The sequence below is a fragment of the Elephas maximus genome, chromosome 11 (assembly GCF_024166365.1).
Source record: "Elephas maximus indicus isolate mEleMax1 chromosome 11, mEleMax1 primary haplotype, whole genome shotgun sequence".
NCBI lineage: Eukaryota > Metazoa > Chordata > Mammalia > Proboscidea > Elephantidae > Elephas > Elephas maximus.
The window spans coordinates 47,501,311-47,573,399 of record NC_064829.1 but is presented as its reverse complement, the minus strand read 5'-3'; positions in this window follow the sequence as shown (position 1 = coordinate 47,573,399).

Here is a 72,089-nt window from a genome sequence, read left to right as displayed (position 1 = left end):
TTCCTTGGAAACCCTAGAGAGGCAGTTCTACTCTGTCCTTTAGGGTCGCTATGAGTCAGAATTGACTTGGCAGCAATGTGTTTTGGGTTTAATATTCTTCAAATGCAAGAAGCAGCCACTGAAACCTCTTGGAGTGTTCACAAGCAGACAACATATTCTCTGTCTGTGGCGGTAATCACCATGTACAAAATTAAAAAGGGATCAGCTCTAGCAACAGAGAACCAAAAAGCAATCAGATTCTTACAATTGGTCAGTTCCTTTGATCTCCAGAAGAAATACATGCAATTAACTCAAGCCAAAAAAAAAACTATATATATACATATAGATAGACTTTTGTGTGTGTGTGTGTGTATATATACACATACATATGTATACATATGTATATGGAGCCCTGGTGGCTCAGTGGTTAAGAGCTTGGCTACAACCAAAAAGTCAGAGGCTCAAATTCACCAGGACTCTTTGGAAACCCTAAGGGGCAGTTCTACTCTAGCCTAAAGGGTTACTATGAATCAGAATCCACTCGACAGCAAGGGGTAATGGTATATATATAGCCCCTGACTTGTGGAGCTGGTGGGTAGTTGTTAAGGGCTCAGCTGCTAACCAAAAAGGTAGGCAGTTCAAATCCACCAGTCGCTGCTTGGAAACCCAGAGGGGTGGCTGTACCCTGTCCTATAGGGTTGCTGTGAGTCAGAATTGATTTGCCAGCAAAGGGTTTTTTATTATTTATCCCCTGACTTATGGTGAGCTTTCCATCTGATGACTCTGTCGTCTGTTCTGACATAAGTCAAAATCCTCATTTTTTTTATTATTATTGCCTTTTATTATCAATACCTTTATAAATCCCACAGTGTTTTGAACAGTAAATCATGAAATTGAACATCTGCGAGTGAACATCTGAAAATAATAATGTTATCAAATCATACACTGCAACATATTACTAAAAATAAGATGTCCAAAAAAAAAAGTGGTAACTGTGGTTCACTGTAACTTGAATGTGTAGTAAGCTGGGGACTACAATCTATCTATATTTATACCTATACTTATAACCCTGGTGGCATAATGGTTAAGAGCTATGGCTGCTAACCAAAATGTCGGCAGTTCAAATCCACCAGGCACTCCTTGGAAACCACGTGGGACAGTTCTACTCTGTCTTGTAGAGTCACTATCAGTCGGAATTCACTTGACGGCCACTGTTTTTTGTTTTTCTTTTTTGATTATACCTATACTTACATCTACATCTATATCTATATCTGTATACATAGCCTAATGAACCAAACTGGATGTTTACCTTGATTGCATATAAATACTGTTGGAAGACTAAGAGGCAAACTCTGCTTTTCTGTTAATTGTCCATGTGGTTTGGAAATGTGACACAATTTAAGATATTTGGACACTGCAGAATATTTGGAACAACACTCTTCTGACAACCTGACCGTCACTTATATTTAATGCAGTTTGAGCTATAGATAATATTTCTTAGAGCAACTAATACTGGTTGGTTAACAAGTGACCAGTAGTGCAGAGGGCAATCTAGCCATATTAGTATGGGGAATAAACTATACTTACTATTCCCATTGGCTTCAGAGGCATGTAAAAATATTACAGCCTATTGCTGCACGTGATCAGAATGGACAGAGAAATATAAATACCAGATAACCTCAAAAAAAACCAAAATCAAACCCAGTGTGATCAAGTCGATTCCAACTCATAGCAACCCTATAGGACAGAGTAGAACTGCCCCATAGAGTTTCCAAGGAGCTCCTGGTGGATTCCAACTGCCAACCCTTTGGTTAGCAGCCATAGCACTTAACCACTACTTCACCAGGGTTTCCGAACCTCAAACTACAAGGCAAATAAAACATTTGAGAAATGAAGATACGTTCTTTAAAAAAAAAAAAATTTTTTTTTTTTTTTTAAAGGCACTGGGTAGGAATCAGAACACATATTTTCTATCCCTGACTTAACTTAATCCAAACTTCAATTTTATAATCTGTAAAATGAAAACAATACCTGCCTTACCTACATTTTAAGATTATTTAATGGACAAATTCTTTGATGATCACAATGCTTTAACTTGGTAGAAATGACTTCTTGTTATAATTCTTTTTGTCATTGTACTTGAGAATATACACAGCAGAACCTACACCAATTCAACAATTTCTACATGTATAAGTCAATAACATTGATTACATTCTTCAAATTGTACAACTATTATCATCTTCCTTTTCTAATCCTTTCTCTCTATTAACTTAAACTCATTGCCACCTAAGTTTTCTATCTTTTGAGTTGTTGTCAATTTGATCTCATACAGATAGCTCTTAAAAGAGCACAATGTTCAAGGCAGACATCTTTACTAATTAAGCTAAACTAAGGTTTGGTTTTAAGAAGACAACAGGGGATATTTTTGTTTAAGGTTTAAAGATTATCTCAAGGCAAAAGTTTTGGGGTTCATTCAGACTACATGGCTCCAGAAAGGCTGGAACATATGATAATTTGAAATTCTGCTCTGCATTTCCCCCTCTATATCAGGATTCTTCTGTAGAATCTTTGATCCAAATATTCAGTAAAGGTAGTTGGGCACCATCCTGTTCTAGCAGTCTCATGGCAGAAAAGGCCATTGTTCATGAAGACAATTATACACACCTTCCATTTTCTCCTCCTCTTCTTGGCTCGCCTTCTTTCTCTGTTGCTCCAGCAAATAGAGACCAATCGTTGTACCTTAGATGGCAACTTGCACGCTTTTAAGGCCCCAGGCACTATGTAGTGAACTAGGAGGTAGAAGAGAAGCACTAAACATGTTATTAAACCAGTTAACCAGGATACCCCACGAAACCATAACCTTAAAACTTCAAATCAAGAAAGCAAATCCTGGAGGCAGAACCAAGATGGTGGAATAGACAGACAATTCCTGTGAGCCCTCTTTACAACAAAGACCCAAGAAAACAAGTGAAACAAAGCTGCAGGTCCTGAACTTCAAAGGCAAGCTTAGAAAACGAACTGAGGGGCACGGGGAGGAAGAGACTGTTCAGAAGTGGAGAGGAGTTACTGGAACTGAATCACAGGAAGCCCTCAGGAACCATTCCCAGAATGGTGGCAGCAGGCTGGTACTAGCATTCAGCCACAGTTTCCTCAGGAAGAAGCAGCCAGCCACGCAGCCTATTCATACCTCCGGAACCTGAGAACAGTGTTCTTGGCAAAAGCTAAGCACTTGGGTATATTTTACCATGCCCCTCCACCCCCAAGCTGGCTTCAGTGGCTGAATTCCCTGGGCCTGAGACAGGCCCTGTTGAGCACCTAAAGCCATCCACCTGGCCTTGGAGAAGGAAAAAAATTGCAGTTGGGGGAAAAGGTAACTTTGTTAGCTCCACTAACCAGGACAGAAGTGGCTCCTGTCCAGGCATAAACGATCCATGGACTTTGAGCACTTTTCCCTTCTGCATGGACCTGTGTGGGCCTATATCGGTAGAATAGGCCTTTGTTGGCAGACTCCAACCACTTTAACTGTGTGGTGGAGAGGTGGGTGTTTGATGTTTGACATTGCTTTGCCTATTAAACAAGGTCCTCACCTACCCACATCAGAGACCTAAGGACTGGTAGCTCCAGTTGGGTCACCCAGCCACCCACGAAAGGGGTCCAAGGATAACTGGTACCTCCCAGTCCTTACAACCAAAACCTTTGAGTGCCCATTGTCCATCTGCAGAACCCACCCACCGGCACGCTCTAGGGAACAGGGATGCGCTTTCCTCAGAGATGACCCCCTGCCTTGTTCAGAGTGTGACCCCCTGCTGCAATCAGATACTGGTACATACACCAATCACCCCTGTCCCTCTAAGACTGTAGGACAGAGCCTGTACCACACACTTGATGATCAACTACCTGGACACATGAACTGAATTCATACAAGAAAACTGAATGGACTGCTAGACTGATATACACTGATATACCTGATAACAGCTCTAGCCAGCTGGGGACAAGACGTCAGAGCTCCAAAGGTGGAAATAATCAAGCTACATCACCCATGCAACCCATTTGGGTATATCAAAACAAAACAAAGCAAGAAGCTACAACACAGTAAGCAAGCATAAACTAATACAATAACTTATGGATGGCTCAGACACAACAGTCAATATCAAGTCACATAAAGAAACAGACCATGATCACCTCAATAAGCTCTCAAAACAAAGAATCCAGGGATCTTCTAGATGAAAGTGCATTCCTGGAATTACCATAGCCAGAATACAAAAGATTAATATACAAAAAAGTTCAAGACATCAGGAAGAAAATGAGGCAATATGGGGAACAAGCCAAGGAACACACACATAAACCAATTGAAGAAATTAAAACGATTATTCAGGAGCATAACGAAAACCTTAATAAGCTGGAAAAATCCATAGGCAGACAGCAATCAGTAATTCATTAGATTAACAATAAACTTACAGAAGTAGATAACTCAATAGAAAGTCAGAGGAGTAGAACTGAGCAAGTAGAAGCCAGAATTTGAACTTGAAGATAAATCACTTGGCACTAACATATTTGAAGAAAAATCAGACAAAAGAATTGAAAAAAATGAAGAAACGTTAAGAATCATGTGGGACTCTATCAAGAGAAATAACTTACAAGTGATTGGAGCACCAGAACCGGGAGGAACAACAGAAAATACAGAGAGAATTGTTGAAAATTTGTTGGCAGAAATCTTCCCTGACATCGTGAAAGATGAGAAGATGTCTGTCCAAGATACTCATTGAACTCCATATGAGGTAGATGTTAAAAGAAAGTCACCAAGACATATTATAATCAAACTTGCCAAAACCAAAGATAAAGACAGAATTTTAAGAGCAGCTAGGGGTAAACAAAAAGACACCTACAAAGGAGAGCCAATGAGAATAAGCTCAGACTACTCGGCAGAAACCATGCAGGCAAGAAGGCAATGGGATGACATATTTAAAAAACTGAGGAAAAAAATTGCCAGCCAAGAATCATATATTCAGCAAAACTGTCTCTTAAATATGAAGATGAAATTAGGACATTTCCAGATAAACAGAAGTTTAGGGAATTCGTAAAAACCAAACCAAAACTAAAAGAAATACTAAAGGGAGTTCTTTGGTTGGAAAATAAATAATATCAGGTATCAACCCAAGAGTAGAACACTGGGCAGAGCAATCAGAAGTCAACCCAGATAAGGAAATCAAAAAAACAAAGCAAGATTATCATTTTTTTTAAAAAAAAAGCTCAAAACAGGGTAACAGCAATGTTATTACATAAAAGAAGACAACATTAAAACAATAATGAGGGACTAAGAAATGTAATCATAGATCTTCCATATGGCAAGGAAGATATGATGATACAAAGAAATGAAAGTTATGTTTAAATTAAAAAAAAATAGGGGTGAATAATAAGGTAACCACAAAGAAGACAAAGTATCCTACTCATCAAAATAAAATACAAGAAAAAAATAGAGACACAGCAGAAACAAAATCAACAAAAAAGAATATGAGAAAAGGGCAGTATACGAAGATAATCTATTCAGTACATAAAATTAAGTAGGAAAAAGAAGCTGTCAACAGCACACAAAAAAGGACATCAAAATGATAGCATTAATTCATACTTATCCATAATTACCCTGAGTGTAAATGGATAAAATGCACCAATAAATAGTGGCAGAATGGATTAAAAAACAAGAGCCATCTGTATGCTGCCTATAAGAGACACACCTTAGACTTAGAGACACAAACTAAAACTCAAAGGATGGGAAAAAATATGTCAAGAAAACAGCAATCAAAAAAGAGCAGAAGTGGCAATATTAATTTCTGACAAAATAGACTTTAAAGTTAAGTCCATCATAAAGGACAAGGAAAGACACTACATAATGACTGAAGGGACAATACACCAAGAAGATATAACCATATTAAATATTTATGCACCCAATGACAAGGCTGCAAGATGCATAAAACAGACTCTAACAACATTGAAAAGTGAGATAGGCAACTCCACAATAATAGTAGGAGACTTCAACACACCACTTTAGATGAAGGACAGAACATACAGAAAGAAGCTCAATAAAAACACGGAAGATCTAAATGCCACAATCAACCAACTTGACCTCACAGACATATACAGAACACTCCGCCCACCAACAACCAAGAATACTTTCTTTTCTAGTGCACATGGAACATTCTCTAGAATAGACCACATATTAGGCCATAAAGCAAGCCTTAGCAGAATCCAAAATACTGAAATATTACAAAGCATCTTCTCTGACCATAAAGCCATAAAAGTGGAAATCGATAACAGAAAAAGCAGGGAAAAGAAGTCAAACACATGAAAACTGAACAATATCTTGCTCAGAAAAGACTAGATTATAGAAGACATTAAGGATGGAATAAAGAAATTCATAGAATGCAATGAGAATGAAAACACTTTCTATCAGAACCTTTGGGACACAGCAAAAGCGGTGCTCAGAGGCCAATTTATATCAATAAAAGCACACATCCAAAAAGAAGAAAGGGCCAAAATCAAAGAATTATCCCTACAACTTGAACAAATAGAAAGAGAGCAACAGAAGAAACCCTCAGGCACCAGAAGAAAGCAAATAATAAAAAGTAGAGCTGAACTAAATGAAATAGAAAAACAATTGAAAGAAATAACAAGACCAAAAGCTGGTTCTTTGAAAAAATCAACAAAATTGGTAAATCACTGGCCAAACTGACAAAATAAAAACAGGAGAGGAAGCCAATAACCCGAGTAAGAAATGAGATGGGCAATATTACAACAGACCCAACTGAAATTAAAAGAATCATATCAGATTACTACAAAAAATTGTACTCTAACAAATTTGAAAACCCAGAAGAAATGGATGATTTCCTAGGAACACACCACGTACCTAAACTAACACAAATGGTGGTAGAACAACTAAGTGGAACTATAACAAAAGAAGAGATTGAAAAGGTAATTAAAAAAACTCCCCCCTCCCCCCCCCCCAAAAAAAAAGCCCTGGCCTGGACAGCTTCCCTGCAGAGTTTCTACCAAACTTTCAGAGAGGAGTTAACACCACTACTACTAAAGGTATTTCAGAGCATAGAAAAGGATGGAATACTCCCAAACTCATCCTATGCTGCCACCATATCCCTGACACCAAAACCAGGTAAAGACACCCCAAGAAAAGAAAATTATAGACCTATATCCCTCATGAATGTACAGGCAAAAATCCTCAAAAAATTCTAGCCAATAGAATTCAACAACATATCCAAAAAATAATTCACCATGACCGAGTGGAATTCATACCAGGTATGCAGAGATGGTTCGACATTAGAAAAACAATTAATGTAACCCACCACATAAGTAAAACAAAAGACAAGATTTACATGATATTATCAATTAATGCAGAAGAGGCATTTGACAAAATTCAGCACCCATTCATGATAAAAACTCTCAGCAAAATTGGAATAGAAGGAAAATTCCTCAACATAATAAAGGGCATTTATCCAAAGCCAACAGCCAACATCATCCTAAATGGAGAGAGCCTGAAAGCACTTCCCTTGAGATCTAGAACCAGACAAGGATGCCCCTTACCACCACTCTTATTCAACATTGTGCTGGAGGTCCTAGCCAGAGCAATTAGGCTAGACAAAGAAATAAAGGGCATACAGATTGACAAGGAAGAAGTAAAAGTATCTCTGTTGGCAGACGACATGATCTTATACACAGAAAATCCTAAGGAATCCTCCAGAAAACTACTGAAACTGATAGAAGAGTTCAGCAGAGTATCGGGATACAAGATAGACATACAAAAATCAGTTGGATTCCTCTACTCCAACAAAAAGAACATTGAAGAGAAAATCACCAAATCAACACCATTTACAGTAGCCCCCAAGAAGATAAAACACTTAGGAATAAATCTCACCAGAGACGTAAAAGACCTATACAAAGAAAACTACAATACACTTCTGCAAGAAACCAAAAGAGACCTACGTAAGTGGAAAAACATACCTTGGTCATGGACAGGGAGACTTAACATTATAAAAATGTCTATTCTATCAAAAGCGATCTATACATTTATGCAATTCCGATCCAAATTCCAACGACATTCTTTAATGAGATGGAAAAACAAATCACCAACTTCATATGGAAGGGAAAGAGGCCCCAGATAAGTAAAGCATTACTGAAAAAGAAGAACAAAGTGGGAGGCCTTACTCTGATTTTAGAACCTATTATACCACCACAGTAGTCAACAGATACATGGACCAATGGAACACAATTGAGAATCCAGACATAAATCTATCCACATATGAGCAGTTGATATTTGACAAAGGCCCCAAAACAGTTAAATGGGGAAAAGACAGTCTTTTTAACAAATGGTGCTGGCATAAGTGGATATCCATCTGCGAAAAAATGAAACAAGACCCATACCTCACTTTATGCACAAAAATGAGCTCGAAATGTATCAAAGACCTAAATATAAAATCTAAAATGGTAAAGATAATGGAAGAAAAACTAGGGACAATGTTAGGAGCCCTAATACATGGCATAAACAGTATAAACATTATTAAGAATGCAGAAGAAAAACTAGACAACTGGGAGCTCCTAAAAATCAAACACCTATGCTCATCCAAAGACTTCACCAAGAGTAAAAAGACTACCTACAGACTGGGAAAAAGTTTTTAGCTATGACATTTCTGATCAGCCCCTGATCTCTAAAATCTACATGATACTGTAAAAATTCAACTACAAAAAGTCAAATAACCCAATTAAAAAATGGGCAAAAGATATGAATAGACACTTCACTAAAGAAGACATTCAGGTAGCTAACAGATACATGGGGAAATGCTCATGACCATTAGTCATTGGAGAAATGCAAATCAAAACCACAATGAGATTTCATCTTACTCCAACAAAAACAAGGCTGACATTAATCCAAAAAACGCAAAAAATAAATGTTGGAGGGACTGTGAAGAGACTGGAACACTTATACACTACTGGTGGGAATGTCAAGTGGTACAACCACTTTGGAAATCGATTTGGTGCTTCCTTAAAAGGCTAGACATAGAACTACCATATGATCCAGCAATCCCACTCCTAGAATATATCATAGAGAAATAAAAGCCTTTACACGAACAGATATATGCACACCCGTGTTTACTGCAGCACTGTTTACAATAGCAAAAAGATGGAAGCAACCAAGGTGCCCATCAACAGATATATGGATAAATAAATTATGGTATATTCACAAGATGGAATACTATGCATCGATAAAGAACAGTGAGGAATCTGTGAAATATTTTATAACATGGAGTAATCTGGAAGGAATTAAGCTGAGTAAAATTAGTCAGTTGCAAAAGGACAAATATTGTATAAGACCACTATTGTAAGAGCTTGAGAAATAGTTCAAACTGAGAAGAAAACATTCTTTTGTGGTTACCAGAGGGGGGAGGGAGGGAGGGTGGGAGATGGGCATTCACTAATTAGAAGGATAAGAACTATTTTAGGTGAAGGGAAAGACAACACACAATACAGGTGAGGGCAGCACACCTGGACTAAACCAAAAGCAAAGAAGTTTCTTGAATAAACTGAATACTTCAAAGGCCAGTGTAGCAGGGGCAGAGGTTTGGGGGCCTTGGTTTCAGGGGACATCTAAGTCAATTGGCATAATAAAATCTATTAAGAATACATTCTGCATCTCACTTTGAAGAGTGCCTTTTGGGGTCTTAAACACTAGCATGCGGCCATCTAAGATGCATCGGTGAGTCTAAACCCACTTGGATCAAAGGAGAATGAAGAACACCAAGGACACAAGGTAATTATGAGCCCAAGAGGCAGAAAGGGCTATATGAACCAGAGACTACATCATCCTGAAACCAGTAGAACTAGATGGTGTCCGGCCACAACAGATGACTGCTCTGACAGGGAACACAACAGAGAATCCCTGAGGGAGCAGGAGGGCAGTGGGATGCAGACCCCAAATTCTCATAAAAAGACCAGACTTAATGGTCTGACTGAGGCTGGAATGACCCCGGTGGTCATGGCCCCCAGACCTTCTGTAGGCCCAGGACAGGAACCATTCCCGAAGCCAACTCTTCAGACATGGATTGGACTGGACAATGGGTTAGAGAGGGATGCTGGTGAGGAGTGAGCTTCTTGGATCAGGTGGGCACTTGAGACTATGTTGGCATCTCCTGCCTGGAGGGGAGATGAGTGGGTAGAGGGGGTTAGAAACTGGTGAAATGGAAAAGAAAAGAGAGAGTGGAGGGAGAGAGCGGGCTGTCTGATTAGGGGGAGAGTAACTGGGAATATGTAGCAAGGTGTATATAAGTTTTTGTGTGAGAGACTGATTTGATTTGTAAACTTTCACTTAAAGCACAATAAAAATTAATAAAAAAAAAGCAAATCCCATAAGGTGTTTAGTTGTACATAAGTAACCTGAGCAGCTGCTTTTTTCTTTTTAATATATCTAACATATGTTTGCCAATTCAACTTTTTACACATATACAACTTATTGATACCGATTACATTAATCAGCTGTGTCATCCTTACCATTAATCAATGTAATTTTTCTATGTCTGTAAACCAAAACCCAATATTCCATAAGCAATAATTCCCCTTCTCTCTTTCCTCTCACCCCTGGTAACTGCTAAAATACTTTGGTCTTTATATATTTTCCTGTTATTGTCTTTTTATATAATTGAAGTCACACAATATTTATTTTTTTGTGTGATTGATTTATTTCACCTTGCATAATATCTTCAAGCTGCGTCCATGCTGTGGCACTTATCAGGACTTCATTTCTCTTTCTGGCTGAGTAGGGGAATGAGCAATTATTATTATTGTCACTCGTTAGGTGCCTATGAGTTGGTTCCAACTTACAGTGACCTTAAAAAAAAAAAAAAAACCTTATGTATAACAAAATGAAACATTTCCCAGTCCTCCACCATCCTCATAATTGTTGATATGGCTGAACCCACTGTTGCAGCCACTGTGTCAACTCATCTCATTGAGGGTCTTCCTATTTTTCACTGACCCTCTACATTGGTCATATTAGCCACTACCTACTTGAAGGTGAATCCTATGTTAATGTCTTTTCTTGTTTACTTTGGAAGTATAGGTGCAAATAGTTTGATTCCAGGCATCATCCATTGTTTGATTCCATTCCTAGTCTCTTTCTATTCTGTGCTATTCTATTCTATCTTCTTATATTTCTTTGATAATTTAACTAATATCATTGGTACCTGGAGTCTTTAAATTAATCTTAAGAAATCTAGACAACTTTTAGAAAATTCTTGGAGTGAATTCCATGGAGATAGCTCTTCTCTATATATTCCGGGAAATAACTAGACGGTTAATATACCTCCCAACAGATCAGCATCTCAAAACATGGGCCTGCCTTGAAGGAGCCCTTCATAAGAACTTGGAGCTGGAAATGGGATCACCATTGCTTTATTGATGTTATATGCCCAAGACAGCCTTCTAGAGAGATTTTCTATGTTGTATTTCACTATTATAACTCCATCATGGTCAATTAGCAAGACAGACCCCTGGCTTTTAGACTTGAAAATAAGGCTTCTTGATTATTTATGTTTCCAAGATGTTACTGAGTAATTCAGGTTAGTAAAGAACTTCAGTGCGTTCCATCATCATGACTGTAAATCCAGGTGTTAATACTCTCAGATGGCCCATCATCTCACTGGGAGATACCTAATAAAACAGCCATTAACTGACTGTATATGGTGATGTGAACTATGCAGCTAGCTGAACTTGCCATTACCAAGTGTACCACTGTGGAGGTGGAGGAGATTATCTAAGTAGGGACTAGGCATGATCATAAACAAACCACGGAAAGAAAGATGTTCACTTTACCTGGTAAAAGTGTGGGTGCATAAGACATCAGGCTTGAAGATAGGTATGAAAAAAAGGTTTGTTATGTTGCACTGTAAAATGAGAGGGATGAATTACTTCCACTAGGTGTTAAGCAGATGTGGAATGCAGCAACTTCTAGTGATACTGGTTTGTCCCAGAGGGTATTTTGTTATTTTCCCTTTGGTAAATTCAGCCTTACAAAAAACAAAAACAAAAAAACCCTGTGCCATCAAGTCGATTCTGACTCTTAGCGACCCTATAGGACAGAGTAGAACCGCCCCATAGAGTTTCCAAGGAGCGCCTGGTGGATTCAAACTGCCGACTCTTTGGTTAGCAGCCATAGCACTTAACCACTACGCCACCAGGGTTTCGACTGAAAATCGGACTTGGGAAACAATAGAAGCTTGTATTTCTACCTGTAAATATACCCAGAAGAGCCTCCAGTATTATAAATATTTGAGTCCAAAGCTGTCAATTAGTTTCATGCTTCTGGAGAATAGAGAAAAAAAAAAAAAAAAAGACCCCCAGCATCTTAAAATAATTGCATGTCGGAATTAGAATAGCAAACAAAGACTAGACTCTGACCCTGGGAATATACATTCCAGTCTTGGTTCATTCTCCCACTGGCTGTTAGACTTGTCACTTCTATTCGAGCCCAACTTCTCAGTTGAGGGAAGGTATTAAACAAAGTCAGAATTAACAAAGATAACACTTGCGTGATCCACTGGCTTATCATGTGACCAGGGAAGACTATGAATTAGTCTTTTTCTTCTTTTAACTTTGAACCCAGATGTGATATCATCGTTCTATTCACAGTGCTCCATTAAGCTGACACCTGCCTCTCGTGTAGAATGGTGATGTGAAAGGAAATCCTTTTGTCCGTAATATAATTACAGAACTACATGATCTGGCTCTGTGGTCTTTTCAGCACCCAGTCTTTGTGGATAGCAAAGTTTTTCAATCTACTACCCACATGGAATCAAAGGGCATTTCCCATCATTGTTAGAATCTTTACGTCCTAATAGGAGTCCACGTGTGGCGCAAGTGGTTAACGCACTTGGCTGCTAACTGAAAGTTTGGTAGTTTGAGTCCACCTACAGGAATCTTGGAAGAAAGCCCTGCTGATCTACTTCTGAAAAATCAACTATTGGAAACCCTGTGGAGCCACAGCCTCATCTACCCTGTTACCAGAAAAACTAGGTGATGCCAGGTTACCACTGCCAGTCATTCTGATCAGGGACACAGTAGATGGACCCAGACAGAATGGGAGAAAAATGCAAAACAGAACTCAAATTCTTAAAAAGTCCAGACTTACTGGACCAGTTTAGACTGGAGGACATCCTGAGACTATCGCCCTGAGACACTCTTTAAACCTTGAATCTAAACTATCCCCCGAGATCACCTTTTAGCAGAATAACAGAGTGGCATGTAATATAAAGGATATTATCTGTGAATCCGGGGCTCCATTAAAAAAACATCTGTCTTAGTTATCTAGTGCTGCTATAACAGAAATACCACAAATGGATGGTTTTAACAAAGAGAAATGTATTCTCTCGCAGTCTAGGAGATTAGAAATCTGAATTCAGGGCACCAGTTCCAGGGGAAGTCTTTCTCTTTCTGTTGGCTCTGGGGGAAGGTTTTCATCATCAGTCTTCTCCAGGTCCAGGAGCTTCTTAGTGCAGGGACCTGGGATACAAAGGATGTGCTCCCTTCCTGATTCTTCATTCTTGGTGACATGAGATCCCTCCCTCTGTCTCTCTGCTTATATCTCTGTTTTATATCTCAAGAGATTGATTGAAGATACAACCTAATCTTTTAGATTGAATCCTGCCTCATAAACATAATTGCCTCTAATTCTCCCTCATTAACATCATCAAGGCAGGATTTACAGCACAGGAAAGTCACATCAAATGGCAAAATGGTGTACAATCACACAATACTGGGAATCATGGCCTAGCCAAGTTGATACACATTTTTGGGGGACACAATTCAATCCATAACACCATCTATATGAGACCAACAGGGCAACAATTACTTTAAAGCAAAGATGAGAAGACAAGAGGGGCAGGGAAGCCAGAGTACTGGAAGCAGAACAACAAGAACACAATTAATGAGAACATTGATCCAGTGTGAAAAATGTAACTAATGTCACTGAACAACTTGGATAGAAGTTGTCAAATGGGAACCTAATTTGCTGTGTAAATTTCCATCAAAAACACGACAAAATATTGTTTAAAAAAATACTTATGAGGAAAAGAAAAAGAAAACCCTATGGAGCACAATTCTACTCTGACACACTTGAGGTTGCCATGATTCTGAGCAGACTTTTGGCAACTGGGACGTCCTAAGAAGCCAGCATTTGCATTGGCTCATTTTATGTCAACACTGAACCTTTTTTCTCTTCTTCTTTTCCTTCTTAACCTTCCCCTCCTTTTGAATAGCTTCTCAAGCCACTGGACACAGAGTTCCAAAATCTCCGACTCAGAAAAAAATAATTTTTTTAATTTAACCTAGGAAAGCTATTGCTGCTCTGCCCTGAATAGCCTGACACATTTGAATATTCTTGACTATTAGGTGGTTTGTCTACACTCCTACTCATCAAGGGTAACAGACCAGCACTGGACTAAACACTGTGGGAAATTGAAAGAGTAGCCTGAAAGCATGGTCTTTGCCTTTCAGGAGTTCATAGTCTAACTGAGGAGAGAAAAATGAATACAAAACACCCCCAAGGAAACATAAAGTACTATAGCAATATACAATCTTTAAAATAGCATCCATCCTGCAAACTGTTGACAGATTAATCTTCCCTAAGCATGGCTTTTATCATGTCCTCTGCCTCTCGAAAGCCTTCGTAGCCATTAAGTCCAAACTCCTCTGCTGTTTTTCAGGATCTCCTTAATCTGGCTTCACTTGATTTACCCTAATTTATTTCCTACTCTTCCCCTGTTAGTATGCCATCAGGTCAGAATGTCTCCAACCCATTGGTCACGACGTCTTTCCCAGCTTGACTGTAGGAAGTATGACTCCAGCCCCACCTCACTTTCCAGTCCTTTTGAATCATAGCCATGTTTTAATGCATAAATTAAAAAATAAAAGTAAAATCTGACTTCCTCCTTGAACCTATTTCTTGCTAGAGCAGCCAATGCTCACTTTTTATTTGTTTGAATACCAGTATGGTATCTCTACCCTTTAGATATTTTTGATTCCTGGGATTTTCCCTTATTATCTGGGTGTCTCTGGGCTTCATCTCTAACCTCTCTACATCTCGTTGCCTGAACCGTAAAAGTGAGATACCTTATAGAATTCCTGCAATACATTTAAAGGACTGAGAATTGTGCTTGACTAGTAAGTATTATATAAGTAGCATAAAAACATTGCAAAAACAAAGCAAAACAAAAATTAAAGGCAGTAACATCAAATATAACTCTTACCTACTATCTTCATGCTTTTTAATTCATGAGCATGATTACACATTTCTTAGATATAGAGAACAGATATTTTTGGACTTCACTTTGCTTAGCAGAGGTGCTTAAAAAATATTTGATAACTGGTTTAAACTTTAAGTTTTTAAATTCAAATTTGAGAGGCAGCATAACGTACTAGGTAAGAGGCTCTCTTCCATAGGAAGATTCCTGAGTTAAAATCCCAACTCTGCCTCTCACCTACTACCAGGTTGGGGACAACTTATTTCAACTCTCAGTGCTTTAGTTTTCTCATTTAAAAAATAAGGAGAATACTACCTATCACACTGAGTTGTTATGAGAATTACATAAATCAAAATTTCTAGAGTTAATATTCATAATATGGAATAAATTTATTTACAATGCTGATTAGCAAATAGCAAGCACTATATCAATGCTCTTTAAATACAATTCTAAACATATACTCCTTTTGTTGGCCAGCATTCCAGTCTTTATATCTCTTCTGACTCTCTTTTCCAACCATCCGAAACATAACTATGCATTATTTCATATTTTCCAGGACCTGGCCCTTGATCTTTGGTAATAAGTAAATGGCTCTAGGATTCTAGGCATTTCGGAGCCTTAAAGAAGCGTTAGAGAAAGCAGTTTAAACTTGGTTACAAATGTCCTTTTACTATCACTTCCTTTCTCCATCTTTCCTTTTCTATTTCTCCATTCTCTAGATGGTTTTTAAAATTATATTTCTAAGAATTAGTGTTCACCTTTTTTTGTTTGTTTGTTTCACAATCAGATTTTACTTCTGCAGCAGGGTATTAGGCCTCTGCATTTAGGTTATGCCTTAGGCTGGGTTCTCTAGAGAAGCAAAGCCAGAAAAGCATATAAATATATATATATAAATATACAGAGAAAGAGATTTATATCAAGGAAATGACTCACATGGTTGTAGACTCTGTAAAGTCCCAAGTTCATGGGTCACGATATAGGATTCTCCTGATTCACGTAGTCGCAGGAGCTGGAGAACTCAAGATCAGCAACTGGGGGAACAGGGCTCTTGCTCATAGGCTGTGAAGATAGATAAATCCTAAGATTGACAGACAAGACTGCAGGTAAGCTGCTAGCTCAAGTCCCAAGAACCAGAGGTCAGAAGTATTGGAGCCAGCTGCAGGACCCAGAATGAGCAAAAGCCCCCGATCTCTGCTGGAACATCCACCCCCATTCGATGCAGGCCACACACCCAAGGAAACTCCTCTTCAACCAGTTGGCTACTCACAGCAGATCCCATCATGGGGGTGATCGCATATCAAATCTCAACAGGGAAGTGACCACAACATTACAAGACTGCCAAATGCTAAGAGTCATGGCCCAACCAAATTGACACACAATCTTAACCATCACAGGTCAACATTAAGAACTTACTGAGTTCTTCCCCCAGATTAGAAGTTTACCAGCATGAATACAAGTATCCTTGAGAGAAGGAGTCTCGTATCAGAAGGACAATACAATGCATTTGTGTAAAAGCACTTGAGTCAACCAGACATGCAAGTTTGGTGGTGCTCAGAGCAAACCAGGGTGGCCACTGTCCTTTGGGAGACTGGTGCTTGAGGCACTTTCTTCACCTTAGCTATGAACACTAGGAGAAGTAAGGAGAAAGACCAGGTTATTTGGAAGCTGTTCAGATTGGAATGCTGTGTCTTGTGCTGCTGCTTTGCAAACCAGCTCTCCAGTTTTGAACTAAGAGAATAGTATGCCCACGGAGAAACACAAAGAAAATCAAATTACTTTTCAAAGTAATATACACGCACATAGAAAGATGCAATAATGTAACTGCTGGTTCCTGCTCTGTCTTGGACAGGCCACGTGACCTTTGTCTCTTGACCTCCAACTCAGGATCTCCAGTAAAACCAAGACACACACACATTAGTTGCCATTGATTTGATCCCAACTCACAGCGACCCCATATGTATCAAAGCAGAACTGTTTTCCAGGCTGTGACCTCTTGGAAACAGATTGCCAAGCCTTTCTTCCAAGGTGCCCCTGGGTGGGTTCAAACAACCAGTCTTTCAGTTAGTGGTCAAATGTGCCACCCAGGAACTGCTAAAACCAGGAGAGCTACAATATCTCTGCAGCTCCTCCAGTTTCCATACTGTAGTGATTTCATCAATCTCCAAACAAGTAGGTTAGGACAATTCTTAACAACACTTAACCTTTAAAATACACTGCACTGCAAAAACGATTGCATTTTGTCAAGGTTTTTTGTCTTGCTGAATTATTTATTCCATGTGCCCCACAGTTTGCAGGGACTTCAAGTACCAGAGTTCAAGCGTCAGCGTTTTCTCTGTATGAAATTATAGGGTCAACACACCAAACCCTTTTTCTAAAAGGACCACCTCATTTTTGTGTGTTTCTGTGCATATACACACAGGTGTCTGTGTGAAAGTATGTCTGGATTTTACTGATGAGATGGTGGAAGGAGGGCAGGGAGGAAATCTGTCCAGGAATATTCAGCAATTAACAATATTCCGTTAAAGAGGGCTGCACAAATCCTCCTGGTCTTTTGCAGTTGAATTAACCGGTTGCCATTTTTTTTCATTGAGTTGACCCCAACTTGTGGCAACCCCATGTGTCAGAGTAGAACTGTGCTCCATAGGGTTTTCGATGGCTGATTTTTCAAAAATAGATTTCTAGGCCTTTCTTCTGAGATGTCTCTGGGTGGGCTCGTACCCCCAGCCTTTCAGTTAGCAATCAGATGGATTAACTGTTTTCACCACCCAGGGACTCCTGTAGTTGAATCGGGGGCTCAGAAACACTTAACTAGGCAGTTTTGACTATCCTTGCCTTTTATTCGATTCAACCATTAAAAACCTGTCAAGGGGGCAAAACCACTGTTATATTCATTGTCTGCACATCTGGTGGTGGGAGGATAAATTTTAAAAAATGCTCTAATAAAAATGGAAAGGAAATGAAGTAACACCCATGGAAAATGCTGTATTAAAAGCACCTCGTTTACACAAGCTCATTCCACATGCGCAGCTGGCTGCCCTGCAACAGCCGCTGTAACTCTGGAATAGCCTGTCTGCCCCACATCCCCTGCAGTGCCTTAGCCCCTTTTTACTGTTTGTGTGTTTATCCTGAGGAAAAGTAAAAGAGGAGATGAATACACTCTCTTTTTTTTGGAAGGCGCTTGTGCAGTGTGAAGCAACGTATCTGCACCGCCTTGTGATTCAATTGGGAACTATAAGACTATACTGCGTGCTGTAGCTTTGGCTGAACTTTTACGGCTCCATAAATTTGGGGTTTGTTAATGGATCTGCTATAAAAGATTAAAATTCATTTATAAATATTGATTCACACTCTATTATGTTAGGATTATCTACAGATTAAAAATGAAAACTGTGTTAAGACAACATTAAAGCATGAGCTTCCAAACTTCTCTGCCTGGCACAAAGCATCTTCAGGCTTGGGAGCAAAAAGAAAGAACAGAGAAGCTATTATTTTGTTTGAGAGAAAAGAAGAGCAAATTTTCTTAACATCCCAGTCCAACACATCCAGTTAAAGGGTCCTTTGATGAATATTTCTTCCTGTCTGTCTAGCTTCAGACTTCTACCAATGAAGGGGTTTAGGGTATTGTCATTTGGACCCGAGCATTACAATTTCAATTTAATGGTAAAAATTACAAGACAACGTTACTTATTTTAAGCTCCTGTTACCTAACAGTGACCACCTAACTGATCTAGTTTACAAAAGCTAAACGCCCTGTAGTTTCCCTGAGGATGATGAGTGGTGTTTTGGGCAATCACTTTCATCACGTTGACTTCTCAGTGTAGGTGTGTGTGGTCACAGGATCTGGGCACTATGGAGATAGTCCTTATTCATCGAGCAGACATGGACTTCCCGTCTTTCCTGGTCTCCCCCCACTTTTTACTCTTAGCAAAAAAATATCAATCTCATGCATGTTGGTTAAATGCCAAGTCAAATGTAACAAAGTCTGGCATCTGTAAAGCATTTTATACTTTCAAAAGAGATTTCATATATGCGATCTAGACGAGCCTCACAACATTTGTGTTAGGTGAGTGTTTGTGGTTGGCTACTGACTAAAAGGTGGGAGTTCAAACCCACCCATCAGCACTGTGCAAAGAAGTCCTGATGATCTACTTCCGTAAGATTACAGCCATTGAAAACCCTATGGAGCAGAGTTCTGCAGCTATACTCTGAAACATGTAAGTCACCATGAGTTGGAACTGGCTTGACTGCAACCAGTTTTTTTTTTTTTTTTTTTTGGTGTCAATGAGACACGGAACAGAGTAGATGAAGGATTGTCCTATCATGACTTGCATGCACTGTCCTCTCTCAGTTTTGCAAATACTGATTCAAGAGTCTGTTCTTGGTCAGAGAACCTAAGGTACCCTTTTTCTTTAATTTCTAAAATTTTATCCAGGAATTTCATGTGATTTCTGCAAGGATAATATCATCCCAGTGGCAACTGATTACATCTGATGGATATGACCACAAACCTCTAGGTCATTCAAAAATAGATTAAGCATGTTTTATGAGTACTGTAATCTATATTTTTAAATTCATATCAATAAAATCAATCACACAGAATTTCTCTTGTGTGTGTGTGCATGTGTGAATAAAAGATGGTGATGCAACATATCATATTACTGATATGTCCCTAATATTTTTGTTTCATATAATTTTAATTACTGAAGTAGTATATTAATATGTTCACCTTGTTTAAAACTATACATATAGGTATAAAACCCATTGCTGTCTAGTAAATTTCAACTCATAGCCAGCCTCTGGGAAAGAGTAGAACTGCCCCATAGGGTTTTCAAGGAGTGGCCTGGTGGATTCAAACTGCTAACTTTTTGGTAAGCAACCAGGCTCTTAACCATTAAGCCTTCAGGGCTCCAGATATAGGCATAGGTACAGTTATAGGTATAGATGCAGATATATAACTAGACCTAATGCAAAAGTGGAAACCCTGGTGGTGTAATGGTTAAGAACTACCACTGCTAACCAAAAGATCTGCAGTTCAAATCTGCCAGGCGCTCGTTGGAAACCCTATGGGGCAGTTCTACTCTGTGCTATAGGGTCGCTATGAGTCAGAACCAACTCAACAACAGGTTTGTTTTGTTTTTTTACTGAATAAGTTTCATTTAACGAATGCTTTCAGTTCCAGTCCCTTTCATCTTCCACTGAAGTATCAGTTACTGTTGTAACTTTCTACATACATGTCTGTGTGCATTTGTACCCACTGGTTTTATGATAAAACATCCTTTTTGCATCATTCTGATTTTTTAAAATAATTTATTTTATTTTTGTTGTTGTTGACAATACACACAGGAAAACCATACACCAATTCAAGTTTCTACATGTACATTTCAATGACATTGATTACATTCTTTGAGTTGTTTCCTCCTTTTCTGATTTGCTCTCTCCCATTTACATAAACCCACTGTCCCCTAAAGCTTCTATCTAATCTTTAGAGTTGCTGTTATCAGCCTGATCCCATACAGATAGACCTCAAAAAAGCCTAATGCTCAAGGCAGACATTCTTTAATAGTTAAGCTAAACTATGGTTTGCTTTTAAGAAGACTTCAGGGGATATTTTTGGTGTAAGGTTTAAAGATTATCTCAGGGTAATAGTTTTGAGTGTTCATTTTCTGATGGTTTTGTTTTATTTTCACTCAAAAAGATGTCTAGGCAATCTATAAATCAGCCAATCAATTTGCCTACTATTGATTAATCAGTAGATCTCCAAATAGTATGCCATAATACAAACCATGTTTAAACCATTTCCCTGCTAAATTTACTTTGGATGATTGACAGTCTTTTTCTTCTATGAACAATGCTGTGGCAAATATCCACCTACATGACTCACTTAACAGGGTAGAAACATGTATTTCTGGGGCAGAAACTGATAAGTGCTGGTGCTGATCATAGATATGCAAATTGTTAATTTAAATGCTTATTGCTCAATTTGCCCCCCTACAATGATAGTACTGACTTACACTTCCACCGGCTGTACATGAACCCATTAACCTGTTGTGGTCATGTCGATTTTGACTTATAGAGACCCTATAGGGCAGAGTAGAACTGCCCCATAGAATTCCCAAGGAACGCCTGGTGGATTTTTGGCTAGCAGCCGTAGCACTTAACCACTATGCCACCAGGGTTTCCAGCTGTACGTGAGAGCACACTATATCCCACATAGTTGTCAATTCATGATTCTATCAAATCTTTCTGATTTAGATACTTAAGAGCAGTTAAAATAACAAATATACAAGCCATAAGCACAAAAACCTACTATTATGCTTGGTTCCAGAGATTACAAGTGGAGGCCTGGGGTGGGCAGGGTGGAGATGCTTTAAACACTCTGGAGCTTGACCTTGAGTGGAGAGTGTTTATCTGGGTGAAGAGATTTTTGAACAAAGACATACAATTGTCCCCCAATGTTTGCAATAATCACTCAGCAGAGATTTTAGAGTATATAACCAGGGCCAAAATATAGAAGAGGGAGGGACAGAAGAATATTAATATTAAGCCAATGAAATGTCAAGCATCAGGGCCCATCACTTGCATGGGTCAAGACGTAGAAACAACCAAAGCAATGGTTTAAATGGCCCTATCCTCTTTTATCCTTTCATAAAGTTTGCAGAATGAGATATTTTTTACCTCAGTAGATTAAGACCACTTTTTCTTTCCACTCTAACTTCCCTTCTGCCACATTAGCCCTTATGTCAGGTGGCTTTATAGTAGCTGCTCCAGGCATTTTTGAAATTTAAGTAAGGGGAAATTAGTTTACAGAACATTTAATTAGACTTAATTTCCTCCTCTTTTTTTCTTATTCTTCTGCGTTTTTCTCTTTTTCTTCCTCCTCCTCCTTTTTGTCTTCTTCTAATTATGATATAAACACAGCCATTGCACTCAATTCATATTTCCTCTTAGGATAACCTTTCTCGTGTTGAGAATTGGAGAGACAGAACAACTTAAAATCATGGAACTTTGACCTCTCAATTGGTTCATAAGTTCTTTCTATTAAATTCAATACTGATAATGATAGTATCTCTACTTAAAAGCCTGATAGACAAAAAACAAAAACAAACAGACAACAACAACAAAAAAACACTATTTAGCTTTCAGTGCTATCTCCCTTCTCCCTACCTGGCTCCAACACACATTTGCTGGCCAGTTACCCTTTGGTGTCCTACACTCCACTCCATTCGAACTGTTCTCCTTGTGTGGGCTTTGCCATGCCTTTACCTACACTTCCCATCTCTGAAACGGTATTTCCCTTTGTGTCTATACAGTTTCTTATTAACTTCTTGATCTGAAACAAAGCACAAACATTGATGAGGATTACATAATACTCAAATAGGCCAGGCCACTACCAAGAGGACATCTACCACAAATTGGTCAATTGGTGTCATCAGTTCAAAAAGGATTTTAGATTTGTGACTGTACATACTTAAAACTTGAAATACCCTGACATCTTACAGTTATATATGAAAGGCCCAAGGGCTCTTGAATATCAAATAGCTCATATTAAACAATATAGATGATTGAAGTGTAAATGAATTAAAAAAAAAAGTGGATTATATATTTTCTTTTCTATTAAATTACTTAGAGAAGAGAGAGCTAAATATCTGAAAAATATTCGGAAATGTTTGATGAATAAAAAACCAAACTATGCTTATCTATGCACACAAAATCCATGTGTGTATATAGCAGCACGTAGATATATGTGTAAAGGCTGAACTGGGTTGTATTTATATTGCAGCCTGAAAAGGCTTCGATGGTAAAAATTTTATGATAAATGTCGATAGAATTGGGGGGGGCGATTTGTTCTGTTGCTCTGCTTCAACTATGAATAACGAGATCTTATTTCAACTTTTTGTTGAAAATAGCATTTGCAACTATAGGAAGTAAATCTCTCAGATTTGATTTCTCTTACGGCTACCACCGCTACGGTGATTTTTCTTACGGCTACCACCGCTACGAAAACCCTTGTGACATAGTGGCTAAGAGCTTAGGCTGCTAACAAAAAGGTCAGCAGTTCGAATCCACCAGGCGCTCCTTGGAAACTCTATGGGGCAGTTCTACTCTGTTCTATAGGGTCGCTATGAGTCAGAATTGACTCGGCGGTGATGGCAAGGGGTTACCACTGCTACTCTCTCCACCTGGCCAGCACCCTTAAACTTGCTATCTTCTTGATCACCTGGAGGCTACAACTAAATAGCAGATTAGATACATAAATGCAAACGCTATCTTTAAGCTTTCCTAGCACAAGTGAACAGCTTTCTCTGTATGAACCTTATTGTAAGCAATGTAAACCCGTTGTCCTTGAGTCGATTCCGACTCACAGAGATTCTACAGGACAGGGTAGAAGGGCCTCACAGGGTCTCTAAAGCTGTAATCTTCACAGAAGCAGACTGTCACATCTTCCTCCCATGGAGTGGCTGGTGGGTTCATACTACCAGCCTTTTGGTTAGCAGCCAAGCACTTAACTGCTGTGCCACTAGGGCTCCAGTGTAAGCGTGCAGGTGTGCAAATGTGCGTGCTGTCATGGGCCTGCATGCATGAAGGTAGCACCCAGAAGGCGTAATCATTAGATGATAAACCCAGCTGAAGTTCAGGTTTGTAGAATTGTTAAAAGAATTTCTGAATTTTTAAATTTTTTTTTTTGGAGAGGAGAGAAGGACTAGCAATATGCAGTATCCTATGGGCGTATTTCACTTTCCTCTTCTTTAATCTCAGAAACGCTGGTGGCATAGTGCTTAAGTGCTATGGCTGCTAACCTAAAGGTCAGCAGTTCAAATCCACCAGGTGCGCCTTGGAAACCCTGTGGGGCAGTTCTACTGTTCCTACAGGGTCAGTCCTATGAGTTGGGATGACTTAACAGCAATGGGTAATGGTCTTTAGTCTCATACACTTTAAGGCTGGTAGTGAATAGAGAATGGGAACATCTCATTTTTGAATAATGAAAAATTATGAGCAATTTTGACCCATCAAGGCACGTACGTATGCTCATATTTTGGTTTTGTGACAAGTATTTCATTTTTTAATCTCTTTGAAGAGTGTCTTGACCACAGTTTCAAAGTGTTGTTTATGTACCAGATTTTTCTTTAAGCTTTTCTCTCTCTTTTTTTTTTTCTCTCTAAAATGAACATTCGTCAGGGGCAACATGGGTCCATTTCAAAAATATGTGTGAGTACTCTTGGTTTTCCTAATTACTGGTGTTAGGAGGGGGCACACAGCAACAAGGTTCAGCTAGATGTCCTGCAGTGAGAGAGGTGAGTTTACATAAGACAAGGTTGTTTTCAGATGTCCTTCCTTGTGGTTTTCAGATTTTTCACTGGACATTCATGTAGGTAAAAAAGTAAAAAAAAAAAAAAAAAAATTTTTTTTTTTTAATGCTGGAACACAACTCAGTTTTAGATTACAAAGACAAAATCTTTCTTTCCCGGTAATAATATATAAGAAAATGTCCAAAAATGAAACTATTGTGAAAATCAAGGGCAAATGTTCCTTTGTCTTATTCAGAACTTTACTAAGAGCTCAGGAAACCATTCACTGATGGCAGCAGATGTCCACATTTCCTTCCTTCCTTAGTTGAGCTGCCCAGAAAACATATCCCTATCAGCGTTCACCTGCAGCTATTACCAGCGTAGTACATCTGACCTCTGCACTGTGACTTCTACATTTATGTATTCTGTCTCAACATGTGTCCATGTGTCTCAACATTTATGAATTGAAATAATTCAATAAATAATAAGTTTTCTTCTTTAAGATAATTTTACTTGTATTTCTACACTAAGGTCTTTTTTTTTTTTAGTACAATATTTAGGTAGGTTAAATCATCTGACTTTGATTTAAAGGGGCAATATAAGATATTTATTTATAAAAATAGATCATTTGATAAGTGTGAGCCCAACTGCTCAAAATGAACCCTAGCTTGGCCCAAGTGTACTGATTCCCCAGAAGTTCTCCCAATGGTTGACTTGTTTTTCTCTCACAATTCACTTATCATTATACCTGATGGTAGGGTGGATGCCCTCCTTCTTTCCTCTCTAATTCGCTTTTTCTCCTTCCGAATCTCATGTCATAGTCCTGATGGTACAGTGGTTAAGAGCTGCAGCTGCTGAACAAAAGGCGGACAGTTCGAATCCACCAGCAGCTCCTTGGAAACTCTATGGGGCAGTTTTACTCTGTCCTACAGGGTCACTATGAGTTAGAATCGACTCCAAGGCAATGGTTTTTTTGTTGTTGTTGCTGTTGTTTTTGAATCTCATGTCATTGGATAAATGTTCTGCTCCTCCTTTTTACTGTTGTCATCTACAGACCCTTGGGGTCACCCTGCTTCATTCCCAGAAGAGTTTAGTTCCTGTTTTTTCCTTATTCTGTTCAACCAAAACCAAAAACCAAACCTATTGCCATTGAGTTGATTCTGATTTATGACAACTGCATATATTACAGAGTAATACTTCTCCATACGTTTTTTTTTTTTTTTGTCCTGATCTTCTTGGAAGCAGTTCACCAGGACTTTCTTGCAAAGTGCTGCTGGCTGGGTTTGAACACTCAACCTTTAAGTTAGTAGTCAAGTGCAATTCATTTGCGCTACCCAGAAACCACATTCTAGTCAACAAGTTTGTTTATCACACTTTGTATCCTGTCCTCTGGGTTTGACCTCTTTTGGAAGGATCTTTAATTTCACTTTACCTCAGCTATTAGAAAACATAGTTAGATCTTGAAACTCATCATCATAATAGACTCATTTCCTCCATAACCTACATTTTAAACATTTCATTTCCTGATGGCCATCACCTATCTTTCCAGCTTGCACACTAAATATCAAATCTAATATGTCTTGGATCTTACATGGCCCTACAATTAGTTGAATCTGCCACCTTTTCAGGGTTCCTCACTCCTTCCCCATCTCCCTCCTTACTTAGTTGAGGTTTCATCTTTATTATCACTTCTTTGCACACACTCTCAACACATTTGCTCCTCCTTCTCTTTATTATACTTACTTGGCAAAGCCCAAACTTGGTTAAATTCAGCTCCCACCAACTTTGACCCATAGAGATGGAAACAAAACAAAATAACACATAAACATGCTGACTGATATCACTTTAAGTTCACGATCACCAACCATAGAGGGATCATAGGTATTACCTGGCCAGGCTAAAAATATTTCCGTCATTGGCTGTTCCCTATACTTGGAGGCATCATTCCTCCAGATACTCATATGGCTCACTTCTTCACCTCTTTCAGGCCTTTGTTCAATGCTACAAGATCAGTGAAACTCATCTTCATCTTTTTTACTTAAATTAGTGCACCTCAGCCTTGTTAGGCATCCCCGAAGCCCTTTCCCTGTTTCAGCTTTCTCTTAACCCTATGACCTTCTTACATTTTATGTCTTCTAATTACTTGTACATAGTGGCTCCCCCAATCACATTAAAAAGTAAGTTCAATGAGGGCAAGAATTTCCCATAGATTAATACAGGGTACCTATACTTTTGTTTGTATGACTGCCAGATATAAGAACTAAATAGTTTTCTAAAATGAAGAGATTAATTCCCTTTAAATCAAGTCATTTCAACTATTCTTTGGCTCCTTCAGTCTCAGGAAATTTCACAGAGCAATTAATGCCCGAGGACACCATGAAAAGTCTCAAGTCTTTAATAAAAATGCTGTAGATATCTGCACGCATGTTATAATATTGTCTTCAATCCCCTCTCAAATATGCCCATTCCTGTCACCATAATGATGTGTAACCAACAATGCCAAAAAAGACTTCCCTAACAAATAAGGGAGATAACTTGATGATGCCTGCCTGATGATCTATACCATTACCAATTACTTTGCATGGATTACATTTTTACAGTCTTTCCGGATTTTCCATCCTAATCTTTTGCATCTACCATTTGAGGTCAAGATTCTAAGTAACTTAACATTTTATATATATATATATATGGGGCACTGGTGGCACAGTGGTAAAGAGCTCAGCTGCTAACCAAAAGGTTGGCAGTTTAAATCCACCAGCCACTCCTTGGAAACCCTATGGGGCAGTTCTACTCTGACCTATAAGGTTGTTATGAGTTAGAATCAATTGGATAGCAATGGGTTTATACATATATATATATATATGTGTGTGTGTGTGTGTGTACATGTATACATACACATAGCAGTATCAGGTATCAGTTGGAGGAAAATTAGGTATCTGGGTGGGCATAGAGTGCTCTCTGGGATGGGTATAGAGAATAGTGTAAGCAGTAAGAGAGTGGTGGAAAACTATATAACATCTAAAAGATAGCCCTCCAGAGCTGGACAGTAGGAGAGGGGAAAGATTCCAAGATGAAAAGCCACACCTGGCTAGTCTGTGAGCTGGGCAGTTCATAGAAAGTTACTTCTTAGTGGTGCATAGAAAATTTGCCACCAGAAAAGTCCTGTAAGTCAAGGGTCAAGAAGCAGTAGAAAACCAGAAGATTGGAAATGAAGCCTGAAGTTGTAAACTAAGAATTGAATGACGTGGAACAATCAAATTTAGAATAAAAAAAGAAAAATCATGGTAAGTAAAAGGAGGCTTAAGATGGATTTGGAGCACATCTTGACTTTGGTGCTCTTCCCATTGGTAGGTAGCCCGATCCTATTAGGTGATAGAGTGATGTCTATTGTATTACAATCATACAGAGTTTTTACAAGTCGTTTGGGAAGATAATCATTAATGAATGTATGAGCACTACCACATGCCTAGGAGTACTAAAGACATTAAAGCTTTGATAAAGTAGTATAATGACAGGGTCTTTCTTCATAAGAAGCTTATATTCTAGTTAGAAAGTCAGGCAAGCTTTACACATGACATAATCAGCAAACTGGCTAGGGTATAATATAACATTTAAGTTGCATGATAAGAAAAGTTAAAGTGATTATCATATTTGACAGCATTCTAGTTGTAGGGCATTCAGGAACATTCCTGTATAGAGCTAGGGGAGATGATTCAGATAATAAGTTTGGTTTTACACCCCAGAGAGTAATCACCAAGCCAGGAGAAATAGCAAAGTCTTGACTATGCAGATTGTATTTGACATTCAAAGAGCTGCATCAGAAATGACCAGATGGGATTGGTAGTACTGTGAATTTTAAGTGGTAGTTGTTCTTGGTAACCAATGAATATTTGAGGTAACCAATGAATATTTGAGGTAGCCAATGAGTGATTTAGGAAAGGCCTGTTCAAGGCAATGTAAAAAAAAAAAAAAAAAAGGCAAACCATGAACCAGCTCAATGAACTGGATTTTGAGCAAGGACCTGGGCAGCAGTCCAATGAGACTACAGTGCTGCAGCTGACTGTTCCATGGGTGTTGAGAGGGAAATAGAATGGGTCAAATATCATTTAATGATGGAACATGAGGTTCTAATGTACTTCCAGAGTTGACTGTCTATGATTCAGGGGTAAGTGGAAGCTAAGCTTTTAGACTGTAGTCAATTTGTTAATGAATAAAAAAAATTAGGCAGGGGTGGACATTGACTGTGCAGGACAGATAACCCAGGCAATGAAACCTCAAAGGAAGGGGTCAATGTGGGCTAGAGTCATCTGGGAAAGCCACTGAAGAAACATGGCTTGAGTTTAGCCTTGAAGGATAAGAGAAGCATAAAGGCTACAAAAATAGGGCCCAGAGAAAAAATGATTAAAGACTCTCGATCAAGTGGAGAGAAGAGTGTAAATATCTTTAAATAAAACACTGGAAGGACAGTAAAACCAACATGCCCATGAAATGATGAAAAAGCTTAGATGACAAATGACAACGGTGGTCAGGTTGCTGATTTTCCAACTTCATGGCTGGATTTGGATGTCATTCTTCCTCCATTCTTATCAGTCTGGCTGGGTAAGCCCTGTGCTCAGGCATGTGCATAAAAGCTCCTAAAGTAAACCCATACACAGTCATTAGGAAAATGAACCAGGTCCCCAGGGAAGCATTGTGATGTACAGTGTCTGAGCTTTGCCAATATCCTTACGTAATAAGGTACCTTATAAATGTTATTAGCTGCAGATTTTATGGCAAATTTTATGCCATTTTGATTATGATGCCTCTGGATGACAGCTAGTTTACGTTGCTTAAACATCCTCAGTATCTAATGTCGAAAGGAAGCTAATTAGCTATAACCATGAAAATGGCTATGTCATGTGAAAAGGAAGCCATGTATAGTAGAGTAAATTTCCTTACCCAAGGATTGAGAATGTTACACAATGATTACCTTCAATTTCAAAACGTTTAGGCAAGCTAAAAGTCACAGAAAGGAAATTAAAATGTGAGAATTTATAACTGTTGTTTTCTAAACACATTTTTATTTGCATTACACATTCATAACCCAAATTCTTTAGCGCTTTACAACCCAATGAATCACTTTCTCTTGGTCACCAATTGCATGTGGTTCTATGTTTATTAATGTTTCCTGATGGATCATCAGTCCATATTTCTTTAGAACATCCTCAACAACGTATTCAGAACATTATTTAACACTCATTATTCACTGAAATAAAGCATGCAAAAGCACAAGTTGAGTAGTGGGGATATTTTATTAGTGTGTGCAGTATTCTAAGTCCCTCATCAACATAAAACACTGTAAAGAGTCTATAAATCTAATTAAGAGCATTAGAAAAAGAAAAAAAAACACGAGTATTTAGTTAGGATAGGCAAGCCTTGTACAGAATCTTCAGTCGCCTCATATGCATGTGGAAACTGGACAATGAAAAAGGAAGACTGAAGAAGAATTGATGCCCTTGAATTATGGTGTTGGTGAAGACTACTGAATACACCATGGAGTGCTGGAAGAACGAACGAGTCTGTCTCGGAAGAAGTACAGCCAGAATGTTCCTTTGAAGCATGGATGGCAAGACTTCTCACATAATTTCGGCATGCCATCAGAAAGGGACCAGTCCCTGGAGAATGACGTCATGTTTGTTAGAGGGTCAGCAAAAAAGAGAAGATCCTCAACAAGATAGATCAACACAGTGGCTGCAACAATGGGCTCAAGCACAGTAACGACTGTGACAATGGTGCAGGACCAGCAGTGTTTCATTCTGTTGTACATGATTCAGAGCCAACTCCACTGCACCTAACAACAACATCAACATACAGAATCAAATTCTTAGTTGCGGTCACACATGGCAATTGAAAAACTGAATAATTCTGAACATTTAAATGCAGAATTGACATAGGTGGTGTTTACTAATAAATAGATACAAGCACCAGAATCAGGTAAAGGTCACTACTCCTGTTGTAGTGACTACTTTTATCCATGAAAAGGCAAAGTAAAAAGGTTCAGAGACACTTATTGCAGATTTTCTCATGCATCATGTAAAAAGGCATGTATTCCAGAATTATCACCTGTTCCCCTTTATTGGTAGACAAGAAAATTGGCTATGTTGGGGTCAAATCAGCAAAGGGGTCATTGTTCTGGTTGTGAGAAATTTAGTAAGTGGTTCAGGGTTGAGGCTTTCCAGACAGCCTCTATCACACTGCAGATTTGTTATATTAATCCAGTGATGGCAAACTGGTGGTCTATAACTTGGATATGGCCATAAATAAAGATAAATTTTGTTTATCTTTGAAAGCTTATTAATATTTTTAAGTCAGCATTGAAAATTGGGGGGTTTTACATAAAACTTCAACTTCCCTACTTTTTATTAAAATCTGACTAACACTGCATCTAGATTCCTGTATGGCAATGGGCAGCAGCTGCCTCTTAGAGATGGATCCTGTGTTCTACAGCCAGCCACCACATCGCCCCCCTCTAGTCTTTTTAATCTGGCTGATACACAGTTTTCTGAGCTGCCTGGCTGTGGAGGCCTGCTGGTTTCCCACCCCTGCATTAGACCCTTCCTTCAGGAAATGTGAGACTCCTTGACCAACATCTTATAGCTGAGAGGGAATGTTCACATAAATCCTCTCTGAACAAAGAATGTCATTTACTAGTGGCCCTCTGACTCCCTATATGGGGAAGTCGTTGGAAAGTCCTTTCCAAAAAAAAAAAAAAAAGTCTGTATGTATTTGTGTATATATGTCTGTGTGTGTGTATATATATATACATATATGACTCATAGTGACCCTATAGCTATGAGTTGGAATCGACTTGATGGCAACGAGTTTAGTTTTATATATATAAACAATGGATCTCAACTCTACCATTGAGGTCATCAGGCCTTATTGAGGTTTTGTTAGTAACAGAAGCAAATATCTAAGCTTTAGAAAACTAATGAGTAATTACAATTGCCAGACAGATTTCCATTGAACCCAAGTTGCTGGATTACACTAAATTTTCTATGCGGTGATTAAAATGGAAGTCAGTTGGTTAAATTTAATTTCAGGGTTGAAGAAGGAGGCATAAGAGGAAACTGTGGGGTGGCAAAGACGCAGGGACCCAAACCTGACCTTAGCTATCCAACTAGTTCTTCATGGCCTTGAGCGTTTTAGTTAAAAACAGAAACTACTACCTTCCCTAAGTACTGGCATTGTTTTTTTTGTTTTTTTTTTTGATTGTTGCCGAGCTTACCACAGACTGGGCTTGGGGAAGACACAGACCAAAAGAGATAGAGGAATCCCATACATCCTTGCATCCAGTTCAGTGACATTACTTCACAGACCAAAAGAGATAGAGGTATCCTATGCATCCTTGCTCCCAGCTCAGTTACATTATATTAGCTAATGTGATCTAATACAATCAATCAGTTAAAAGAGGAGTTTCCTTAGTTTGTGGTCTCTCCCCAGACTACAAATAGATATTTTGGCAGAACTCACTTTCTCTCTCTCTCCACTCTTACTCTTTCCATTGCCTGACCTACAGATCTTGGGATGCAGGCCTGAAGAAGTCTCTAGCCTGGTGACTAACCTACCCTACAGGCAGCAGAAAGTAGTTTTCAATCTCACTGACTGCCTGACTTTAGAATTGTACTGAAAGAGTGTACCCTAGGGGAAATATACATTCTCCTCTAATGCCTTAGAGTTAAGATGTATGATTAAGTTATATAGTTGCATGCTTGCAAGATCTAATCTTAGATTCTAGAAGGTGAGGAAATATTCTTCCTTTGATGCCATCGAGGGTGGAGATAATGACTGCAAAACGTTCTTGCCTTCTTTTCCTATGCATCCCAACATATAAACCCCTTTGGCCTAAGTTATATAAGCCCTTTTTCCCCTTTGCTTTCACCTCTGCCGCATCAAGGGGAGATACACACGTAGAGAATGTTTATCATCTCATGCTGGGACAAGGGACAGAGGAAGACCAGGCCGAGATGAAGTCTTACCTTATTTCTCTCTTTTTTTTATTACCATGTAAGTGATAAAAGCTTGTGATAGCCCCACTGGGTAATGTCAATTATTTGTTTAGAACCCATGACCCTATACAAGCTTATTTTTCATCTCTCAATTCACATTACCTACAGATTTTGAACTTTCCAGCCCCTGCAATCAAGTGAGCAAATACTTTGAATTAAATCTCTCTCTCAGTGTGTATATATAGATATATATAATGGGTTTTTTATCTATATATATACACATAAACACATATATATGCATATACGTATTCATATACATATACATGTATATATACATATACATATGCATATACATATACATATACATATACACCTACTCTTCACTTACTATCTTGTTATCCGACATTTTCCATTTACGACAATAGTAAGAGCTCTACTATTAGACTATTTTGCACATTAATAAGGTGGTGGGCATGGCAGCAATGGTTGTGGAGTATACCCTCCCTTGAGGAGTGGCTCTAGGCAGATTCTAGAAAGGCTGGCCATGCTGCCCTGTGCCCTCCACTTGCTCCTGCCAGCAGGGGTGCTTTGTCCAGCTGCCCTGCAGGGCCACCCTCCTCCATGGCCATGGCCTCCAGGCGAACACACAGGCAGCACAGAAGACAGCAGGCGCCTGTTCTGGGTTCCTAGTTCCTATGCGGCCAGAAGCCCTGCAGCTCAAAATTACTGAAGGGTGGGAAGGGAGGAAAGAAAGAGGTATCAAGGACGGTATTTGAAAGAAATGTGTGCAAGTTTAATGACATCCCAATATAAGCTGAACTAGGCCCGAAGCCTCTACCTTGGCAGGGCCAAGTGCACGGCCAGGCTCCCAACACCCACTAAGAAAAGCCCTGAGTCTCGAGCTTCAGTGACTCACCAGGCCTGGAGGGCAGAGCAGGCTCCAGAATTGTGAACACAGGGCTTGTGGGTGTGGGAGTGGAGGCAGCTCCACAAAGGAAGCTCTGACCCAGCACAGGAGGAAGGTGAAGTGGTTAAGCCGTGGGTCCTCCAGTCACACAGCCTGCTTTATCCAGCTTTGTCTCCTCCAAGCCTCCTTCTCAGCAGAGGAATAATTTGTAACTGGACATGTGATGAACACATCAGTAAATCTTAGCTGTTAGTATTTCTAGATCATGTTTTCTAAATAAAAAAATTTGCACGAATGACCGTTCTGAAAACAGAAAAAAAAAAAAAAGTCCTCTATTTTTGCATAATGACCTGGCCTTTGGAACCTAATCATGTTGATAAGGTGAGTGTGTGTATATATAAAAAAAAATTTTTTTTTTTTATATATACATACATTTATATCTATATCTCACTGGTTCTTTTTCTCTAGAGAACCTTAAGCTATCTACACCATTTTAATTGGTATAACATCTAGAAATCAGAGGAAAAGAGGTACCCAGACCAATCAACTTAGTGTTTTAACTAAACTGTTACAGGGTTACCAATTTTGATTGTTTCTCTCAAACCAAGCAGTGTAGTTGTCTTGGAATCACATGTACTCGGCCTAAGCTCCTGTGTTTTTCTGTGAAAGGTACCATGATAAACAATACAACAAATTCAAAGTTGATGGAAGAAAGGCCTCCATTCTCAGGGAACCTACCATAGTGTGCTAGACTAAAATATGTCTACAAATTACTGTAACAACTAAGAAATACTAAGAAGCCATTCTAGATGGAGACAGTGACATGGAAGAAGTTGTGAAAAATATTTGGAGGATGAGTACACAAATCTGGCTAAAAGAGAAAATTGGGAGAGTATAATGAAATAATAGGATTACAAGTGGAAGGGTAGGTTAAAGACAATGTGTAGATATAATATTTGCATTGTTCAAAACAAAGATAAGCTTGAGGAGGATGGAAAGGTCAAGCTTTTTATTAAATCTGTACTAAACAATTTAGGCAACGGCATACCCCCCAAAAAAAACCAAACCCGCTGCCATCGAGTTGATTTCGACTCATAGCAACCCTATACCCGTACATCTAAATCTTTTTATTTTTATTTTTTAATCTCATTCACATTACTCTGTTGAAACTCTAAAAAGGTCAATAATGTACCAAGGACTCAACCAAATGAAGTTTATGGTTACGTATTTGCTATACTCTTTAGTTTTCCCTACTGCATAACTGCATATTTGATTTAAACAAAAAATGGTTAACTTAATTTTTAAAATTGTTTTAATTTAAAATCTCAGATTCCCACACTTATCCTCAATGTAAACAATCAAATTTGATAATAAGTGTTAAGTAGCCACAATAAATTGAGCGTCTAAAATCTCAAGTTTTAGCTAATTATTTTTATTGTCAGGTAGACATTTACACAAAATGATCATTGATTGTTTAAACTATAATTCCCAAATTGTACTTTTAAGTTTTTTTTAGTTGCTTTGTGAATTTACTATTCTACAAAAGTAATTAAAAATGAGGTTTTAAAAGGTCAATCACTTATAACTTTTCAAATAAACCAAAAAAATCTACTCAGAGAGCTAATGGGTATAGAGGTAGACAACCAAAAAAAGTGATTCTAAATTCCACACACCACTTCTTTGAATCTTGTCAACATTCTAAATTATGATAGAAAAGTTCAAGAAGGCATTCACAAAAAACACTCAGGTGTTAATTTGATTGTCTATCCCCAAACTTCTAGGTGAGATGTCCCCTTATCTACGAGGCTTTGACACAACTCAGTTGTTTTATGGAGAATGGGTTGTCAGTTCCAGACTGCAGCCTCATCAGTGAAGTGTTTAATGATTTTTCTCTTGCTAGGACAGGGCCCAGTAAGAAATGAGACTCCTGTGCCACTTTTGGAAATAAAGAAACATTTCTCTGGAGTCTTATTCAACTGCTGCATATCCAGGGAAAGAAACAAACACAAACCTTATGTACAAATCACAAAGTCTTATGAAAGCACCAAATACAAGCCTATTACTGACACTTGGCAGAGTAAGAGCCTTATAAAATCACATGTGTCTGCACTTCTTATAGCAGCAGAACCTACTGCTCTCATCTGCACTACTGTGTACTCTGTGTAAAGATTCCTTCTCACATAAAATGGGGCACTCTCAACCAAAGAATTTAATGAACATAATTAAGAAATGTATCTACATTTCTCCCTTTCTATTACCCTAAAATATCTGCCTATGTTTAATTATTTGCGACATAAATTCTGCATTAAATAACTATCAGAACTGACCCAATGTGGACCACAATTTCTCCAAAAGGAGAACAAGAATCCCCATTGCAATATATCCATTAAAATGTCCCCCGCAACTGTTCCAATCTAAATTATCTCAGGCTGCTTTGTCTTCCCAGCCTTATTGATTTGAAAAATAACAAACAAGTATAAATGACATTTACAGCTCTTAATTGGTGTCATTAGCAGTTCTTATTATTCTGCAGGACCAGCACTAACCCTTTATTGAGAATTCAGTGATGCAGGTCTGCTTGAGACTCGTCAGCCTTAAAGACAAGTAATAAAACAGCTGAGTGACTGACTTAGAGCCCTATTCATCAACAAAGGCCACAGGCAGCTGGGCCCTATTTTCCCTTGATTTGTTTTATGCAGTTATTTAGACCTTGGAACTCCAAAAGGAAAAAGGCACAGGATGGGAAGGAATTTGAATTAATTTCTCATACCCTACGATTTAGCAAACCTAGAGGCAACTTTTCCAATTTTATTTGTGCTGCCATTCTTTGTTTCCTCATTACTGGATTCAATTAGACACATGGGACAAGGGTGGGCGAAGATTGGGATTCCCTCTGTCTTCCTGATCTGAAGTCTTCTTTATCATCTCCCAGGTTTCTAGTACCTGTTGCGGTGAAGTCGATTCCGACTCATAGAAACCCTATAGGGACGAGTAGAGCTGCCCGATAGGGTTTCCTAGGCTGTAATCTTTACGGAAGCAGACTGCCACATCTTTCTTCTGTGAAGCGGCTGGCGGGTTTTAACCTTCAACATTTCAGTTAGCAACTGAGTGCTTAAACACTGTGCAACCAGGGCTCTTTCTAGGTTTCTACCGAGGAGTTAATGGTTTATGAAGGAGTTTTGCCTTGTAGCCAGGCTCAGGGTCTGATAGGGGGTTTTCCAGCTTCATTTCCTGACTGTAGGAAGATCTTTGGAGCCCTGTGGCCTTCCTGGCCCTTTGAAGTCATGATTGGTTTTCAGTTATCAGCTGATCCCTCACTCTTAGAAGAGCCTGAACTTCTTCAGGTTTCTTATGCTTCTGAGAGAGATAGGGGTCAGGAGGGATCTATGTGGGCTTTTCAGGAAGGACATCTCAACCAGGCTTTCAGAGCTCACTGACAGCCCTGTGCAGTCATCTATGGCTCCCACACTTCTTCTCTTGTGATTGCCTTTTGATTTGATTTGGGCTCACCGCTTATTCAGAGAGCTATTGATGTTCTACCTGGATAACGATGATGAATATATGTTTTTTATCTTTCGTATTAACTGCAAGGTGATTGCTTCTTGATATCTAGGTAGCTGTTTCTTGTTACGTTAAAAAAAAAAAGTACAGAAAGGTAACAGAAAATGTGTATCCTTCAATCTTGTAGCCCGGTCTCCAAGGTATTGACTGAATAATTGAATGTAAATTGTTGAATGAATGAATTCTGTTAGAATGAAACTCCAGCAGACTACAAATTAGCTCCTTATAAATGAGTTGTACAACCCATACATAAGAGTTTACTTCTTTTAATTTCATAATTTATTTACTGTGGAATTCTCAGTTGAGAAGCACCATCTGGCTGTCACCTATAGCCTGTTTTTACCTGGTTGCACAATCTTATAAAATTGAGTGAATAAGATGGATTGAATGAAGCCAAGTGTGAGGTCAAGTGGTGTGTACTGAGCAAGTGACTCCATCAGCCTGGACTCATATCCAGGATCCAGGGACCCACAGCCTTCCACCATGTTTTTCCACAGTGCCTTTTCCTGCCATCAGGCTGCAGTGCAATGCAGCTACTAAGCCTTGCTCACAAACTTCACTGTGACAGCCTGCAAACAGTCAGCTCTACGAGACACGTTCAAATTAATTATGCAGGAAAAAAACTACATTACAATTTCAAAATATATCATATGTATGATACTGGAAATAAAATGTATATCAAGAAATGAGAGACAGTTTGATTAGAGGGCTTAAACTTACGATTCAAATATCAATATGTATATTTACATATCATTTTCTGATGAGTAATACATATATACATGTGTATATATATATATATATACCAAAAAAAAAAAACCAAACCCACTGCCGTCGAGTCGATTCCAACTCATAACGACCCTATAGGACAGACTAGAACTGCCCCATAGAGTTTCCAAGGGGAGCCTGGCAGATTTGAACTGCTGACCTCCTGGTTAGCAGCTGTAGCACTTAACCACTACACCACCAGGGTTTCCGTGTGTGTGTGTGTGTGTGTGTGTATCCTTATAAAACTGACAATCTAATGTAAATTTCTGCCCAGCAGTAAGATATTTACATTTCAAAAGGAAAGGGTACATGCCTTTTTTTCATTCTCTTTTGCCTGCCAAAACCGAGCTTAGAGTTGCGTGTGTTCCACAATCAAGCCAATGTTATGACTTGTCTATGTAAAACAGGGCCTAGGTGTCAAATGCAAGCTGTTGCGTGCCTGTGCCTCTCGCTGTGGATCTGCCTACACCCAGGATCTGCACTTCTCTTATGGTGCTTAAACTGCATTGGGTTGCCCTCTTCTATCAGAGGGGCACTATCCTGGAAAGTCTTTTCTTCTCTTACTTGCAAAGGTCAGCCATGGATCAGAAGACAATCTTAAATGGTACTAAAAATTCCAGATACCCAAACTCAGTCCTTCTGGTATTTCCTGAGCTGATGTCAGCAGGGGTTGTTGTTTTTAGCCCCTGACTCATGGCAACCCCATGTACAATGATAATCAGACCATTGTGATCCATAGGGTTTTCCATGGATGATTTTTTGAAATTACATCTCCAGACCTTTCTTGCTAGTCTGTCTTAGTATGGAAGCTCTGCTGAAACCTGTTCAGCATCAAAGCAACATGCAAGCTTCCACTGACAGATGGGTGCTGGCTGTACTTAAGGTATATTGGCTGGCAATTGAACTGGGGTCTCCCAAATAGAAGGCAAGAGTTCTACTGTTGAACCACCACTGTCCCTGACAGCAGGGGAGATGGGATTTTATGTTTCCCTGTATACTGCCTAGTAGCCAGCTGTTGACGTTCATCTCCAGAAAGATACTGCCTGGGCAGGCTCATTCGGGACTGGTTCTATGTCATGGTCAGCCAAACAGGAGCAGCAAAGAGAGAACAAGGTGGGCCTCTGTATCAGAATCCCACCCTTTGTTCTTGGTCCTCAATGATCTTTTTCAGGCTTTTACTAATCACTTGACTGCCTCCTTCTTACTGCTTAATTTACTTTTTTATGTATTTATTTCTTCAGACCAGCTACATGATAGTTATGTGCCATTTACATAGCTGCAAACTAATATAACGTGATGTGAAGTGAGAGAAGTCTTAGCTTCCTCCAATATATTCTAGCAATTCTACGCTTTCTCAAAGTTATAGCTACCTAGAACTTGTTGTGTAGCTCGTATTTGCCAAATGCTTGCTGTGGGCCCAGTGTTATGTTAAATAATTTATATACATTATTTCATACAAACTTCACTAAAACCTTCACAGGTGGATGTTTCTACCCTTAATTATGATATAAGAAAACCAGCGCTAACAAAGATTTTGCAATTTACCCAATGCCTTGACAATGGTGATTAACAGACACTAGAATTTAAAGTCCATGTTCAAACTTAGAGGCTATATTTGTAATCACTATTATATGAGGTTTGAGCTAATTCGAAACATTAATCCTTAATAAGAGGAATCATTTCAGACATTCTGAACACAAGGCTTTCGTACCCACAGGGGTCCATGGGTGAAAACTCTATAGGGACCATGAATACATTGAAAAGTACATGTAGATATAAATGTCTGAGCATGAAGAGGGAATCATGGCACTCATCAGATTCTCAAAGGGACTCTATCCCCCAAATGGCTATGGACCACTGACTCTTACTGGTCTCTAGTGTTAATGTGTAGTGGAATACTGCAGACCTGTATGCCCAGGGCTCCAGTGCATTCTCTCAGATAGAGGTGTCCAGAAGCTGTAGAAAGCATCCACTTTTAATCACATATAGTCAACTGTGAACCTTTGACGAGATGCACACCCTGAAGATTAGCTCTGGCTTAACCATGTTGAGAGAGCAACTACCTGCAGAGGAAATCTTCTCACATCAATACATGCAAATGTGGTTAAGCATAAAGGTAAGAAGGAATCAGAGCTGGTGATGAAAGCAGGACTGTTGAGGGTCTGCAACAGTGTTTCTCAACCCAGGCACAATAGAATTATCTGGAGAGTTTTTAAAAATGACAATGGCAGACGTTATCCCAATTAAACAAAACAAAACAAAAAATCAAACCAACTACCCTCGAGTCAATTCCAACTCATAGTGACCCCATAGGACAGAGTAGAACTGCCCCACAAGGTTTTCAAGGAGTGGCTGGTGAATTACAATGGCTGACTTTTTTGGTTAGCAGCCAAACCCTTCACCACTGTGCCACAAATTTCTGGGAAAGCAGCTTGGGTATCTATGTTTTTAATGCAGAGGAGTAGAGTATCTGAGACAGGGAGGTTGGAGATAAATTTCACTGTTGGGGTCTTCTTTTGATTTCTCACCATCTCCCAAACAAAAATAAACACACACACACACACACACACACACCCTTGAGATACATACATCCTTGAGATGACTCAAGGATGTTATCTCTCTACTATTGCCACTTTGGCACTATAATTTAAAAAAAAAGTGCTAGAATATTTTTAAATAAATTATATCATTCTAATGGTAGATAGCTTGACTTGCTACCTTTCCAGGGGTGTGCAATTTTTAACAGAAGTGATGATCAGGTAAGGAAACCTTGTGCATCAAAATATGCAGGCATTGGCAAGGTATTTTTTAGAATCCACAAAACACAATACCTGGTGTGTTGTATGAGGGTAAAAATGCTTATTTAATGAATGAATGAATTGACTACAAGAAGGAGCAGCTTGGAGGAGAAGATGACAGGCTATGCTTCGCATATTTTGAGTGTGACAGTCCTATGGAAGGTTCAAATGAATATCCCAAGTGGGCTGATATGTTTTAAGTGAGAGCTCGGGGTGATGGAAATAGCATGCGAAGCTCTGCGGTTTTGAGTTGAGGAATCAATGGTCAGATACCTGTTCTACAAGGCGCAATTTTTGGAAAATAAATACAAGGTTCTCAATGACCCATCGTTTGTGGTAGCTTGTTATTTTTTATCATCTTGCTCTGAAACTGTGTTATCGACCAGGCTGACAAGCTCCACACTTGAGCACCAAACATTATGTCCAGCAAAGCCTATAAACATTGCCTGGTACCAAAGGAGATGCATAAATCTAGACCTACATGACATTCTCACAGTCTTGTTCACCAGCCTTTGTGAAGAGGGAGTTCTGACTAAGGTTCCTCCCTCCATATTTCAGGGCAGTGGGCTTGAGGCTTTACATGCTGGATTGTGCAAATCCTTAGACATTCACAGACCTACTTAGTTATGATGAGAACTGGTTCAGAGCCTTCAAGTGCCAGTGTTAGGATTTCCTTCGATGATACCTTGTACTCTAAACTGCTTGCTCAATAGAAGATGTTGAATCAGCAATACTTACTTCAACTGACAATTATGATTTGTGAATGACACTAGTCCCCTTCCTAAGCAGGTCCAGACCTGTGGGATTGCTATGAAAAACCAAGACTGACTAAGAGAAGGCTGTGAATTCTCCCCTGCTTAATGTGAATATTAAAAAGGAGACATCAGCTTCCTTCCAGCGTATCACCCCAAAACTATGAAATATTATCAACAGACATCAAAATGAAAGGGTATTTATGATGGAATTTTTTTTTTATACCATGACATTTGAATCTTGCTGTTTCCAAAGAGATACCTATCCTGTTTTAAAGGCTGTAACTTCCAAACAAACCCATGTGAAGAGTGATAAGAGAAAAGGAGAAGCAGTGCTTAAAGATATAACTATTTTTTTTGTTTGTTTGTTTATGAATGTCCCAAATTCAAAGGGAAAGTTTCATTTACTCCAATGTCATCCTAATTAATGACTTAGAAAAAAAGCACATTCAACTAGTTTTAGACCTGGCTTTCTCACTGGCTGGCTTGTGACCTTGGACAAATAACATTTCAAGACTTCAGTTTTCTCATCATAAAGTGAAGGAATCACATTAAATCATCTCTAATATTCCTTCCAGCATTAACATTCTGCAAATTTATTCTTCGAAGATAGGAAGCCTCAAATGAGCATTTGGTTTAAAGTGTGACTGATTTTACAATCAGATTTATTGTCTATGACCCATTCAGAATCCAAGCATCTACCTGAGGAATTCCCAACTCTGGTTTCAGACACAGCAGCATTAAAAATTTTAGCAATGGGAGACTTTAGAAGGTTTCTACTTAGACCTTTTATTTAATAATTAGGGAACTGTGCCCCACTGAGAGAATATGTCTGCTTAAGTCCACTTAGTAGGCAGACAGAGCAGAATGTTCTAGGCACACCAAAACCAAACCAAACCCATTGTCATAGAGTCGATTCTGACTCCTAGCGACCCTATAGGACAGAATAGAACTGTCCCATAGCGTTTCCAAGGAGCGCCTGGTGGATTTGAACTGCTGACCTCTTGGTTAGCAGGTGTAGCACTTAACCACTATGCCACCAGGGTTTCCATTCTAGGCATAGAACTGGAATATCCCAATGGAAAATCAGTACTACTTATACCAAATTTTAAGTCTTTATTTAAAATCTCTTTCTTATATATATGTATATATAATTGGAAACCAAATTCTTGAGTTCACCAGCATTTTAAGGAGAAGTGGCACGATAAGGTGTTGCAAAGGTAAGTAATAATGAAAGTTGGAACTTTTACATACATCAAACCTAATGGTTTTACAACTCCAAAATTGTGTAGATATACTCCACAGGTAAATAAAGTAGGAACTGGTGTGATTATTTCATATAGTTTTAAAGTTCACATTAATTAATCATAATGTCTCGGGCTGATATCAGTATTGTAAGCCTCTCCTAGTAAGATCCTTGATGGCAGGGCTGATGTCCCCCTCAATCTTTCATTATCTGTTCTGTACCTGGATAAAGGCTGGGCAGCCAAGAATTGAGAATAGAGATCAGCTCTGCCACAAATTACCTGTGTAAATTTGAGCAAATCACTGTGTATCTCTTAGACCATTTTTACATCTGTAAAACAAGGGAGTCAGCGTATATGGCCTTAAAGTCCACTTCAACTGTGAAATTTCAGGATATGCTAGTAGCTAGATGGAAACCTTGGTGGCATAGAGGTTAAGTGCGACGGCTGCTAACCAAAGGGCCAGCAGTTCGAATCCGCCAGGCGCTCCTCGGAAACTCTATGGGGAAGTTCTACTCTGTCCTGCAGGGTCGCTATGAGTCAGAATTGACTCGATGGCACTGGTTTTTTTTGGGTTAGTAGATAGATGGGGCCTTGGTGGTGCACTGATTAAAAGTTTGGCTGCTAACCAAAACACTGGCAGTTCAAATCCTCCAGCTGCTCCTTGGAAACCCTATAGGGCAGTTCTACTCTGTCCTATAGAGTTACTATGAGTCAGAATCAACTCAGTGGCAATGGGTAGTAGACAGATGATAGATAGGTAGGTAGGTGAGTGGGTAGATAAATAGGAAGAGAAAGAAAGACAAAAAGAAAGAAAATAAATTGATAGAGCTCCCCCTGAATTAAATTGGGTATAACCTAAAAGTCAAAAAGAGTGAGAAGTTCAAGTTCCCAGCTCAATCCCAAGTATAACCGAATGCCACTCAGGTTCTTGTCCTGTCTTATTAGCTGATTGAAATAAGACAGACACTGATCGTAAGGGAAACAGGAAGTGGCAAGTTTATCGTCTGCGCATACAAGAGGAGTGTGGGGTCTAGTAACCAAAAGACCCCGTGCTCTCTGATTAAGGGGTCTGGGGAACTTTTTGTTTCCAGTGGCATCAGGAGTTGGGTTCGGTACCCTGAACTTCCCACCCTTAACCCTCCCATGCCCATATTTGGGGGTCCAGATACTAAATCATCTTCTGCTAGATGTGCGTGTAGTGGGGATCTCTCGTTTCTAAAATGGAATCGGGTAAAATCATGAACTGGGAAATATCGTTCCTTCCAGTGATAATCGGGTCCAGGAAGGGGGAGAGGTAGGTTGAAGGATGTGATTTCTTCAATCTGAGCATGCTTCAAGGTGTGGAAAACTCAAATTGTGGCTTGGGCCAATTCAGTGGACGGAGCCACTACCTGCTGGACTTCCTGAAAAATGCTGCTCAAAACAAGCTTGTGGTTAGCAAGACAAAGAAAGCGGGGAAGGAGTGTTGATTGGGGTTTTCACAAGTATGTAGTAGGAACTGGTTAAACTAGAAAACTTCAAGTTATAAATATTTAAAGTGCTTTTTTACAACACAGTGCTTAGATGCAAAAGCGTTAAGCACTTTAAGAAATAGATTGAAAAGAAATGTCATTATCTTGATTTTCTGAATTGATTTGCTTAATAACAATACTTAGCATTTATATAGTGTTCTGTATTTTCAAATTGCTTTATAATCATTAATCAGTTAATTCATGCAACCTCACTGCGAGGTCAAGATTATTATCCCAATTTTACAGACAAAGAAATTGAGATGTGGAGAAATTAAGTGACTTGCCCAAGGTCATTGAGGAAATGAATGACAGCCTCTGAATTAAAACTTTGAAATGTAGTCTACATTGGGTGAATAAATTGTAAAACCCGACAATTGACATAATCAACTGAGTAATTAAAGGAGAAATAATTACATTTCCAAAAATAGCTTGAACATTTATGTAAAGCTGGACACTTACTGGTATTGAATTATGTAAATGTGGTGTTTCTTGGTTGTTATTTTGCATTTCACATATAGAAATAAACCCAGAACCCAGTGCTGTCAAGTCAATTCCGACTCATAGTGACCCTATGGCCTATGGTACAGAGTAGAACTGCCCCATAGAGTTAAGGTAGATATAATTCTAAATGGAATATAATTTGTGATGTGTTCTTTAATAATCTGGCCAATCTTAATGACTTACTTGGTGTTCTGCAAATCTTTTTCTCTGATATTTATTTTAGAAGTCCTGAAAACATTCTGTTAAAATCTCTTTCTCCTCTCCCCCAACCCCATCCCAGAGGAGGAAACAAGTGAACGTCTGGATTCAAACAGAATTTTAAAATTCAAGATTAGCGTTCTTTTTATTATACTAACAAGGTTAATAATAATAAAAAAAAAAAAGGTTAATAAGGAGTCAAAATAATCAAGAACTGTTTTGTGGACCAGGTAGGTTTTCACCTGACTCTTAAAGGGTGAGTCTTATTCTGATAAAAGAAAACATTAAGGCAGAAGGAACCCATTGAGTAAGAAAAAAAAGTGGGGATGACAGTCTTGTGGGAAACCGTTTGAAGGCAGAAATCAGGCTGGGTGTGAAAGAAGTTCCAAAATCGAGGGAAGTAGGACTACATAACACAATGGGGGATCCGGAGGCATTAAGCAGGTCATAAGCTTGATTCATGGCAGCATTGGAGGCTTTCAGGCAGGAGACTGGAAAGGCTTGCACCAGCTTATTTACCCTTCTCAATTAGCTTCTGCTGCTGTTGTTGTTTTCCTCCACGATCGTTAAAATTATATAATGAAAACAATGCTTGAAAGAGAGACGGTTGAAAGCTTCTAGGCTTTGCTCTGCTTTTAACTATCTCTGGAACCTAGGACGAATTGCTTTGAGTTGTTTGAGGGCTGAATTTTCTCATTATACTGGGTGGAGTGAAGGCAAGGAAAAGGGGACCAATGTTAACTGAGCTCCATATCACACAGATACTTTGTCAGATCTTGTCCATCCATCTGATTTAATACCACGAGAATTCTGGGAGGTAGTTGTTATTGTCATCGTTCATGGATGAAGAAGCAGATATTTAGAAATGTTAAGTAACATTCTCATGGAAGTGGTAGAGCTGGCTTTTGAATTCAGGTTTACTCAGGTTTTTATACTATGGAAAATTAAAATAAATTTAGGATAAAAGAAAATTAACTGTGTTTTCAAGGAAGCCGCTGATTCTCCAATCACATTGCTGCACATTAGAACCACTTGATAATCTTTAAAATATAGTGTGCTTGACTCCTACCCCAATCTTTGGGTTTAATTGAAAAGGAGTGGGATTTGGACTTTGGGATATTTTAAAACTTCGCATGTTACTGGGAATCACTAACATAAGCAAACTGTATTAGACTCATATGAGAAATGCAGCAGCTAACTGTACTTATTCAACATGAGAAATAATAAAGATCCATTCTTTTTTTAGTTTTAGTGAAGGTATAGCAAAACATACATCAACTCAACGGCTTCTGCATGTACAATTCAATGACATTGGTTACATTCTTCAAGTTGTTCTACCTTTTTGGATGTTCTTTTCTGATTTGAAAACACAAATTCACTGCCCTCTAAGATGCTCATCTAAACTTTTGAGTTGCTGTTGTCAATTTGATCTAATAGAGATAATTCTTTAAAAGAATACATTGCTCAAGGCAGACATTCTTATCTAATTAAGCCAAACTACTATTTGGTTTAAAGATGACTTCAGGAGATACTTTCCGTTGAAGATTTAAAGATTTCTTCAGGACAATAGTTTTGGTGGGAGTTATCCAGCCTCCATGGCTCCATGGAGACTGGATTCCATTAGAATTTGAAGTTCTGTTCCATATTTCCATATTCCCCCACCCCTGGCCCATTTTGTTCAGGATTCTTCTACAGAATAGAGATCCATTCTTGTTGAGATCTTTTTTTTAAATTAAATTTTATTTGAAACAATTGACATAACCTGTTGGCTGCTTTGTGTGATGATGAGAGTCTAAGATGTACCGAGGTTCCAGAAGAAAGAAAACAATGGTATCTGGTTTACGGTAGTCTCATTCTCTTTCTCTGATTGTGTGTCTTCTTTGTGTCTATCTCTGTTTCTTTCCGTCTCTGTCTCTCTCTCTCTCTGTAGCTCTTTCACTTCTCCATGACATGGAGAGCTAATTGAAAGCAACTTAAGCTCTGATTATTTTGAAAATCATGTCTGGAAAAAGTTCTTATTATCAATATCTACTCATGCTGTCTACACTACTGGGGAAAGGCAAAGGCTCTGGGGTTAGAAACCACCAGACCAGTTGCTGATTAGTGGATTCTGATTCTTGGCGACCCCATGTGTTGCAGAGTAGACCTGTGCTCCACAGAGTTTTCAATAGCTGATTTTTCAGAAGCAGGCCGTCACACCTTTCTTATGAGGAGCCTCTGGGTAGGTTAGAATCAGCAACTTTTCAGTTAGTTTCAAGCATTCACACCTAGGTTTTAATCCTAGCTCTATTAATTACTCAAATGTGTGTTGTTGTTGTTAGGTGCCCTCGAGTCAGTCCTGACTCATAGTGAACCTGTAGGACAGAGTAGAACTGCCCCATAGGGTTTCCAAGGAGTGGCTGATGGATTTGAACTGTCGACCATTTGATTAGCTCTTAACCACTATGCCACCAGGGTACAAAGTTGATTTAGACTTATAGTAATCCATGCGACAGGCTAGAACTGTACCATAAGGTTTCCTAGGGCATAAGCTTTATAGAAGCCCTGCTGGCTCAATGGTTAAGTGCTTTGCTGTTAACAGAAAGGTTGACAGTTCGAACCCATCCAGCCTCTTTCTCAAATGCATAATCATAGATTAACTCATTAACCTCACTAATGTCAATTTCTCTATTTCTAAAATAAGTAGACAAATATTTAACTCATTAAAAAAAAAAATTATGGAGACTAAATAAGTGAACCCTCACATGCCTCCCTAACACTAATCCAGCAATCGTGGGACTTCTTTCTTGTACTACGCATTCTGCCTGCTGCTGAGTAACAGTGCAGTGCAACGCAGTGATTTCCTCTATCCACGACACTGTGCCTTTCCCACATGTATTGCCATTAACCTAATATTTCTTTCATACCATGTCATCTCATTTCAGTCTTACCTGTTTGTCTCTCATTGTCCCTATTCAGTTGCATCTTTTTTTTAATATGTATTTCTCATGCAATTGTTTTGTCTCTGCAAATATTTTATAAGTTGTTTAAAAATAAATTTTTTGTTTTTTGTTTTTTTAATTATTCACTCCTCCAGCCCTCTCCCATCTCATCTATTTCCTCATTATTTGTCCTTGATCCCTGGCATTGTATAAAAATAAACATTTCACTCTATAGATCTGCATCAGTAGTGAGGGAATAATAAAAAAAAAAAAAATCATCATGGCTTCCTGAAAAGCAATGAGCTTCTCATTATTAGCATCACTTCTTCAGTCTATCTTTAAAAAAAAGAAAAAAATTGTTGCCCGGGAGTCAGCTCCCACGCATAGCAACTCTATGGGACAAAGTAGAATTTCCCCACAGGGTTTCAAAGGAGTGGCTGGTGGATTCAAAGTGCCAACCTTTTGTTTAGCAACCAAGCTCTTAACCACTGTGCCAGCAGGACTACTAAGTCTATCTTAGTGACAACTAAGACAGTGGAGTCTTTGGGTGATGCTCTGAGTCTTGAGGGGCAGGATAGTGGGAATATGCCAAAGCCGATAGAAATTTATTTTTTGTCTAAGGCTATGCTCACACAGCACATCAATAGCCTGATCTTGAACTCAGCGTTTTCTTGATGTTACATGGGAACCAGAATGGGTAAAAATTCTGAGCAGAGCCCGACAGCAAAAACATGATGCCCTAAAGCCTGGCATTTGATTTTTTATCTTAACACAAAACTTAATTGTTGTTTGACTTTAGAATTTTCCTTTTAAATTCAGTTACTGTACTTAACTGGAAAGAGGCAGTGAATTTCAACAACTGACATACACTGTTGTCTAGGGGAATTTTTCCCTCCCTCATTTCAAATTTTCCAGGTAACAGTGATTTAATAGTCTGTTTGAAATGTCTGGGCAAAATAAGTCAAGGTTGCCCAACCTCTGGCCCAATAAAGTGGGTGTTTGTATTGCAGAATGAATTTCCAAGTTATTCTCATTCATGGCATTGCTCCATACATCCGTAATGTCCTTCTCTCTTCTTCTGTTTATTCAAATCCTGCCCAACCTTTTAAACCCCATTTCAAATACCCATGTGAAGCTATCCCTAACTCTAGCAGCTCTCACAGATCCCTTCCTTTAATCTCTTAGGATGCTCAGTGCTGTAACAATTGAACAATTAATCATTATATGATGTTTTTGTGCCCTGTCATCTCTTATTTTCTACACTGCATATGTTTTAGCTTCGTCTGTCAGCACTGATTGGAAGCTTCTGAATGGCAAGAGACTTGTTTTCTCAACGTGCCTTCTCTATAATTCTGCATTTCTAGCAGGTACTCACAATATTCATATTCACTGATCTCTTATTTTTGGTTTTGGGGAGGAGAGAAATGGAAATAGTTTAAAGAAAGAGAAGTTGGCCTTCAGAACAAAGGGTAAATTGAATGAAACCTGGATTATTTATATTGAAATTTATGAATTCTCCATGGCATTTGAAAAGCTCGTCCTGGTTCTCTCTCCCTTACTTTTTCTAAGTCCCCTTTCTCTGTTGTTGCTTGGTTTGTGCTTTGGGAATGTAAATTATTTCTTTAACATTAGACCAAAGTGAAACATAATTAGAAAGGGAGATCAAAGATGCATCTTCTAATACATCTCAAGGCCAAATATAAATGATTTCTGAATGATCTGCTATTTTACTAAATCGTGTCACACAGATAATCAAAAAAAGTTACGCTACCACATTTAATCTTGCATTAACCCCCACATTTTGAGAAGGGCAGTGTGATTCTGTCCAAAATAGTATTGATCTCCTTTAACTCATTGCAAGTTGACTGTTTGACTTGAAAGACTTGATCTGAAATTTAAAGAGTTTGGGTATACTTCAAAAGATATAAACAGAATAGGAAAAAAAAAAAAGGATAAAACAATAAAAAAACAAAGCACTGATTAGAATCACTGACTCTCAGGACACCTTAGGAAGCTTTTTGGGTAAGGATAAGGAGGAAGAATTCACCATGATATCAGGGAAGAAGGACTGTTTTGCATAGTTATCTGACAGGTCTGGCATTTTGCCTTAAAGGAAAATAAAATATAAAGAGGCACCTCTATTGTCATCTTATATTAGAAAGATTCTAACAAATGGGAGTGAGAAGCCCCTTTTCACAGCCTTTGAATACGTGAAAGATTGGAGCAAACAAATAAAATCAAGTAAGTCAAAGAGAACAATATTTGGAATTAGACTATACCATAGAAATCAATTAACCCATTTTTCCTCTTCTGTGTATGAAGAATCTGTTCACTAGAGTGGTGAAGTGACTTACTGAGAAAGGTGACACAGTCTATTCCACTTAGTACAAATAAGCCAAAAAATGAAAACAGCTAATTCCCTGGCTCACCAGCCCTTTCACTACGTCATCATGGAACGAAAGGGTTCTCTCACAGATGTAGTTAAAATTGTGGTAATTATAGTTAAGAAGAATGAAGTATAGTCCAGAAAAGTTGTGTAAAGGATAGACATATATTGAATGGGCTAGTTCAATATATAGGATTATAGGATTATCTTGAGGCAGGAAAGTGAGCAGCTGACTTGTTACAGGTCTCTCTGGCCCAGATAGGAGTTTTAGTGATGTGTTTTGGAAGTGAGCTGATAAACTGTCAGAAAATTTCATAAATGGCCATATGTGCCAATTTGGAGTACATAGTGGTTTCTTATTTCTATCGTATGTCTCACCAAAGCACCTCACTCCCCAAGAAGAGATGTCAGACTGGAGCATAAAGTTTAAAGTTTAATACCCCAACTTGCAGCCGATTTTGTGACCAGTTTATGTGAAGATTCAGAGGATGAGCCAGCCCTCAAACCCAAAGGTATTGATATTAAAGCAAGTTATGTCGGGAAAATTTCTACCACCTTCAGATTCTAGTAATGAATTCTGTATTTCCTTCTGTGCTGGCAATTTGGGAGTGTCGAGTTACTTTCTGTGTCATTTCATAATCCATTAGTTTGATTGAGTGTCACTAAGCTGAGCATCTGTAGACAAATGAAAGGTATATAAATAACAATCACATTTTTACAAGATTGGAAAACAAAAAAAAATCTATTTTGGAAACTAGCACGGCAATAAGTTTCTCTGAAAATTTTGTAAATGAAAGGAAGCCATTTATGGTGTACTTTGTCACAAATCTAAGCAAAACAACTTCATTAGAAAAATTTTCAAGGTTCCAACTGGCTATGTGTTTTAACTTGGTACCTTCTCTAAGTGTGTGAATGTTGTTAGGTACTGCCGAGCCGCTTTCAACTCATAGGGACCCCAAACACAACAGAACGAAACACCGCCCAGTCCTGTGCCATCTTCGCAATCATTGCGTGCTTGAGCCCATTGTTGCAGCCACTCTGTCAATTTGTCTCATTGAGGGAATTCTTGTTTTCAGCTGACTTTTTCACTTTACCAAGCATGATGTCCTTCTCCAGGGACTGGTCCCTCCTGATAACACATCCAAAATATGTGAGACAAAGTCCTGCCATCCTCACTTCTAAGGAGCATTCCGGCTGTACTTCTTCCAAGACAGATTTGTTTGTTCTTCTGGCAGTCCATGGTCTATTCAATATTCTTGGCCAACGCCATAATTCAGTGACATCAATTGTTACCCGGTCTTCCTTATTTATTGTCCAGCTTTCTCATGCATATGAGGTGATTGAAAATACCATGACTTGGGTCAGGGGCACCTTACTCCTCAAAGTGACATCTTTGCTTTTTAACACTTTAAAGAGGTCTTTTGCAGAAGATTTGCTCAGTGTAATACATCGTTTAATTTCTTGACTGCTACCTACATGGCACTGATTGTGGATTCAAGTAAAACGAAATCCTTGACAAGTTCAATTTTTTCTCTATTTATCATGATGTTGCTTATTGGTCCAGTTGTGAGGATTTTTGTTTTCTTTATGTTTTGTTTTTGAGGTGCAATCCATTCTGAAGGCTGTAGTCTTTGATCTTCATCATTAAGTGCTTCAAGTCTTCCTTAACTTCATCAAGCAAGGTTGTGTCATCTACATATCACAGGTTGTTAATGAGTCTTCCTCCTATCCTCATGCCACATTCTTTTTCATATAGTCTAGCTTCTCAGATTATTTGCTCAGCATACAGATTGAGTAAATTTAATGAAGGGACACAACCCTGGCACATATTTTTCTTGATTTTAAACCACACAGCATCCCCTTGTTCTTTTCGAACAATTGTCTTTTGGCCTACTTACAGGCTTCTTATGAGAACAATTAAGTGTTCCCATTTTTCCCAGTGTTATCCATAATATGTTATGATCCACCCAGTTGAATGTCTTTGCACAGTGAATAAAACACAGTGTGCTAATAGCTTCCTGAAATAGATAATTACATGTTATGTATATAATTATACATATACATATGTATTTATGCACACATATATATTTCTCAAAATACTTCTATGAGGTGAATATGTATTAATAAAATTCCTTCTTCACTCTAATTTTTGTTCCAGATTCCTAAGGTAAAAGGGGATTGTATTCCCCACAGCATCAACTAGGAAAAAATACCTAGTATATCAAGTGATAAATAAGATTACATCTTTTATTTCTTTGAAGTCCTCCAGTGGCTTCCAGTTACACTTCAAACTGAATCCCAAATCCTTACTGTTGTCACCAGGCATTACCTAATCTTGCCCCTGTATACATCATTTCAAAGCATTCTCACCACTTCTTTTTGTTTATTTATTTATTTTAACACCACAACAAGCTTTTCCCACCTCAGGCATTTTGTGCCTGCTTCTCTCTGCCTGGAACTGTGCTCCCAGATCTTTTATAGCTACCTCTTTTATGTCACTTCCTCAGAGGGGTCTTTCTGACCACCTAATCTAAAAGAACTGCATTCATTCCCCATGCCTCTACTCTATCATCACGTGGGCTATATTATCTTCACAAGATTTCCTTTTTTTTTGTAGTTTATTTACTTTTAAATATGTATTTACTTTTGTGTCTGTCTTACCCAGTAAAATATTAACTTCCTAAAATCAGGGCTATTTTTTGATCTATTCATCTCTATAACCCTAACCAATGTAAAAGCACCTAACTCAGAATAAGTTTCAAATTAATATAAAATGAATGAATGAATTCATTGAAATAAAGGGTTAAGAAGAAGAGGAGAGAGAAAATATACCCATATTCCAGAATATTCTATAACATCACAGTTAATCTGAATCTCTCTCTAATGGAGGAGGCATGGTCATCACAAGGATTATGGATATTGGGATAGGTAGCTCAAATGCTATCCACTGAGATAGTCTCAGATTTTATAGGAGCCGAAGAAAACCCATTGTTGGACTCTGGAAGATGAATCTCATATTCCTTACTTAATATTTCCTGCTTATGTTAGAACAAAATGTGGTAGAGGCATCCAAGGTTTTAACAATCTTTGCAACTGATTCTGATGCCAATCCATTTTGGGAAACAAAGAAAGGAAACTTCCATTCCTTCTAGCTTACCAGTTGCCATTGAGTCTAACCTGACTCACGATGACCCACGTGTTTCGGAGTAGAACTGTACTCCACAGGGTTTTCAATGGTTGTGATCGTTCATAAGTAGATCACTAGGCCTTTCTCCTAAGGCACATCTGAGTGGATTCTAACCACCAGCCTTTTGGTTGGTAGCCAATCATTTAACCATTTGCGCTACCCAGACACTTCTCCTTCTACCTTAGGAGACACAATATGCAATCTCTTCTCTGACTCTGATGCACAATGAAATGGCTTTATTCAAGTCTCCATATGTACTCATCTGATAATGGAAACTATGATGTGGGTGGTGGTGGTTGCCTCAATTAAACAATATTTCTCAAGTACTTCTTACATTTCTGATAACATTGAGTTCTATGTGGTATAACGTTAAGTTCTATGTGCCGTGACATTGAGTTCTATGTGGCAAAAAAAGGAATTTCAGAACACTGTTCTGTTTCAAGTAACTAAATTATTTTGTGCATAGGGAGGCTTATGGGACACAAAGAATTGTGCACTATCAAATTGAGAGTGGTACAATCGTAGCCTATCCTTTCTTGCTATTTTCAGAATAATGACTCTTAAATTGAGGGCTCAGAGTTAGGATATTAGATGTTTGAGATTTTATAAAAGTTGTGCGTGTATGTAAACTCTATTGAGTTTGATAATATTTTGATTCCAGTAGTGGATCTACACAAGATACAGAAGGTTGAATTGGGCCAGAGTCAAAAATTATCCAGTTTCAAAGCTCAATTATAAATGACTTTTAGCAAATTAATTCTGGTTCTTTGGCACCAGATTCTCCATCTCTAATCTAGAATGTTTTAAGTTTAATCTTGAAGTAACCAAGAAACCCATTCAAAATAAGAATCTTTCAGAAATAGATATATAAAGCAATAATTTGTTATGTATTGACAAGCAGAGGCTTGAAATAGGCATAAAAGGTTTGATTTTGGAAGTGAGACTGGAGCTGGTTTCTGAAACGCTTAGGATATGTCTGGGTGGCAATGAGTTGGACATTAACTGAGAGAGTGAGGACAATAAAGATGGTACTAATAATTAGAAAATGATATATGATAATATACCATTTATCAAAATTCCATTAAATTATATTTATTCATTTGACATTTATAAAGCCCCTCATGTGCATTACTGAAGGATCAAGGGAAACAGAAAGAGAACTACTACCTAGTTAGCAGTGTGATGTGAGGTAGAACATAGACCTCAAAGTCAGAATTCCAATCTTTGTTGATTTTTACTGGAATTGTGACCGTGCCTATATTTAAATTTTCTGAATCTCATTTTTTTTTTCTATAAAGTGGGTTTTATAGTACCTACCTCACAGAATGATCTTAAGATTTAAGTAAAATGAAGTTCAGATTTGGCACATTTAGCAAATCTTAGGTTCTTTCAACCTAAAGAGGTGGGGGGTAGAGGATCCTAGGCTCTTGGTAAATCAGTTAACAGTATAGATCAGTAGATCAGGGTAGCTAAGAAAGATGTCATCACTTTATCAAGTTAAGAAAGCGTCATGGTATGGTAAGACCCATCACAGACTATTCCTTGTTCTCGTGACACAGCTAAAACCCCATTTCCCAGAGTTTGTTTAGATTACATTTAATTTAAAAAGCATGTATTGTACAGTCCTGTGGACCAAGCCCTGTGTTCACCCTCTTATCCTTAGGATGTAATGTAAGTACTACTCATTCTTAACAACAACAACAATAAAAAACCTTCTAACAACAACAGTTGGAGAAACAGTTGCAAATCAGCATACATAAAGCAGGCAGATAAGAAAATAATCAGAATATGAACAAAGTTTCTGAGTGAGTTGTAGAGACTAAAGGAAAGAAGAGAGATTCAGGAAGGACAAATTGAACAAACATCAAACTCAAGGAAAGCAAATTAGTATGCAGAAAGTAGGGAAAAGGAGAGAGAGAGAAAGACAGACAGAAGTGCTTCAGGTGATGGGAACTGCAAGGGGAAGGAAATGAACATCCAATTGTGAGAAGTGAGAAGCTAAGTCTTGCTGCAGTGGGATGAGAAATGTACTGAAAGATAAATTTAAAAACTAAACCTGGGGTAAAATTTTAGAGGGCTTTAAATGACAGGCTGGTGAGTTTGGAATTTAACTTCCACATGAAGTATTTTAACTAGCCTTACTTTGCTGATGACAAAGGGGATTTGCGGTCAACTCTTCTCCTGTCTCCAGTGCTTAACTCTAATGTCGAATCCCTAATCACACCAGTAAAATGCACAGCATAAAGCACTTCTTATAGAAAGCTATACCACATAAAAAAAACACGTAGGAGGAGGCCCAGAAATAGCATCCCTAACAGCGTATATCTGAAATGTGATTGAATTTTTTAGGTATTTCATTTAGACACAACTTTTTTATTTGCACGTTATTTGTGAAAAATATGGGTCCCTCTATAATAATTTTTTTTTTTTATATAATAATGAGAGGATGTCCGGAAGAGAGAAAAACACTAATCAAGCCTCTGTAATTCTACTTGATGCTCTTATCCTCAGGGTAGTGAAAATCTGATGGATTAAAACAGCATAATAGACTTACAGCCTTTACAAAACTCTATGGGATGTTTCTGGCATGACAATCAGCAATTTTGAATTCTGGTGAGTAGCAAATATTGTTTGGGCAGACTTTTTAATATTTCTGGTCCTCAGAAACCTAATCTTTTTCCATTTGGGGGTGACAGTGACCTTAAATCAGCTATTCACAATCTTTTGGCAAGTGAAATCAAAATATATGCTTAGACAACCTTTTTTGCACATTTTCATGGAGGGGAAAAAAATAATAAAAGGAGTTCTCAGCACAGAATATAAACTACACTGACAATTACACTCGGCCTGCTTAGACATTTCCTGTGCTAAGCTCCAAGAGGGGAGTAACTCAGGGCTGCCTTGCACGTGGAGAAAAATCAATTTTATAAGAGACATATCATCATGTGTCATGATCTAGTGTATGATTGTGGCCTTTGATGTCTATTTAGCTGGCAGCAAATTTACAGCCGTAACTTTTAATTCCCAGCAATGAGTGCAGCAAAAATAACAGTTAAATAGGAACCTTGTGCTCATTGGGTGACTATAATCAACTTCCATGAACGACCTTGAAATTGGACATTCCTCTGTGCTTAAACACCATTAGCAATATTTTTTTTCTGAAGGCGAACCATTTAGCTGGTTGGCAAAAAAAAAAAAAAATATCGATAAAAATCTACTCTTGGCTACTCTTTAAATTGCATTGCACTATCTGTTCACCAGCTGAGGGTGAACAGCATTGTATATTAAGAAATTTTCATTGTGTAATAATGTGAATACCAGCACCAGTAATTATAAAATCAATAATTCGTAGTAAATATGTCCTCCTTATATAATTACTAAATGATTGCAAAACCAATATTATATACTAGTTGGAACAGAAAAGGTTGCTGTTAAAGACTTTCTATATTACACATTATTGTTCAAATCTTAAACACCCTTGGTAAAATGCAGCAGAGCTTCATTCTCATCAGAATTAAATTAAATGCTATTTCTTTTTAAGCTACTTAAAAAAGTATTAGATTCATGATGAAACTAATCATCGCATTAAAATGACGGGTCTCCAACGTGCCTCTGAGCATGATGCCCCTATCTCCTCCTGTTTTGTGAGTTGGGCAATGTTGTTATTTTTACCACAATGAAGCTACATGTATCTTCATTTATCTGCTTCAGGAAATCATCTAATCGTCATTTTTTCATTTCTTGTATATACATCCGAGACCCCGGTGTGTAGTGGTTAAGTGCTATGGCTGCTGACCAAAGGGTCGCCAGTTCGAATCCACCAGCTGCTTCTTGGAAACTCTATGGGGCAGTTCTACTCTGTCCTATAGGGTTGCTATGAGTCGGAATCGACTCGACGGCTCTGGGTTTTGTTTTGGTTTTTTATATATACATCAGGAGTCCTGGTGGTGCAGTGGTTAAGTGCTGGGTTGCTAACTGAAAGGTCAGCATCTAAACCCACCAGCCCTCTGCTGCAGGGAAGCATGTGGCAGTCTGCTTCAGTAAAAAATTTTACAGCCTTGGAAACCCTATGGGGCAGTTGTACTCTGTCCTATAGGGGTGCCATGAGTCGGAATTCACTCAATGGCAATGGGTTTATATATACATCAAGCCAGGAGGCTGGATGAAGCACGTGAGTGGCCATTGGGTGCTAACCTGAAGGTTGGTGTTTCTACCTACCCAGGAGCCCCACAAAAGAAAGCCCTAACAGTTCCTATAAAGATCATAGCCAATATAACCCTATAGAACAATTCTACTCTGTAACACATGGGGTCTTCATGAGTCAGAATTGGCTAGATGGCAACGGATTATGCATAAAGTCAAACCAATAGGAATTTTTCAGTAGCCCTTAGGTTTCAATTCACAGCGCAAGGGGATATGTTCCTGCTTGGAGAAAGTCAAACAAATTCCTTTCTTGAAAAGATGGAGTGTGTTTTGATCTTTGATCACATTACTTCTAAATTGCCCATAACCCTATGAGATTACTGAGAAACAGCTGGCTCTGCCCACACTCCCAGGCTGAGCACTCAGCAAAGTCACCCCTCATATGAGAAGACAGTATCTTTAGCATTAGAAAACTTGGAGCTTAGTCCCCCAACCATGCACATTCTGCCTACAATTCCTCAAGGAGTGTTTAATAAGTGTGTATTTGTTAACTTTCTACTGGGAGTGCAGCCTGCTCTGTGCTGGGAAACATGAGAGAAGAAAGAAGAAACAAAGGATAAAATATGGCTCTTAGCTTTTTCTGTCTAATAGGGGACATAAGCATTTTGGAAATATTCTTGCAGAAATAATTTTTGTTACAGACTCTGTGATGCTGACCTTAAGTTTCACCTGATAAAAACCCACGTATGTGACCACATCACAGAAATCGATCTAATCCGTACATAGCAGGCTAATGTCAAAATCAAAATGGACCTCGTGGACTATGCTTGGACAACTCAACTATTTATTTTAGACTCCATCTTTCTAGAGCTTATTTCCCCTGCCACTCATCCTAAACCTGACGGCTCACCTTTCTGATTCAGCATAGGACAGATGGTCATCATCCCTGCCTAGTATTTTGCTCTTTTCATTTTACATATTATCCTCTAGCTAAGAAGAGAATTAAAGAATCAAATAATCTGTGTGCTGAAGATGACCATGGACACTGATTCTTGTCCAAGCTCTTTTCTATGAGGAAACACAGAAGAGATTTGCATAGCTCTGTGTAATCCCCATAGCACCTGGCACAGTTTGGGGTTCCTTTGTTCATTTATTATTTATTTCCATTCAGCAAACATATATCAAGAGTTAACTCTTAAATGAAATTTCCACTTCTAGCCTTCCAACATTATTTGAATATAAAAGTAACATATAGGATGAGTAACTCTAAAGCAACATGGATAACTTCTGCTGATGTTTGATGGAAACAGAGAAGTAATTACTGTAAAAGAATGGTGGGACATACTTCTAAGTCTTCTGTTTGGACTTGTGCAAACATTTGTAGTGAATAGAAGTATTCGCTGCTCTATGTTAAAGACGGAGTAACTAGACTCACTATTTGGGGACGGTAAATGCACAAAGTTCTTTTTATGGGTTTGGCATCACCCTGAAGAATTCAAATAGCAAACCTATAAAATTTGTTAAGTTTTAATCTAGCAATCTTATTTCTAGTAATTTAGACGACAAAAATACTAATATACGTTCCCAAAGACATATCTGCAAGCACGTCCATCGCAGTATTGTTCGTCAGATATATAAAACAGAAACAAAGTACTTGTTTATCAATAAAGGGTCAGCAGTTACAGTTCAGCTCTACTTGGAACCACCACGCAGCAGCTTTTAAGAAGTGTGAGGAAAATCTATACAACGTTGGTAGAAAAAATCCTCCAGGTATATTCTTCAGCAAGACATGAAGTCACAAAGTAATATATGGAGGATGATCTCTTTTATTTTAAAAAGAAAGAAATGTGCATAGGTGCAAATGGATAGGATAAAGACTAGGAGACACACCAAACTCTTTACTGTGGTTATCATGATGTTGAAGTCTTTATGAGGGTGGGGGGGGAGGGGTAAAGAATATTTTGTATTTTAATCTATATATCTCTGCATTTTTTCAGTCTTTTAATATTATTGTTTTGTATAGCTCTCATCTGTTTTCTTTGCTGTTTAGCAGTCCATTTTATAAATACACACAGATATAATCAGTGAAAGAAGAAAAAGAGAAATACCTACTGTATGTTTCAATTTTTATAAAGCTCAGAGCATACAAAACTGAGCTATATTGTTTCAGGATGCATATATTGCTGAAACTCTAAAGAGCAGCAAAGATAAAATCGTGAAAGTCAGAATAGAGGTTTTCTTCAGAAGGAGAGAGGAGCTTTTGATTTAAAAGATGCAAACAAAACGGGGAGCTTTTGGGGTGTTTGCAAGTGTTCTATTTCTTGATTTGTGTTTCAGTTTCTAGGGGCTGGTTCTGTAATTAGAACCATAGGTATTTAATGTACTTTTCTGTCCACATGATATATTTCACAATAAGATTTACAAAATTAAAATTGTGCAATATAAAATAAAAGAACAAAGGAATAAAGAATGACTGTTCCTTACAAATTTGATATAAATATCAAAGGAGGAGACATAGGTAAGTTAGAGGCTCTTTTTGTAATATGGTATAAAAGCCAGTTTTTAGAGATGTAATAACATCAAGAGCAAAGGATTTTACATAGTATGTACAAAAGAATGCAATGTAGTAATAATATTGTCTTTGATGTGCAAAGTTTTATATAACAATGTGTTTTTGCATATTGGGCATTGTTTGTCAAAATAGCATTTTTTTTTTTTACAAATGATACTTGGCAATTCAGACACCATGAGTGAATGCTTGGTCCTTCATGATAAGGTGGTTTTGTTGGAGTGGCTGTCCCTTTTATTAGGACTGTCCCCCACTCCCACCAACATGCTCTCCTTGCTCCATGCCCAGCAGTGACTCCAAGGATTCAATCACACTGATCTGTTGTCTCTAATGGCGGTATCCTCTAGGGTGAGAAATAGGGAGTTAATGGTGTCCCAGGCTCAACTCCTGTGCTTTTCTACAGACATCGAGTGTTAACAAAAATATCGCCTGTCTTTTACTGGGTATGTTAAGCAATTATAGTCCATATTTCTGGCACTAATTTGGTGCAATATTAAATTATGTTCTATAACATAATGATAATAATTACCAGTTTATGAAGTTTTTGTTCATCATGTTTGTGTATGTCTGTTTTTTGTAATGTTAGTCACTGGGTTATTTTCCTTATATAGGTTATCACATTTAATTCCCATATAATCTTCTGAAATTGTTATCATTATCTCCACTTTTCAGATGAGGAAACTGAGGCAAGAGATTTTGGAAAAGTAGCCCATATCCTACTTAAGCTAATAGGTGTTAATAAGTGACAGAACTGGCTCCTACCACAGCCCTGTATTCAGATCTCCAATTTCTACCTTAATATTACAACAAAATATCCACCTATTTGAAATAGAGCTCACAGTTCTTCATATAACACAGTATTAACACAATTTTTAAGTCTTGTCCCTACCTCCGCCTTCATCTATCATCTACATCGTGTTCTAACTATAAAAGCTAGTACTTTTAATACAATGAGATTTTCAATGAAAATATTTTATGAAAAATAATACAAGCATTATGAAAGTATATATAGTGAAAAGTAATTCTCTCACCCATCTTGGATGCCTGGAAACTTTTCCCAGAATAGCCCTGGTTAACCACTTCCTGCCTGTATTTGCAGAGACGTTCTATGAATATCCAAGTGTGTAGTGTATGTGTGTGTTTCTGCTAAAGCGGGGAAATGTTATTCATAATCTTTTCTCCTTTGCTTTTTAATTTCACCATATGTCAGGGATCATTCAATAATCAACACATATGTTTCAAGGATATTTTAAAGTTTTAATTAAAGGTAAAAAAAAAAAAAAAACCATTGGAGCATATGAAGAAAAACAGCATCCTCTAGCTTCATACCTTCTCTCCAAAATACCACACTGAATCCCTCCTAATAATTTTCTCTGTTATTAATTTCTGTATTTCTCATGTAATAACTTTGAGTCCATGTCTTGATTTACACATTTTAGACAGCATCTATTGACTTACCCCAGTGTACCCAGTGCCGTCGAATCGATTCCGACACATAGCAACCCTATAAGATAGAGTAGAACTGCCCCATAGAGTTTCCAAGAGTGCCTGGCGGATTCGAACTGCTGACCCTTTGGTTAGCATCCGTAGCACTTTACCATTACGCCACCAGGGTTTCCTCTATTGACTTAACTCTTATAAAACAGGAAGCCTCAGCTGTCTTAAACTATTTTCCACTGCTTGGCCTTACCCATTCTCCCACTATAGGTATTAATTTAGTTCTTATACCAATTTAAAAAAATGAAATAAAAAATAGTTACAACAATAGACAAGGGTTATTATAATCATGCAGCTATTGTTTGTTGACTGGCCATGTAGTTTACCATAAATCCTTTCTTAAAGCAACTTTGTGTTGTTACTAGAGTTGTATTAATGAGGTTTGTTTTATTTTTGTAGTTTTCTGTTTATTGGTTCACATTTTTTCCATATAGCTGTCACAAACCTGTCAGTAATCTTCCCCAGATGCATAAACACATCATATAATCCACAAAATCATGTACGTATGTATGTGTCCTGGAGATATTTGCATCCGATCTGCTACTTAGGAATTGTTTCTCTTTAGGCCTCCAGCTTGGTTGTTATCCTGGTACTTCTGCTACCTGTTTATCTTTTGGTTTTTGTTCCCTGTATCCCATGCCTTCTTTCTTAATTTTGTCCTTTTTGTTGGTGCTTATCATTTAGTGGGTTCCTAAGAGAAAACTCAACATTCGTTGAGTTCTTTCATGTCTTAAAATGCCTTGATCACTGGGAATTAAAAATAGGTTAAAAATAATTTTCACACAGGTCTTTGAAGACTTCCCTCTACTATTTGTCTAGCTTTCCATTCTTCTTTTGAAAGGTCTGATGCTCTTCCAGTCCCATTTTCTGTATGTGTCCTACCCTTTACCTCAGTTTAATTGATTCTCTTTCATCTCTTTTGTTTTGTAATTTTTCAATGTTGTACTTATTGCATAAAAATCTAATCCTTATTCAAAGAAAAGTTGCTATATCCTTCAACCTTATAACTTGTAGCTATTGTATTGAAATATTTCTAAAAGTCTTTGCCTTTGACAAGGGAGCATCATTTAGAATAGCCATTTCTGGAATCACATCCTACACAGCAGGCAGAGAATGTTGCTCGCTTGAGGTTTTCATGCATCAGTCAGGTTAGCATCAGCATAGCCATTGCATAGGGCATCTAAACACTAATGGTAGCTAGACACATAAACTCTAGGATACCATTCAATTCTACAGTTATTTTTTTTTTGTTATGGTAAATATATATGTAATACAAAATTTGCCATTTCAACAGTTGTCACTTTAACCTGTGTTTGGTATGTTGTTCAATCATCACCTTTATTCCTTCCCATTTTTTTCTATCACTCTTAACAAGAAGCTCAGTGTCCCTTAAACAATAAGTCCCCATTACCCGCTCCCTGCTGACCTCCTCTGGCTTAATTACTCATTTTGTACCTGAACAATACATTACATCATAACATAATGCTGCCTTGTTAAGATATATTGTAAATCTCTTTTGTTTTCTCAACTAGATGGAAGTTTCTTTGTCAGTAGAGGTACTGCCCCATATATATATCTTGTGCTTCACTCTACCTAACCATTTACAGAGGATGTACATCATTTTTAATGGATTTTTATTTATTGTTTTATCATGAATCCATTAGTATAGCTTTTAGCACTGAGCCTTTCACTTGGGGCATCAAATGACTATTCAGAGGATTTTTGGTATTCTTCTATTTTTTTCTGCTCAAATACACTTTCCTCCTTTTATTGTATCTTTTTTACCTATACTATCAGTGCTCTTTTGTTCTCATTTACCTTCTTAATGCCCCCAACTAAGTACATTAACAATGTCTATTCTTCCTGTCATTGCCTCAGTCTCCAATTTCTCTCTTCTTTCTCATTCATGCTACCATGCATGTCCAAAATTCTCCATTAATGTTTCATTCTCCTAGTAGTTGTATCAATTATCTATTGCTGTGTAACAATACCAAAATAGCATAAAAAAAATTTATTATTGCTCATGAGTCTATGAGTAAGTCAGATGGACCTAATGACCTGGGCCAAGCTTGGCTGATCTTAAGTAAGCTCACTCAGGTATCTCTGATTAGCTGGTGTGTCTGTAGGGCCTTATCAGTCTAGATGGCCTCACTCACATGTCTGGCAGTTGGCTGGCTGTCAAGCAGAGCAATGGCTTGACTGGGCTACCTCTCTTATCAAGCAGGCTGCCCCTGACTTGTCCACAACAGGGAATCAGGTCTCCCAAAAGAAGAACAAAAGTGTGCATAGTCTCTAGAGGACTAGATTTTACAATGGCTCACTCTAACTTCTGCTGCATTCTATTGGTCAAAACAAGGCACAAGACCAGTCTAGATTCAAGGAGTCAGGAACTAGACCACATCTCTTGATGAGGAAAAAAAAATTGCAAAGTTTCATTACGAAGAAGCATAAATAGAGGGAGGGAAATAGTGGTAGACATTCTTGTACCACAATCTACCACAGTGTGCCTTCTGGTCACAATTATTCATATCCCTCCTACCTGAAAAATACATCTATCCTCTCCCCCAACCCCCAAAATTCTCATTACATCACAGCTTTACACTTGAAGTCCAACTTCTCATGACCTCCATTAGGTTCAGAGGCAGTTCTTATTGTGCAACTTGATTTGATTTAGAGGCTTTTGCAAAAAAAAAAAAAAGTGCACCCAATGTACAACTCTAAGACAGAGACAGAATAACTAAAACAGGCACTCCATTCAAACAAACACCAACGAAACAAAAACATCACTGGTCCAGAGCAATTCTGAAATACCAACGGGATAAACGCTGCATGGAGAACAGAGCATGCCAGAACTGTTGAGGCCCTTCAGCTTACAATTGACACAATTTCATTTCTACTGAATCTGCACATCAAACTAGTCTACACAACCAGCCCAGAATCATAGAATGGAGGAAATAAACCAGACCTCTTTTTTTTTTTTAAATAATTTTCATTGAGCTTTAAATGAACGTTTACAAATCAAGTCAGTCACGTATAAGCTTATATACACCTTACTCCATACTCCCACTTACTCTCCCCCTAATGAGTCAGCCCTTCCAGTCTCTCCTTACCTGACAGTTTTGCCAGTTTCTAACCCTTTCTACCCTCCTATCTCCCCTCCAGACAGGAGGTGCCAACACAGTCTCAAGTGTCCACCTGATACAAGTAGCTCACTCTTCGTCAGCATCTCTCTCCAACCCATTGTCCAGTCCCTTCCATGTCTGATGAGTTGTCTTCAGGAATGGTTCCTATCCTGGGCCAACAGAAGGTTTGGGGACCACGACTGCCAGGATTCCTCTAGTCTCAGTCAGACCATTAAGTCTGGTCTTTTTATGAGAATTTGGGATCTGCACCCCACTATTCTCCTGCTCCTTCAGGGGTTCTCTGTTGTGCTCCCTGTCAGGGCAGTCATCGGTTGTGGCTGGGCACCAACTAGTTCTTCTGGTCTCAGGATGATGTAAGACTCTGATTCATGTGGCCCTTTCTGTCTCTTGGGCTCATAGTTATTGTGTGACCTTGGTGTTCTTCATTCTCCTTTGATCCAGGTGGATTGAGACCAATTGATGCATCTTAGCTGGTCGCTGGTTAGCATTTAAGACCCCAGACACCACATTTCAAAGTGGGATGCAGAATGTTTTCATCATAGTATTATTTTGCCAATTGACTTAGAAGTCCCCTTAAGCCATAGTCCCCAAACCCCCGCCCTTGCTCTGCTGACCTTTGAAGCATTCAGTTTATCCCGGAAACTTCTTTGATTTCGTTCCAGTCCAGTTGAGCTGACCTTCCGTGTATTGAGTATTGTCCTTCCCTTCATCTAAAGTAGTTCTTATCTACTAATTAATCAGTAAATAACCCTCTCCCACCTTCCCTCCCTCCCCCTTCTCGTAACCACAAAAGTATGTGTTCTTCTCAGTTTATACTATTTCTCAAGATCTTATAATAGTGGTCTTATACAATATTTGTCCTTTTGCCTCTGACTAATTTCACTCAGCATAATGCCTTCCAGGTTCTTCCATGTTATGAAATGTCTCACAGATTCATCACTGTTCTTTATCGATGCGTAGTATTCCATTGTGTGAATATACCACAATTTATTTAACCATTCATCCATTGATGGACACCTTGGTTGCTTCCAGCTTTTTGCTATTGTAAACACAGCTGCAATAAACATGGGTGTGCATATATCTGTTTGTGTGAAGGTTCTTCTTTCTCTAGGGTATATTCCGAGGAGTGGGATTTCTGGGTTGTATGGTAGTGCTATTTCTAACTTTTTAAGAAAACACCAGATAGATTTCCAAAGTGGTTGTACCATTTTACATTCCCACCAGCAGTGTATAAGAGTTCCAATCTCTCCGCAGCATCTCCAACATTTATTATTTTGTGTTTTTTTGGATTAATGCCAGCCTTGTTGGAGTGAGATAGAATCTCATAGTAGTTTTAATTTGTGTTTCTCTAATGGCTAATGATCGAGAGCATTTTCTCATCTATCCGTTAGCTGCCTGAATATCTTTTTTAGTGAAGTGTGTGTTCATATCCTTCGCCCACTTCTTGATTGGGTTGTTTGCCTTTTTGTGGTTGAGTTTTAACAGAATCATATAGATTTTAGAGATCAGGCGCTGGTCGGAGATGTCATAACTGAAAATTTTTTCCCAATCTGTAGGTGGTCTTTTTACTCTTTTGGTGAAGTCTTTAGATCAGCATAGGTGTTTGATTTTTAGGAGCTCCCAGTTATCTGTAAACCTGACCTCTTAATAGCAAGATTTGTAAACTCACATTGCATGTGTAGGTAGACACAGGGAAGAGAAAAATTACAGCCATTTTTTCAGAAACTACCACATGATAAAAGCTCAGCTGATAACATTTCTTCAACCTAAGATATCTATGGGTAATAGTATCGTCACTTACTCATCACATTTGCATTTAAACAAAGAACTTCAATATTTTAACATTTTCTCCAGTAATATTGTTAAACTCACTAACTCATAAACCTATCTATCTTACTTATTCCAACTCCATATTGTTATTCTACACTCTTATTTTCCATTTACTCTTAATTTTATCTCTTCTTATTGAATAGGGTAATAATTATTGCTGTAACAAACAAATTTCCAAATCTCAATAACTTAAGCAAATAAAATATATTTATCACTCATCTAAAGTCCAGTGCAGGAGAGCTTCCATGCACTGATGTAGGGACTGGGGTTGCTTTCAGTTACTGACTACCTTTCCCTAAGCCTTAGCTCTTACTTACAGAAGCCAAGAAAAGAAGATGCACCGTTCCTAGAAGTTATTTAGTCTTGTGCAGACATCTTTCCCTGTGAAGTTGGAGAAGTGCCTTGTGATGGAGTAGTTAAGAGCTCAGCTGCTAAACAAAAGGCTGGCAGTTCACATCCACCAGGTACTCCTTGGAAACCGTATGGGGCAATTCTACTCCATCCTATAGGGTTGCTATGCATTGGAATCGACTCCACTACAACTGCTTTTCTTTCCTTTTTTTTTTTTCTTGAAGAACTCTCTTGTCCACTGTATTTCAAGGCCTTTGGCTTTTTTTTTTTTTTGGTGTGTTCCTAGTTTATTACCCTTCTTGGCCACAGCAGTAGGGGTGTTGAGGAATATGCCTTCCTAAAGGGTTGCCTTTCTTGCAACCCTCTTCTTTCCAGTGTAACTGAGTCCCCAAAGTTTTTTCAAGGCTGGAACAGCTAAATTGCATTTTAGTCTGGGCTTGAATTCTTTGATAATAAAATTCTCATAAATATTAGTAAGATTTAAAAGCACTGTTTCTAGACTTTTCTGTGTGCCAATAATCACACATACTGTTCTTCCCATTGGAGTATAGCTACACTATTTTTTTCCAGTCCTATAAAGCCCTTTTTTCTCTCTTTTTTTTTATTTGCTCCATCCCCTTCAACTTCTGTTTGATAACCAGCCACTTCTCACCTGAGCTCACATCTTTCTTGTAATACTTTGCTAAAGACCATCATTAGAAGCGGACTCAGTATCCTGTTGAATCTTTCCAGCCACTTTCCCTAGAGCCACAAGCTCAGGGGTCAGGATCTGCCTTCCAAGTTAATGCCCATGGCAGTTGTACCAAATATATTGTTGCCAGACTACTGTGTACGTTTTCTTGTTGCCTGCTGCCTACTACTAAATTAATGCCAAAATTTTTAGTTTTTTTTTTTTTTTGTATTATGGCAATACTTAACTTCTGTTATTAGTGTATTTATTCCTTAAAAAGTAACACTAACTGTGATTATAAACAAAACCCTTATCTCAGCAACTTAACACTATAAGAGTTTGTTTTTTTTTCTCCAGCCTATTGCAATACAGGTATTAGTCTGACAACACTTCAGATAGGATTCAAGGTCTCAGGCTCTACTTCCATCTTGGGGATTATAAAATGGTGATGTCAGAGATCCTTTAACTTTACGAGGGGGGAGACTAATCACCATCAGCATCAGCCCAAAGCTGATTCCCATAAGGTGCCAGTCAGACATACCTCCACTTTCCAGCATTTTTTTCCAATCCTGACATCAGCCATCCCTCTCACAGCACTCTCTACTTCCCTGCTGGGTTTGATAATTCATTTCAATGACCACACAGAACTCACATACCATACTCACGATTATGGGGTTTATTAGGGAAGTAACGTGTTACAGTTCAGGATCGAGATCAACTTGGAAGTAACAGGAACATTTCAGGATACAATTCTTCGTTCAGGACAGCTTATTCTTAGCTGTTGCCGCTAGGCCTTGCCTGAGGTTCTTGCTGTCACTGGGCCCTACTCAGAGCCTGCTATCTGCCCTGATCAGGCAAGTGTTACAGCTCTTTTTTTTTTTTTTTAGCTTTACTGATAACTGCCTGGAGACACCCTACTCAGCCAGAAAGCCTCCTGCCTGAAGGCACTCAGCAATTTCAGTCTGCCAGTTGGGCAGCCAAGAACAGTGGTTTGCCAGTCCCATGCCACTGCCTTCTCATGCCACTGTCATCTCCAGGGTTACAGCTCTCCAGCATTACAGCTCTGTCTCCTGAGTCTAGGAGGTTCTTAGCATCGGAACCCTGGGTACAGAGGATGTACTCCATTCCCATCTCCTCTTCTTGATGGTGGTGATAATGGTAGTGAGATTCCCCCTCAACCTCTGGGACTGGACTGGCTCTTTTTAAGCCTAGCAGGATGTAAAAACTTACCAATCCCCTTGGTGGACCACAGGCACCTTATTTGCATATCCCAGCCAATCCCAGCAAGAGTTTTGCAAACCTTATTTGCACACACTAAAAAAACCAATCATTTTGTGAGAGTTACAAGACCATGGCTAGAAGGGCCATATAAAAGCAATTCACTGCACTGCAGGTCTCTAACATCTTCTTGGATCTTAGAGTCCTTTGTTGGATCCTCTAAAATCATCCATCTCTAAAACAGTGAATAGAGGATCGTACGGGAAGTTTTTATGGGATAGAATTATTTTTGCTTACCTTCCATTGATTAGAACACCATTCATGGCCACACCCAAGCTAAAAAATGTTCTTCAGCTGTGTCCTTATAGGAAAACACAGGTGTGCTGACCACATAGCAATCTACGCCTCACACGTCCCTCAGTAACCTAAATCAGACCTCATTTATGCAGCTTTCTGTGGTGGATCATCTCACTTCCTAACTTCATGATGAGGAAGAACGCCCAAGAATTGTAAAGGAGATACCATCTTACAACAGGCTTTGGAAATAGAATCCAAGTTGTATGCTCTTTTGGCATGTTGTCATTGTTTTCAGGTGCCATTGAGTCAATTCCAACTCATTGCGACCCTATGTACAATAGAAAGAAGTACTGTCAGGTCCTGCACCACCTTCACAATTGTTGTTATGCTTGAGCCCATTGTTGCAGCCACTGTATCAATCCATCCATCTCATTGAGGATCTTCCTCTTTTTTGCTGACCCTCTACTTTACCAAGCATGATGTCCTTCTCCAGGGACTGATTCTTCCCGATAACATGTCCAAAGTATGTGAGGTGTAGTCTCACCATCCTTGTTTCTAAGGAGCATTATAGTTGTACTTCTTCCAGGACAGATTTGTTCATTCTTTTGGCTCTTCATGGTATATTCAATATTCTTCATCAACAGCACATTTCAAGGGCATCAATTCTTCTTCAGTTTTCCTTACTCATCATCCAGCTTTCACATGTATATGAAGCAATTGAAAATACCATAGTTTGAGTCAGGCGCACCTTAGTCTTTAAGGTGACATCTTTGTTTTTAGTATTAAAATTCAAAAATATGCCACTAGTATGGAAGGAAACAAATACGGTCCACTTGCAGAAAAGTAACCTTTGCACTGTGCAAGTTCAGATTCTTTCTTTTCTCTTACATCTTCTGAGACAACTGAAGAAAAGCAAATAGAAAAGTAAATTACAGCCTAGAATAGATGATGACTGCACTTCTTTTCGTTCCCTCCTTCATTCTATCTGAGCAAAATGCCTCCCCTTATTTGACTCAGAAGCAGGAAAGGGTGGAGAATGAAAAAGTCATGATTCACAAGCTACGGTCAAAGTGATGATCATTTCCAAGGCGCAAGAGTCTGCTTTGTGTCTGTGAACCACCAGGCAGATTATGATAAATAAGGAAGAGGCAATGGAGGCTGGGGGCGAGATGAGGGAGGAAAGATTAAGGTAAACAGAGTAAATGAAGAGCTGGGGTGGACGGGATACCACTGGAAGACTAAAGAAGGAGTCTATGCCTGATCTTTCATGATCCTATAAAATATCCACATGAAAGCTTTTTCCAGTTCTAAAAAGTGATACTCTTCCCAACCCCCAAAACCACACACACTCTCTTACACACACACACACACACACACACGCCATGCCTTATTTCAAAGGGAATGAGGTTATTTAATTAGATGTTTGTCACCTAATTGCTCCAAACACTTCTTTCTCCTCTTCCCCAATTTCATATGATTTGGAGTACAGTACTTATATTTTGAGTAAAGTGCTGTTATGTCTTTCAGTGTGTGGATGTGTGTAGCCAAGACAAGGAAAATTCCCGCTATCTGTGTAGAGGCAGGAAGTTGAGAAATCTTTGTGTGGGTCATCTGGCAGGAAGGAGAGATTCATGATGAAGTCACTGGTCAGAGAAACAGTGAGGTTTGTCCCACCTGAGCTAGACACTGCCCAGAGGAGCAAAAGACAAACCCTGGTCATGTAACCCAGGGAATGCTCTCCCGATTTTTCCATCTTTATGATCTTGGCCTCTGTATCCTTGGAAATTCAATGATGTTTATCACCTCTTCCATTAATTTGGCAGTTCATATAGATTAACTTACTTAAATATATTTTCAAGTATTCAAACTGTTTGGAATTTCCTTAAGAGAATTTAGCTAAATTAGCTTATATCTCAAGATGTGATATAAGCTAATTTATATCACAAGATGAGTCAAGATGTGGTGGAACCCATGCAAAATTGTGCTCTACAGATTAGTAAGTACAATTTAGCCCTGCGTAGTTTGCTTTACTGTAAACCAGCGTATACTGTGCTTACTGGTTAATCCGTCCCACCCATGATATCTTGCAAAAGCTTCTCATCTAGTATGTACCCTGTTTTTTCATTAATTGATCAATTCTTCTGAGTTTCCAGGAGACCCATCTACTTATTTGTAAATATAATACAAGACATATGCTGGGTGTTGAGGGATCTGCTTTCCTGTGGTGAGGAAAGTGAATCTGATTATACATATGCCATAAACAAGACAGTATGTTTCTAATGGACAAAGCGCACTTGGTAAATTAAAAGGGCTGCCATTGTGTTTCCATAATTCTTTTTTGAGCCCTCACAGTGAATAAAACAAGAATACAGTAAGTAAATTAACAAGTAAATAAAATCAACAATAAAATCTTTATCACTTCTCTCCATCTAGAATATCATACACGATATATCCTCATATTATTTATTTTTTTTTCTTTCTCTGGTTTATATTATTATTTCCTTTCCAGTAGAATGATCTGTGTAGGAGTATAACTTTTTTTTAATGAAATGTTTTTGTTTTTTTTGAAAAATTAGTAAATGAATAAAGAAACTATGTAGGTTATGTGTCAATGAACTAGATGAACTGAAAGGCTATCACACACTTTGTAAATGCTCAAAACCTCATTATTTCACACTTCACTTGTTTGGAATTATTATCATTCATTCTTGCCAGCTATTTTTTGATTACTAAAAAAAAGTCAAATTGACAATGTTAAAATGGAAAACTAACATTTTTCAGAGTACAGTTCAATAGGATTACCTCCTTAGCAGCTGTGTATTCATGAATAAAATGAATGGGTTGATTAAATATGGTTCCTCTAAATAGGTAAGTATGTCTTTTCTTTGTTAACATAGAAAAACCTGTGTCAAAAATTCCTTCCAGCTTTAGAACAGTATCACGCTCTTACTTTCTACTAAAAAAGAGCTCTATAAATAAAAATGTCCATTAAGTTTTGATTTCTTTTACCTGTTTAATAGGAGAAATTTCCAGGGTTTTATTGGACTATACCACTATCTATGAAAATTAATCACTTTTTTATTAAATTTG